Genomic DNA, 61,510 nt, shown 5'->3' with positions numbered 1-61,510 from the left:
GCACAGATTTTTTTATATTTTTGAAAAAAGACCTGCAGTTAGTGGTATATATATATATATATATATATATATACACACTGTATATACACAGCGAGGAACAGAAGTATTTGAACACCCTGCGATTTTGCAAGTTCTCCCACTTAGGAATCATGGAGGGGTCTGAAATTCACATTGTAGGTGCATTTAAAAAAAAAATAATCAGGCTATCACATTGTATGATTTTTTAAGAATTTATTTGCCTTGCACTGCTGAACATAACTATTTGAACACCTGAGAAACAGCAAGAATTTTGGCTCTCAAAGACCTGTTACTGTGCCTTTAAAAAGTCCACCTCTACTCCACTCATTAATCTAACTTAGTAGCACCTGTCTGAGCTCTTTAAAAACACCTGCCCACCCCACAGTCAGTCAGATGCCAACTACTACCAGGGGCAAGACCAAATTGTGGACCTCCACAAGGCTGGAAAGGGCAACGGGGCAATTGCCAAGCAGCTTGGTGAAAATAGATAAACTGTTGGAGCAATTGTTAGAAAATGGAAGAGGCTAAAGACGACTGTCAGTCTCCCTCGGACTGGGGCTCCATGTAAGATCTCACCTCGTGGGGTATGACTGATGAGAAGGAAGGTGACGAATCAGCCCAGAACTACAAGGGAGGAGCTGGTCAATGACATGAAGAGAGCTGGGACCACAGTTTCAAAGGTCACTGTCGGTAGAACACTACGCCGTCATGGTTTCAAATCATGCATTGCACGGAAGGTTCCCCTGCTCAAGTCATCACATGTCCAGGCTTGTCTGAAGTTTGCCAATGACCATCTGGATGATCCAGAGGAGGCATGGGAGAAAGTCATGTGGTCAGATGTGACCAAAGTAGAACTTTTTGGTCTAAACTACACTCGTGTTTGGAGGAAAAAGAAGGATGAGTTGCATCCCAAGAACACCATCCCTACTGTGAAGCATGGGGGTGGGAACATCATGCTTTAGGGGTGCTTTTCTGCGAAGGGGACAGGACGACTGCAATGTATTAAGGAGAGGATGAATGGGGCCATTTATTGTGAGATTTTGAGCAACAACCATTCTGTTGTTGATTTACTTCTATGCTTTGGGTTGTTGTCCTGTTGCAACACCCATCTTCTGTTGAGCTTCAGCTGGTGAACAGATGGCCTTAAAGGGCTTCTGTCACTCCACTAAACTCATTATAATTTTTTTTGTCTCCTTGTCTCCTTAAAATCCTTATGCTGCGATTTCTCAATATATAGGGCTATTACTTGGGCTCAATATATAGGGCCGTATCTGTCTTGAGTCGGTGCAGGCGCACTGAGGGGAGGACGCTCGCTCGGCCGCTCCATCCTCAGTGCGCCTGCGCCGATGACGTCACATGTACACCCGGCGCAGGCGCACTGAGGATGGAGCAGCCGAGCGAGCGTCCTCCACTCAGTGCGCCTGCGCCAACTGAAGACCGGCGCGAGATTTAAAATGCAGACAGGGCCAGCAGAGAACGAGCACGTCCGCTGACCCTGTCAATCAACATGAGGAGGGGGCGTCATTATGAATGGAGGATGCGGCTGCTAGCAGCAGGTAACCGCCCTACCTGCTGCTAGAGAGGTAATTTGCATATTATAAAAGTCAGTTTATTTATATAACTACTGAACCAAACTGAGTAATAGCCCTATATATTGAGAAATCGCAGCATAAGGATTTTAAGGAGACAAAAAAAATATATAAGTTTAGTGGAGTGACAGAAGCCCTTTAAGTTCTCCTGCAAAATGTCTTGATAAACTTGGGAATTAATTTTTCCTTCGATGATAGCAATCCGTCCAGGCCCTGATGCAGCAAAGCAGCCCCAAACCATGATGCCCCCACCACCATACTTGGTGGGGATGAGGTTTTGATGTCCCCACAGTTGGGATGAGGTTTTGATGTTGGTGTGCTGTGCCTCCACACATAGTGTTGTGTGTTTCTTCCAAACAACTCAACTTTGGTTTAATCTGTCCACAGAATATTTTGCCAGTACTGCTGTGGAACATTCAGGTACTCTTGTGCAAACTGTAAACGTGCAGTAATGTTTTTTTTGGACAGCAGTGGCTTCCTCTGTGGTATCCTCCCATGAAATCCATTCTTGTTTAGTGTTTTACGTATCGTAGATTCGCTAACAGGGATGTTAGCATATGCCAGAGACTTTTGTAAGTCTTTAGCTGACACTCTAGGATTCTTCTTCACCTCATTTAGCAGTCTGCGCTGTGCTCTTGCAGTCATCTTTACCGGACGGCCACTCCTAGGGAGAGTAGCAGCAGTGCTGAACTTTCTCTATTTATAGACAATTTGTCTTACTGTGGACTGATGAACAGCAAGGCTTTTGGAGATACTTTTATAACCCTTTCCAGCTTTATGCAAGTCAACAATTCTTAATCGTAGGTCTTCTGAGAGCTCTTTTGTGCGAGGCATCATTCACATCAGGCAATACTTCTTATGAAAAGCAAACCCAGAACTGGTGTGTGTTTTTTATAGGGCAGGGCAGCTGTAACCAACACCTCCAATCTCATCTCATTGATTGGACTCCAGTTGGCTGACACCTCACTCCAATTAGCTCTTGGAGATCTCATTAGTCTAGGGATTCACATAATTTTTCCACCTGCACTGTGAATGTTTACATGGTGTGTTCAATAAAAACATGGTAACATTTAATTCTTTGTGTGTTATTAGTTTAAGCAGACTGTGATTGTCTATTGTTGTGACTTAGATGAAGATCAAATCACATTTTATGACCAATTTGTGCAGAAATCCATATCATTCCAAAGGGTTCACATACATTTTCTTGCAACTGTATATAAACAAAGAGCAACAGCAGGACAGCAACGGTGGAGGTCGGGTGCAATCCCTCAGGGACTAAGGCTCCATTCAGACGTCCGTAGAATGGGTCCGCATCCGTTCCGCAATTATGCGAAACGGGTGTGGACCCATTCATTTTCTATTTTCACAGTGTGCTGTCCGCATCCGCATTTCTGGAGCGCGGCCCCGATCTTCCGGTTTGCAGCTCCGGAAAAAAATAGAGCATGTCCTATTCTTGTCCGCAATTGTGGACAAGAATAGGCATTTCTATGGGGGTGCCGGCTGGGTGTATTGCGGATCCGCAATGCACTACGGACGTCTGAATGGAGCCTAAAGGCAGAACGGTCCATACATAACTTCCATAAGACAAATAATGAGGCAGCACTCATTTCAGTTAGTGTCAGTTTAGAATTTTGCACAAATGCACCATCTGCATACGTGCATTTTGCAACCACTGAGCACCGATCAGTAGTGTCCATTACTGATTGTGTCTGCTCAGTTTGCACTGCAAGTTTTTTTTTTGTGTGCAGAAAATACTTTTTTTTGTGCAGAAAAAAAGTATTTTTGCAGAAAAGACTATGTTATCTATGTGGATAACTATTATACCAGCATTCCCCTATTCAGGTCCCTAACTGCCAGAGGTACTGTGGCTTGCGGCACAGTGCGCAAAAATCAGAGAGGCCTCCCTAGATACCTGGTAGTGCAACCACTGAGAATGGGTGAAAGTAGGGCTCTCCTCCATGAGAACATGCTGGTGGTTAAGTACAAGGCCAAGAGAGATGTCCTTGTACTGATCACCATTCACACTAACGCCAGCTCCCCTGCTCCTGTATGAGATACCACAACCACTACCCCCAAACCAGTTTGTATCCTGGACTACAACAGGCACATGGGAGGGGTGGATCTTTCAGATCAACTTCTGAAGCCCCACAGTGCCACAAAAAATGAAAGTGTGGTACAAAAAGCTGGCCGTACACATTGTACAGATGGCACTGTGCAATGCGTACGTGTTATTTCAATCTGCAGGCCACACATGAACTTTCCTTCAGTTCCAAGAGGTGGTTATCAAGGCCCTAATTTTTCAAAGCCAGGCCGGGGAGGGCAAGATTTTCAAGTCAAGTCCCCCAGAGAGCAATGAAGGGAAGGACCCAGGGGCGGACTGACCGGTAAGGCACTTCGGACGTGGTCCGAGGGTCCGGCCAGAATGGGGGCCCGCTGCGGCCGTGCACATAACATAATGTGCACGGACTGCAAAGTTATTCACCCGGGCCCGGCTATCGGGGCCCGGCGGCTGGTGCAGTGTTGCTAATCTTACCTATAGTATTCCCGATGCAGACGGGCGCAATAACGTCATCACGCGCCTGTGCCGGGACGCAGCACAGTGACGTGCGCCACGCACCTGCCTATCTACGAGTGAGCGCCAGGAGTCTAGGACACAGGTAAGTATTGGCTTTTATTTTATTTTTTTGTGTGCCAAGCCAACTTTGGGGGACATTACTGGGGGGCACAGGAGGTGAGGATACATATTACTGAAGGGATAATGGGGGGAAAAATACTACACGGGGGCAGTGTGGGGGAAAATGAATACTGTGGGGGCAGTGTGGGGGACAATTAATACTGTGGGGCAGTGTGAGGAAAAAATTACTACTGTGGGGGCAGTGTGGGGGACAATTACTACTGTGGGGGCAGTGTGGGAGACAATTACTACTGTGGGGGCAGTGTGGGGGACAATTACTACTGTGGGGGCAGTGTGGGGGACAATTACTACTGTGGGGGCAGTGTGGGGGACAATTACTACTGTGGGGGCAGTGTGGGGGACAATTGGTACTGTGGGGTCAGTGTGGGGGACAATTACTACTGTGGGGGCAGTGTGGGGGACAATTACTACTGTGGGGGCAGTGTGGGAGACAATTACTACTGTGGGGGCAGTGTGGGAGACAATTACTACTGTGGGGGCAGTGTGGGGGACAATTACTACTGTGGGGACAGTGTGGGGGATAATTGGTACTGTGGGGTCAGTGTGGGGGACAATTGGTACTGTGGGGGCAGTGTGGGGGACAATTGGTACTGTGGGGGCAGTGTGGGGGACAATTGGTACTGTGGGGGCAGTGTGGGGGACAATTGGTACTGTGGAGGCAGTGTGGGGGACAATTGGTACTGTGGGGGCAGTGTGGGGGGCAATTACTACTGTGGAGACAGTGTGGGGGACAATTGGTACTGTGGGGGCAGTGTGGGGAACAATTGGTACTGTGGGGGCAGTGTGGGAGACAATTGGTACTGTGGAGACAGTGTGGGGGGCAATTACTACTGTGGGGCAGTGTGGGGGACAATTACTACTGTGGGGGCAGTGTGGGGGACAATTGGTACTGTGGGGGCAGTGTGGGGGACAATTGGTACTGTGGGGGCAGTGTGGGGGGCAATTACTACTGTGGAGACAGCGTGGGGGACAATTGGTACTGTGGGGGCAGTGTGGGGGACAATTACTACTGTGGGGGCAGTGTGGGGGACAATTACTACTGTGGGGGCAGTGTGGGGGACAATTGGTACTGTGGGGGCAGTGTGGGGGACAATTACTACTGTGGGGGCAGTGTGGGGGACAATTACTACTGTGGGGGCAGTGTGGGGGACAATTGGTACTGTGGGGGCAGTGTGGGGTACAATTGGTACTGTGGGGGCAGTGTGGGAGACAATTGGTACTGTGGAGACAGTGTGGGGGGCAATTACTACTGTGGGGGCAGTGTGGGGGACAATTACTACTGTAGGGGCAGTGTGGGGGACAATTACTACTGTGGGGGCAGTGTGGGGAACAATTACTACTGTGATGGCAGTGTGGGGGATGTCGCTATTGGGTAGGAACTATAGGGGCATTTCTATTACAAGGACATATTAGGGGACATTTTTTTTCAGGGACACTATACAGGTATTATTATCTGGAGCACAATATAGGATCTTATTATTACTGGGGGTACTCTAGGGGACATTATAATTGCTGTAGACACCATAGGGACATTTGGGGGTCATTTATCAAACTGGTGTAAAGTAGAACTGGCTTAGTTGCAACCAGATTCCACTTTTAATTTTAGACAGCTCCTTTTGAGAATGAAAGGTGGAATCTGATTGGTTGCTATGGGCAACTAAACCAATTGTACTTTACACCAGTTTGATAAATGACCCTAATTATGAGAAATCAAACATGTCTGTGTAACAAACTCTGTAGAGACGAGATGCGGCTGAAAGAATTTGTCATGGCGGTCTGGGTCAAACGGAGAATAAGAGGAAAGAGAAGATTTACATGACAGGAGATGTTACTGGATGTAAGAGGTATGTGGTGCTGTATTCTCCTATATGTAGAGCCGGCTCACTACTGTGACCTGCGTCTCATCTTCTCCTCCAAGTGTTTTTTTTTATTATAAGGCTACTATCACACTAGCTTTAAAGTTTTACGCTATTGAATTCTGTCATAGGGTCTCAATACCGGAAAAAAACGCTTCAGTTTTTTCCCCATTCATTGTCAATCGGGACAAAACTGAACTGAACAGAATGGAATCCTTCAAAATACATTCCGTTCTGTTTAGTTGCGTTCCCAGACCGGAGAGCACACCGCAACATGTCGTATTTTGCTTTCCGTCCTGGGATCTGGAGAAAGGCGGATCTGACAGAATAGAAAACGGATCCGTCCTCCATTGACTTTCAATGGCATTCATGACGGATCCGTCTTGGCTATGTTACAGATAATACAACCGGATCTGTTCATAATGGATGCCGATGGTTGTATTATCAGTAACGGAAGTTTTTTTGCTGAACCCAGCAAAAACGCTAGTGTAAAAGTAGCCTAATTTATGTATTTTAAATTTGGCCTAATTTATGTATTTTAAATTTGGCAAATGTATTTTTGCAGTCCCATGTAACACTACAGATAACATAAGGTAAAAGGGTTCTCTGGGGTTTACATATTGATGTAGGTGATGTATAGGTGATGTGGGCGGTGCAATATGTGGGTGTGGCTTGAGGGTGGGCGGGGACAGAGGGGCCCCATAATCTCCTATTGCCTGGGGGCCCAATGAGTTGTCAGTCCGCCCCTGGAAGGACCCAAAAAAGATGCAGGGTGTGTTCCAATAGGAGGATAAGGAAAGACAACATTTACCACTGCGAAACCTGCCCTGAAAAACCTGTCCTGTGCATGCAGGAGTGTTTCAGAATCTACCACTCACCATATCCACTTCTCACCAACCACTACATATTCATTTCTGTGAAACACCTGTTAGGTCAAAAGTGCCCTTTCCACCCCTTAAAATTTTCGTACGGGGGTGCTCTTTCCAAGATGGGGTCACTTCTTGGGGGTTTTAATTTCTGGGGACCTCAGGAATCTTTTAAATGCAACATGGCACCTAAAATCAATGTCTGTTCACAGAATGGGGTGGCTCTACCAATCCGTAGGATAGAAAGGTGCTCACTATCTAAGTGTTAACTCCAAAAACACCAGAAAATAAATAAAATTGTAAAAATGGAGATATGGCACTCAATATCTGGAGGACTGCTCAAAGCAAATTACTTTATTATTACTACTAGTACAGTTCTCAAATATTAAAAAAATTAATTTAAATGTCATACAAGATACGGAAATTGTACAGAAATTAAATAACAAAAGGATAAAACATCACAAATGACGGTAAGGTAAAAATCACTTGAGGTATAAATGTGTATATCGGACAGCTTATAGGTGCTTTCTGAATTTCTGATTAGTCCACCACAGAAAAATTAGTTATCAGCACTATATAGGCTGTTTGTCAATAATTCTCGGAGATTTTCGATAGTCACCAATTCTTCAGTTAGTAAAATAATAATCGATTCTTGTTGTTATAACGCAATGTTAGACTTTTCGACTTAATTATAAAATCTTAATTCGAATTTATGAAAGTCATATTATTCTTATGTCACATTTGTAAAATTGTAGAAATTCGGGAATTATTGTCTCTAGGTGGCGTCCCACCTATTATCGAGCTGCCTTATTCCCTTACCTCCAACCTCTGAGTGCGGCTTATTCGTTTAATCGCCGTTCCTTCAGCGTCCCACGTGTTCAGCTTCTCATTAACTTTGATTAGGTGAAGAGTGGAACTGTGTCATTCCAGGAAGTTATCGAGCATAAGTCTTTATATAGGACGAGTCAGTCACTTAAATCAAATAAGGAGTTAGAGTTGTAAATGTCCTTGCGTACGCCAGAATGGTGGTAATGTGGGGTCCAGATTGGTAAGGGAATAAGGCAGCTCGATAATAGGTGGGACGCCACCTAGAGACAATAATTCCCGAATTTCTACAATTTTACAAATGTGACATAAGAATAATATGACTCTTTCATAAATTCGAATTAAGATTTTATAATTTAATCGAAAAGTCTAACATTGCGTTATAACAACAAGAATCGATTATTATTTTACTAACTGAAGAATTGGTGACTATCGAAAATCTCAGAGAATTATTGACAAACAGCCTATATAGTGCTGATAACTAATTTTTCTGTGCTGGACTAATCAGAAATTCAGAAAGCACCTATAAGCCGTCTGATATACACATTTATACCTCAAGTGATTTTTACCTTACCGTGATTTGTGATGTTTTATCCTTTTGTTATTTAATTTCTGTACAATTTACGTATCTTGTATGACATTTAAATTTATTTTTGTAATATTTGAAAACTGTACTAGTAGTAATAATAAAGTAATTTGCTTTGAGCAGTCCTCCAGATATTGAGGTTGGGTTTTGGATAAAAAATTGGGTTTTGGAAATTTTCTTCAAAATTTTAAGATTTGCTTCTAAGCCTTCTAACGTCCCAAAAAAATAAAATGGAATTTTCAAAATGATCCAAACATGAAGTAGACATATTTTGGGAATTATTACTATCTATTATAAAAGTAGAGAAATTGAAATTTGTAAATTTGTTAATTTTTCCAAATTTTTTGTAAATTTGGTATTATTTTTATAAATTTTAATTAAATATTTTGACTCAACACTGTCATGAAGTACAATATGTGATGAGAAAACAGTCTCAGAATGACCTGGATAAGTAAAAGTGTTTTAAAGTTAGATTTGCTATAAATGGTCTGGTCCTTAGGCTAGGGCTACACAGCGATAAGTCGCACGACACATAGGGCTCAACTACACGGCAACATATGTCGCGCAACAATTTTTGTAATAATAGTCTATGGTGTCGCAATGCGACATGCTGCGACTGCGACAGTCGCAGAAAAATCCATTTTGGATGGGTTTTTTTAGACTGTCATGTCGCAGTCGCAGCATGTCGGATGTCGCAGTGCGACACCATAGACTATCATTATAAAAATTGTTGTGCGATAAAATGTCGTCATGTAGCCCTAGCTAAATAGAAGGGCCCTGAAGGGGTTAATGACCGCACGGTTTACGGGGGCCGCAGTGCGTGGAAGCGACCAGCAAACAGCCACTGACCTTTGAAGCTTGCTCCGCACCATAGTTGTACCAGCCCCCAGGACTGTATCAGTACCAGCAGCAGGCAGCTCACGCTGCCACCCAGGGGCGGATTGGCCATAGACATTACATGGAAATTTCCCGGTGGGCCGATCCCCAGGGGGCTGCCTGGACCCTCCTCACGGGCGGCCAGTGGAAGTTTTTGAAGAAGTATTTTGTGATGGTTTCTGGTATAATGTATAACCCTATGGTGTTGCTGGCCCGGCCTTCCATCAATTTGGACCCAACTACAAAACGGGGCCACTGTTAGTAATTTTTCCAGGGCCACTTTAATTTCCCAGTCCGCCCCTGCTGCCACCTACTGGACACAGAGGAGAGGTCCTTATTACAGCATTCTACGCCCCGCACAGGCGGCATATATCTTCTATCCCAGTAAGACATGGCATCATTACCTACAAGCTGCGAGTCCACCCTTGCCATCTGGCGTCCCTGGTTGCCAAGGAGATCTCGTGGACTGTACCATGCATGATAAATACGTTGTAGAGTTCCGTCTTAGACCCGTACGTGCACATGGTAACATGGCATTTCCTATCATGTACATATGCAGAGTAAGTATGTTACAGTCCTTTGCTCAGCATTAGTGTCATCCGTGGTATTAGATTTTGTATCCCTACTTATCTAAAATGGTGTAGTCCAAAGAGAAGGACGGTTGAGCCTAAACGCGTTGTTATAGCAACGAAAGCTTGGGATCAAACCATTTATTCAAGGATGGGTTGAACTACATTCAGCTAAGAGTTCGTATGTAAGTGAATAAGAATTCTGGGCGTAGACGCAATGCTTGTACTCTATTGGATGGATGAATGATTGCGAAGTCTTAGAAATCAGTACTGCTAAGCTGCAGTCAGTGTGACAATATTCCGTCCACCCCCATTTTCTACAGTTGTTGGTTCCAGCACCGTGTGCGCGTGCGCAGTGTGTACCCTACAGAACTCCGGTTACAGTAGTCGTTATTGAGAGCTGGGACCCGGTGATCGCGGCTGCTCTGCTCGTGGACAGGTATTCGTAGCATTACTACTGTATCGTGCTGTGTTTCTAATGCAGCCTCAACTTGTAACATTTCGGACTTTTCTATCTGTCTTGACTGCTTTTTGAATGATTCTCGTCTGCAATCCAAAACAAGTGACAAATATGTTGCTAATTAGTATTATACAACTTTATTTGTAAAGTAATTGTAGACACAAAGGTTTGGACAGAGGCAGACTGTGGCCCTGGAAAAAATATGGCTAAAAGTGGCCCCATGTTGTAGGTATATCCGAATTGACAGACGGCGGGGCCAGAAATGCCGACCCAGTAGAACCAAATATTACAGAACAGCATAAAATGCCGCCACCCCCACTGCACCGTCCTGAGGACGGCAATATGGTCGAATTCCGGAGAGCACCGGCGGCCCTCAGGCAGGTGTATAAGTACCCGGTGCTCGAGAGCATCAGATCGTTATGTAACTGCCCGGCGCCCCCCTGGGCATCGGCCCACCGTGAAATTTCCCTGTAGGGTCTATGGCCAAGCCGCCCCTGGGTTTGGAAGATTGTATGAGGAGGTCCCATAGATCTTGCAGAGGTTTTGTGACCTCTAGGACAACATGATGGGCCAGATTTATCATTAGCTCAAGTCAAAATAATGGAGTGAAAAAGTCGCAAATTTTTGCGCAATCGCTTAAACTGCGCAAAAATTTGAGACTTTCATTGGCTCTGCGCTATGCTCGCCAGTTTTCTGAAAGTGGGCGTGTTTTCTTATGTAAATGAATCTGTAGACAGATTTACTATTGCGACTATTTAAAAAGTTGCAAAAAAAATTGCAATTTCACTCCAGTGAGGACCATGCTTATCTTATGCGACTTTTTAATAAAAACGTGCGACTTTTGTAAAGCTGCTTACTGACGGATAAACTGCTACCATCAAACCACATTTATCACAGTCTTAAAGTGCCATTAATAAATCTGACTTGGCTAAAACTGACTTTAGCCACATTTGAAAGTGGAGTGAGCTGTCAGAGTCATGATAAATCTGGCCCGATACCTTTAGGCCCCTTTCACACGGGCGAGTATTCCGCGCGGATGCGATGTGTGAGTTGAACGCATTGCACCCGCACTGAATCCTGACTCATTAATTTCTATGGGGCTGTTCACATGAGCGGTGATTTTCATGCATCACTTGTGCGTTGCGTGAAAATCGCAGCATGTTCTATATTCTGCGTTTTTCACGTAACGCAGGCCCCATAGAAGTGAATGGGGCTGCGTGAAAATCGCAAGCATCCGCAAGCAAGTGCGGATGCGGTGCGATTTTCACGCACGGTTGCTAGGAGACGATCGGGACCGGATCATTATTATTTTCCCTTATAACATGGTTATAAGGGAAAATAATAGCATTCTGAATACAGAATGCATAGTACAATAGCGCTGGAGGGGTAAAAAAATAATTAAACTCACCTTAATCCACTTGTTTGCGCAGCCCGGCTTCTCTTCTGTCTTCATCTGTGAGCAATAGGACCTTTGATGACGTCACTGCGTTCATCACATGGTCCATCACATAATCAATCACCATGGTGATGGATCATGTGATGAGCGTAGTGACGTCATCAAAGGTCCTATTGCTCACAGATGAAGACAGAAGAGATGCCGGGCTGCGCGAGCAAGTGGATTAAGGCGAGTTTAATTTTTTTTTTTTTTTTTTTAACCCCTCCAGCGCTGTTTTACTATGCATTATATATTCAGAATGCTATTATTTTCCCTTTATAACCATGCTATAAGGGAAAATAATACAATCTACAGAACACCGATCCCAAGCCCGAACTTCTGTGAAGAAGTTCGGGTTTGGGTACCAAACATGCGCGATTTTTCTCACGCGAGTGCAAAATGCATTACAATGTTTTGCACTCGCGCTGAAAAATCGTGCATGTTCCCGCAACGCACCCGCACCTTTTCCCGCAACGCCCGTGTGAAAGGGGCCTTAGTGGTGCAGCATCTAGGCACGTGACCAAACATGCATGTGTGACTTGTGGTCGTGGGTCTTTTTCATGGTGCAGTTTGGCTTTGATTTAGAATTTGCAACACCCATTAGACAATATAAAAATGAACTGCAGATATATCGAAAGAGAGCCGCAGTCACACACAACTTAGGCTACTTTCACACTGGTGTTTTGGCTTTCCATTTGTGAGATCCGTTCAGGGCTCTCACAAGCGGTCCAAAACGGATCAGTTTGCATCAGTTCCGTCTCCATTCCGCTTTGGAGATGGACACCAAAACGCTGCTTGCAGCGTTTTGGTGACCGTCGGATGAAACTGAGCCGAACGGATCCATCCTGACACATAATGTAAGTCAATGGGGACGGATCCGTTTTCACTGACACAATCTGGCTCAATAGAAAACGGATCCGTCCTCCATTGACTTTCAATGGTGTTCAACACGGATCCGTCTTGGCTATGTTAAAGATAATACAAACGGATCCGTTCTGATCCGAACGGTTGTATCATCTGAACGGATCCGTCCATGACGAATCCGCACAAAACGCGAGTGTAAAAGTAGCCTTAGGCCTCTTTCACACGACCGTTTTTTTTTTCCGTTTTGCGGGCCGTTTTTTGCGTTCCGTATACGGAACCATTCATTTCAATGGTTCCGCAAAAAAAACGGAATGTACTCCGTATGCATTCCGTTTCCGTATTTCCGTTTTTCCGTTCCGTTGAAAGATAGAACATGTCCTATATTTGGCCGCAAATCACGTTCCGTGGCTCCATTAAAGTCTATGGGTCCGCAAAAAAAACGGAATGCATACGGAAATGCATCCGTATGTCTTCCGTATCCGTTCCGTTCCGTTTTTTGCGGAACCATCTATTGAAAATGTTATGCCCAGCCCAATTTTTTCTATGAAATTACTGTATATGCCATACGGGAAAACAGAAGGGAAAAACGAAACGGAAACACAACGGAAACAAAAAACGGAACAACGGATCAGTTTAAAACGGACCGCAAAACACTGAAAAAGCCATACGGTCGTGTGAAAGTAGCCTTACATTGCAGTCTGTGCTGGGCCAAAAATCCAGCAAGTTTGAATTTATTTTTCCCGAGTTTTTTCACAGTCATGTAAAACATTAAGCAATGGGGAGAATACCCCTGTACATATGGAATCCAATGGGGCATGCTGCAAATTTGGAGTCCTGTGGAAGTACAGTAAAGAGGACACGCACTTTAGGCTGGGTTCACAAATGACTGAAAATCCAGCAGAAAAATCTTCCGCGGCAAAAACTACAACTTAGGCCTCATGCACACGACAGTATTTTTTCACGGTCCGCAAAACGGGGTTCCGTTGTTCCGTGATCCGTTTCCGTTTTTGTTTCCGTGTGTCTTCCTTGATTTTTGGAGGATCACCAGACATGAAGAAAAGTGAAAAAAAGACAAGTTTGCCTTGCAAATGATAGGAAAAAAACGGACGCGGACGTGGATGACAATCTTGTGTGCCTCCGTTTTTTTTCACGGACCCATTGACTTGAATGGGTCCGCGAACCGTTTTCAGTGAAAATAATAGGACAGGTCATATTTTTTTGACGGACTGGAAACACGGATCACGGACGCGGATGACAAACGGTGCATTATCCGAGTTTTCAACGGACCCATTGAAAGTCAATGGGTCCACAGAAAATCACGGAAAACGGAACAACGGACACTGAACACAACAACGGTCGTGTGCATGAGGCCTAAACCACATGTATCACGTGCATTTTTTTCTGCAGAAAAACCAGCAGACTTTAACCTCTCCATTGTAAAGAGTGAAATCCACAATCGGCCGTACAAATTGACATGCTGCGGATTTCAAATGCGCAATTCCGCATCTTTGCCACTTGTTTTTTATGCGGCGTGTGGATGAGAATTCAGAAATTTTCATCCACTTTGCTGGTACTGTACAGCACTGTGGATTTGCATCAAGGCAAATCCGCAGCTAATCAGTCACGTGTGACCCTGGCCTTGAAGAGCATCTGTCACCATGATCCACTCCTTAAAGGGAGTCTGTCATCACAGTTTCACCTTTTTAACCCTTCCCATAGCTTTCTAGCAGCATTACAGTAGTAAAAACGTTACCTTTATAAGCAATCGTGGACTTATAAAACTGGCAAAAATCATCTTAGTAGGATATGCAAATGAGGGCTCGCAAGTGCCCAGGGGCGGCGTCAACCTCGTAGATGCCCAGGCAGCTCTGCCTTATCGTCGCTTCCCCCCGCTCATCCTTTCCCTCTGCCCGCCCATCTTCTTACTTCTTCTTTCGCCGAGATCCCGCGCCTGCGCGCTGTGTCCGTCGGCTGGCGCATGCGCACTGCGATGTCCATTCCTGGTACGGCATCACAGTAATTAATGCGCATGCGCCGGCTAACGGCGAGTTAGCCGGCGCATTAATTACTGTGATGCCGTACCAGGAATGGACATCGCAGTGCGCATGCGCCAGCCGACGGACACAGCGCGCAGGCGCGGGATCTCGGCGAGAGAAGAAGTAAGAAGATGGGCGGGCAGAGGGAAAGACTGGGTGGGGGGAAGCGACGATAAGGCTGAGCTGCCTGGGCATCTACGAGGTTGACGCCGCCCCTGGGCACTTGCGAGCCCTCATTTGCATATCCTACTAAGATGATTTTTGCCAGTTTTATAAGTCCACGATTGCTTATAAAGGTAACGTTTTTATCAACTGTAATGCTGCTAGAAAGCCAGGGCTTTTTTTCTCAGAGAAAAGGTGGTGGAACTCACCCCCCCTCCCCTGGCCATGCCCTTACCCACCCCTAGGACCGCCCCCTAAAACCGCCCCTTTAGAGAACAGGGATACACTGTGCCACACAATACTGTATATTGTGTGGCACAGTGTAGAGGTATACTGTGGGGCACAGTGTAGAGGTATACTGTACATTGTGTGGCACAGTGTAGAGGTATACTGTATATTGTGTGGCACAGTGTAGGCTATATGTCTATAACATAAACATATTTCACATGAAAACTTACTGTTACTTGGCTTGGCCCTTGGGGATCTCGGACACCACTTCAACACTTTGGCCGGGGGCTCGGCGGAGCTGATGTTGTGTTTTATCCTAATGAGAAAGATTTCATAATAAGGATTTGGAGAAGGGGCTGAGGGGTCACAGAGCAGGGAGAGGCTGGTGCTGCTACTAGGGGGGTCATACAATGGGGGAGTAATAAAGACCACCATAATGCCCCCCAGTAGAAATAATTCTCCTTATAATGTGACAATGCAAAAAATACCCCCTTATGCCCCCAGTTGAACTAATGTCCCCCATAATGTGCCAGTATAAAATACCCCTATATAGTGCCCCCCGTAAATGCCCCCATAGTGCTCCTCTCCCCCTTCCTCCTAGTGCCCCCCATAATGTACCAGTATAAAATGCCCCATATATCGTGCCCCAGTAGATGCCCTCAGTGTTCGCCATAATTTGCAAGTATAAAATACCCCTTCTTAGTGCCCCCCGTAGATGACTCCATAGTACTCCTCTCCCCCCTTCCCCATAGAACCCACCATGTGTCCCAGTATAAAATGCTACTGTACAGAGCCCCCCATATAAAATACCCAATAATGTGCCAGTAATAAGTGCCCTCAATCACGTGCCACTGCCAGTAATAAGCCCCCCATCACGTGCCAGTAATAAGCCCCCCATCACGTGCCAGTAATAAGCCCCCCATCACGTGCCAGTAATAAGCCCCCCATCACGTGCCAGTAATAAGCCCCCCATCACGTGCCAGTAATAAGCCCCCCATCACGTGCCAGTAATAAGCCCCCCATCACGTGCCAGTAATAAGCCCCCCCATTATGCGCCAGTAATAACCCCCCATCACGTGCCAGTAATAAGCCCCCCCATTACGCGCCAGTAATAACCCCCCATTACATGCCAGTAATAAGCTCCCCCCATCACGTGCCAGTATTAAGCCCCCCCATCATGTGCCAGTATTAAGCCCCCCCATCATGTGCCAGTATTAAGCCCCCCCATCATGTGCCAGTATTAAGCCCCCCCATCATGTGCCAGTATTAAGCCCCCCCATCATGTGCCATTAAGCCCCCCCATCATGTGCCAGTATTGTAATAAGCCCCCCAATGTGGCAGTAACACTATTGTAAAAAAAAAAAAACTTACCTCAGTGTCAGCGATGCGATGCAGGCCTCTTCCGGCCTGTGTCCCGCGCTGTATGGCTCAGGCGGCGCGATGACGTCATCGCGCCGCCTACACCGGCCTCTAAAAGGGCTGCCGGCCTAGTGCCTGCAGCCTATCGGAGGAAGGGGAAGGGACACGCCTCTCCCTCCCCTGCACCGCCGCAGCACAGGCAGATTACTATGGAGATGAGCTCTTCCATTGTGCCCTGTGCCCGGCGGCTCACTGGGGGGGCATTTTAGTTGGGGGGGCACAGCGTGATGTAGGGGGGGGGGGGCGGCTGGGCCCAGTAACTAAAGCGGGACGGGGGAAAATAGGTGGCGGAACGCCGTTCCGGTGCGTTCCACCAGAAAAAAAGCCCTGTAGAAAGCTATGGGAAGGGTTAAAAAGGTGAAACTGTGATGACAGACTCCCTTTAAAACCAGGCATACCTCCTGGTAGGGTTAATCATGGTAACTGAAATAAACCCTTTCTCCTCACTGCTGCAATGCCCAGCCCTCAAATCTTGTGCATGTGCCGGTGCAGTGATGATCTCTTGCACTCGCTCTTTTATAGTCACTGCGCCCATGATACTGCCACCAGTGCATGCACAAGATTTCAGGGCCATGCATTGTGCAATACACTGGCCCTCAGGGGAAGCGTGGCGGTGGTGTTGGAGATGATGGCAGTGGTGGCAACGGCTATGAGGATGGTGGTAGTAGTTGTCATGGTGGCTATTCCCGCTCCAGTACTCCCACATGCTACGCCTGCAGTGAGTGTAGGGGGAGGGGGGGCACCATTCTTCCCCTCGGGGCACAACCTGGATTTTAGGGACTCCTGCCTGGTGGTGGCTGGGGTGCCCTTGATGGTGAGCGGGTAAAAGAGTGCAAGGCAGGAGAGCAGATACGGGGCTGGCAGATGGTAGGAGCAATGAACCTCTCAATTGACACAAAGGCGCACAAGTCCCTTTTACAATATATCTGTAGCTCTAAACTACAGGGTGCAGTCCTAGAACAGATGGCCAGTTCAGCTCACTAGTCTCAGTAGTAGGGGTGCATCGGGAGCATTTGACAATAACCACGGGCAGTGAAGTCCAAAGCCATATACATGCATTACCTTTACTGTCCATGCACTGGCCCTCAACCATCTGTAGAAGTTCAGTTCTTCTCTCCCTCAGAGGTTATTTGGCATAGTACAGGGATGGTGTTTCCCTGGATAAATTCAGCTCACTTGTCAGCAGCCACCACACACATCCTTGCTTTGGCCTGTTAACCAGAAGACTACCTAAACAGGCGGGCAGACCAGCCCATCACCTGGCAAGTATAAGACTGCCGTTTGACTATGTCTTTGCCATATACGGCCTTTTGGGCTCACAAAGTGCATAATACAACCACATCAATCATTTGTACCACTGAAAGAACATAGCATTTATTAAAGGGGTTTTCCAACACTTCAGGATCTGATCTGTGGGGGTCTGACACCTGGGACCCCTGCCATCCGGCTGTTTGAGGAGGTCATTGAAGTAAATAGGGCTAAGCTGCGATACCAAGCACCACGTACCCTTACGTTGAAATCACACGTTCACTTTTTTATATCGTTTTTTATTTTTTTTATTTTAAGCAAAGCCAAGTGGACTCCAAAAGGAAGGAAAAATATACATTCAAAATTTACAGGTTTCCTCTTGTAAAATGCAAGTGTGACTCAAGGCTCAAAGGGGTATTCCAGTATCAAAAAGTTATCTTCTACTCACTGAATAGGGGGAAAACTGTTAGGCCCCCTGCAGACGAGCGTGTCCGGATTAGGTCCGCATGCGTCCTGGTGCATTGCGGCAAACCCGCACGAGTAGGTACCCAATTGCAGTCAGTTTTGACTGCGATTGTGTTCCGATGTTCAGTTTTTATCGCGCGGGTGCAATGTGTTTTGCACGCGCGTGATAAAAAACCGACTCTGGTACCAAGACCCGAACTTCTTCCCGGAAGTTCAGGTTTGGGTAAGTTGTAGTGTAGATTGTATTTTTTCCCTTATAACATGGTTATAAGGGAAAATAATAGCATTCTGAATACAGAATGCATAGTACAATAGGGCTGGAGGGGTTAAAAAAAATAAAAATAAAAATGTAACATCTCTTCTGTCTTCATCTGTGAGCAATAGGACCTTTGATGACATCACTGCGTTCATCACATGGTCCATCACATGATCCATCACCATGGTGATGGATCATGTGATGAGCGTAGTGACATCATCAAAGGTCCTATTGCTCACAGATGAAGACAGAAGAGAAGCCGGCTACGCGAACTAGTGGATTAAGGTGAGCTAAATAAAAAAAATGTTAACCCCTCCAGCCCTATTTTACTATGCATTCTGTATTCAGAATGCTATTATTTTCCCTTATAACCATGTTATAAGGGGAAATAATAATGATCGGGTCCCCATCCCGATCGTCACCTAGCAACCGTGCGTGAAAATCGCACCGCATCCGCACTTGCTTGCGGATGCTTGCGATTTTCACGCCACCCCATTCATTTCTATGGGGCCTGCGTTACGTGAAAAACGCACAAAGAGGAGCATGCTGCGATTTTCATTCAACGCACAAGTGATGTGTGAAAATCACCGCTCATGTGCACAGCCCCATAGAAATGAATGGGTTCAGATTCAGTGCAAGTACATTGCGTTCAACTCACGCATCGCATCCGCGCGGAATACTCGCCCGTGTGAAAGGGGCCTTAGACCACTGCGAGCCCCACTGATTACATGAACACGGGGCAAGCTTCCAGCATGGGCAGCACCGCCTCATGAGACTGGTGCTGTACTTGGCTGCCTTCTGCCGTCTCATAGACTTGGAATTGAACTCTGATGGAAGTGTGCCAAGAGCCTAAACCCAGTTATGAGGAGGACGTTCCTTTATCAGAACTAATTATTTGTATCTTATTCTCTTGTAGGAAAGTATAGGCTGTAAACATAACCACTCTGGAATCCACGTGGAAACTAGGCAAGATGCCCCTCTTTGGGAACACCTTCAGCCCCAAGAAAACGCCGCCCAGAAAATCTGCATCACTTTCTAACTTGCATGCGGTATGTGTTGTACTGGTTTTCTCTTCTCCTTAGTTGGCCATACAGTGTCTAAGCTTGAATAAATAGGAAGCAATAGAGTTGAGGACATTACCATCAGTCATGTGACATCTTAAAAATGGGGTATTATGTGGTCATTAAATGGTGATATGATTTGAACCCAGGACATCTATGGAGGAGGGTTTATTCTTATTTCAGACATATGACAGAAAAAGATGATCAATATAAACTGAAAATAAAAATGACTCGCACATAAACAACTATTAGGCTAAAGTCACACTACTGTAAGTGTTTTTCGGTCTGGGTGCACGCCTCATCACGGTGTGGTCGGCATGTTGCAGCAATATATAGGACATGTCATATGCAGAAGCACACTGGAGTTCACTGGATCTGTCCTCGCCAGATACTGCCCTTCACTGCTGGACCCCATTGACTATAATGGGATTCGAACGGCTTCCGGCATGAGTGCCAGGTTTCAGCAAGACAAAAACCAAGTGGTCAACTTATTCACACATTACAGGGTGCGTTCACACGCTGCGGATATTGTTGCAGAATTTTTGAGTTCCATTCACCTGAAGGGGGCTTGCAGAAATCCATTTACTTGTTGCCCCACTGAAAGGAATGGAACTAAAAGATTCTCTAGGTTCTAAAGTGGAAACAGAAATCAGTTGTTTCATGGGAAATGCATTATAGGTGTTAGGGGAGAGGACAGGTTCTCTATTATACATATTGTTTTTTTTAATCAGATATTTTTTATTAATACAGTTTTTCCATTGAAAAGCAAATTGCACATCAAAATCATACGACCCAGTACCATTTGGACCCACAAGAATGTCTCATAGACAAACCAATCACAGTTAGTCAAACAGTAATGCGTGAGTGCGTTCCCCCTTGAGACAGATAACAGATCATCCTGCATAAACCCAGACATAAGCAGCAGCAGTACTGAATGGTATGGTTGTCCATTAAGAGGAAGAAGAGCAACGATACTCCCCAGGGGCAGCGACAGCAGACCATCAACATCACACATCCACCCAGCATTCAACCAATTCTACTTCCCAAGCTTCTATGAAGAGCCAGCCAAGGACTGCACACTCCAGATCTATCTATCCATAGGCCCCAGATAGCCTCAAATTTCGAGAGACCGTTTCTTTTAAGATAAATCCCCTTTTCCAACCGAATCACTACATTCAATCTTACAATAAACTCTGCTACGACCGGAGGAAGAGGCTGAATCAGTTTCGCCGCCAATGTTTTACGTGCCTGGTATAGCATTCTATTTATTCCTGTAATAACAGGTGACTTCAAATGATCTGTATCAAAAATGCCAAGCAGGTTCATTTTGGGATCAGGAGAGAAATTCGCCCCATATACAGTATTTATCTAATGTATTATGGCATGCCAGTAAGCTCTCAAGGCACTACAGCTCCATAGCATGTGAAATAGATCAGCCACCCCACACTTCGGACAGCAGGAATCTCTTCTATACCCGGTTTTAAAGAGAAATATTGGAGTCTTTGTGTATCATGAAGAGCTGAGACAGTCGAGCTGCTTCACTAAGGGATAGGTTTGGAGTTAGTGCTAACGTTTCTTCCCATTGGGTATCAGTTATTACCCCAACATCCTTTTCCCATTTCATTTTCACCTTAAAGGGAACCTGTCATTTCTAAATGTTCATTGTGTTACCCTAAACATATAAATTACACTTTTAATTTCATTTGCAGACGAATTCAATAAGTATTATGCATTTTTGTACTTCCCACCTTTTATGCAAATTAACATACAAGAGTCATATCTTACTTGTGTGACCAGAGAAGAGTCATATTTTCAAGCTCTGACTCATCTCAGGTTAATTTGCATATGTATCAAATCGTTTTGGGCGTGCTTTAGCGCTGTCCTAGACGTTTTACTGGCTAGGGCAGCACTAAAGCCCGCCCATCAGTGCTGGTGATGTCACTGGGCTTCCTGGCAGCCCGCTATGTCACCGGCTCTCTTGAAAATTCCTTTGCCCTGCGTGATTTAGCGCAGGGCAAAGGAGAGCATCGGAGCATGAACTGCTCCGATGCTCAAGTCAGGGGGGCTGCCTGGGTGAAAATGGAGGTATACCCCTTTAATCGGAAATTTTTTCAGGAACTCCTCATGTAATGACCGGTAGACTTTCGAGATAGCTCCCTTTACTGCTCCTATTGCCACCACAGTACCACGCATCTGATTAGTTGTGTACTTTAGCGACGATAATTTGGATTGTGCATCCAGTGCGTGCCTCAGCTGCAAGTATTTCTAGAAGTGAGTGGACGGGAGGTCAAACTCAGAGCACAGCTGCTGAAACTGGTTTAGGAGTCCCTGAGAATATAACTGCCCAATATTCCAAATTCCTCTTTTTTCCCATTGGGAAAACCCTGTCAATCGGGACAGTTCTGGTAGGGCAGGATTGTTCCACATAGGAGAGATATTTAACAATCCTGAAACACCCAAAACCTCTTTGGCCTTTGCCCACACCCTCCTCATAAGCCCTACAATCGGTGCAGATTTTATTCCAGAAATCACATCCCCCTCCACAACCGCCAATGGTGTAGAATATCCCGTTGCCCATTTAACCAGCTCTCCCCCCCTCCCCACCTTGCTCCATCCCTTGAAGTGTTGCAGCTGGGCTGATAGGAAGTATATTAAGGGGTTAGGCAGTGCAAGGCCGCCCCCATCCTTGCATCTTTGCAGAGTTTCATATTTGATTCTACTCCTCTTATTTTTCCAGAGCAAAAATCTAAAGATTTGTTGGACTTTATAGAAGTAGTGCATGGGTATCCATACTGGTGAATTATGGAACACATATAGAAGTTGCGGCATTAACACCATTTTAATCAAATTGCCCCTACCTACCAGGGATATGGGCAGCTTATGCCAGGAGGCAGCCTTAAGTGTGAACTTGGCCAGTAACAGTACTATATTGTCTGGTATGTACCTTTTGAGGATCGGTGGATATTTCAACCACTAGATATTTAAAGGAGGTCACTACCCTAAGTTTAGTGTGATCAAGACATAGACTCTGGAAGCATGGACAGTGGAAGTATCACAGACTTATTCCAGTTAACGAGCAGCCCGGACTGTCTACCAAATTCAGAGATGAGGGAGATAACAGGGTCTATGGACTAGGCCAAATCGCCAACATACAGCAACATATCATCTGCGTAGAGCGATACACGCTCCTCCATATCTCCTCTTCTAAGACCCCGTAGCACCGGCGTGGTTCTAAGTAGGCAAGCGAAGGGTTCAATAGGGATAGCAAATAAAAGAGGGGATAAAGGGCAGCCCTGCCGCGTTCCCCTCTCCAGTGCCAGCGCCGGGAAGATCCCCACCCCCCATTTACCACAATCCTGGCCCTAGGCTGATTATAAAGTAATTGCACCCATTTTATAAATACAGGGCCAAAACCCATTTTTTACATGACTGCCCACAGGTAGTCCCACTCTACACTGTCAAACGCCTTGTCAGTGTCGAGTGAGATCACAGCCCTGCATCCATCCCCATCCTCCCCCATTCAACTGAAGATTCAAAAATAGGCGTCTGAGATTGAGAGATGTAGATTTTCCAGGCGTAAAGCCGGATTGGTCTTCATGAATAATAGAGTGAATAACTCTCAATAACCTATTAGCTAAAACCTTAGCCAACAACTTTAATATCCGCCGTCAGCAGAGAAATAGGTCGGTAAGAGTCTACCTGTGAAGGATCCTTGTCTAGTTTTGGAAGTACTACCACAATCGCCTCTCTCATCGAGCTGGGTAGAATACCATCCCGATAGGAGTCCTTTGAGGAGATGTGGAAGTAAGTATTCCTGGTGCTTCTTATAAAATTCCCCCGACAAGCCATCCCTCCCAGGCGCCTTCTCATTAGGGAAGGATCTTAACGCTAACTCAAGTTCTTCTAACTGGATGTCCCCATCTAACATTTCTTGATGCTCCCCAGACAGATTGGGCACTGAAATGCCCATTAAGTACAGTATCCATCGGGCTGACCATCAGCCTTGATCGATAGACTTCTTTAAAGTGGGCATGGAATACTCCTAATATGTCTTTATCTCCAGTTATTAGGTTTCCCTGCATATTCCTGATAGAGGTCACACAGGAGGGGCCATATTGTGCTTTAATAACAGTGGCTAGTAAGTGACCTGCACTCTCACTCTCAGTAAAATACTTCTAGGTCCTAAAAAATGGTTTATCCCTGGCTCTTACTATTAGATGTTCCTTTAACAGGCCTTGAGCCTCCTTCCAGTTATTGGCATTTTACTGTGATGGATTTGCCATATGTTTAGATTCAGTGCTCAACACCCTGTTGGACAGCTCCACCGAGAAAGCCCTACTTTTTGTCTTGTGTATACTAATACTCTTAATATAAACGCCCCTCATATATGCCTTCATTGTGTCCCACACCATTTTTACATTGGCAGACCCTATATTGGAGTTAAAAAATTCCACCAGCACATTGGAAATGGTATTGCCTGTGTCTACTAACTGGAGCCAGAAAGGGTTCAGACGCCAAATAGGCCTTGAATTTTGCCCTGAGTTTCCCAATCTCAACTGCACCAGAATTGGGGAATGATCAGATACACTATGGGGGAGATAAGAAACCTTATGTAGCATGTCCAATAAGGACAGGGATCCTAGCGCTAAGTCAATTCTGGATAATGAGTTATGTGAGGAAGAGTAGCATGAATACTGCCGCTCCTCCCTATGCTTAGCCCTCCAAAGGTCCCACATATCAACTTCCGCTAATATTCTAGCCAACGAGGTGGGTGAAGAGCCCAATACACAGGTGCCTGGAGTGAACTTATCAAGAGACTTACCCATACACATATTAAAGTCTCCAATCATTAGTACGGGAACATTATGGCTGTGAACGCCAACACTTTTTTCAGAATCTCGCTGGTGTAAGGTGAGGGAATATACACTGCTCAAAAAAATAAAGGGAACACTTAAACAACACAATGTAACTCCAAGTCAATCACACTTCTGTGAAATCAAACTGTCCACTTAGGAAGCAACACTGAGTGACAATCAATTTCACATGCTGTTGTGAAAATGGGATAGACAACAGGTGGAAATTATAGGCAATTAGCAAGACACCCCCAATAAAGAAGTGGTTCTGCAGGTGGTGATCACAGACCACTTCTCAGTTCCTATGCTTCCTGGCTGATGTTTTGGTCACTTTTGAATGCTGGCGGTGCTTTCACTCTAGTGGTAGCATGAGACTGAGTCTACAACCCACACAAGTGGCTCAGGTAGTGCAGCTTATCCAGGATGGCACATCAATGCGAGCTGTGGCAAGAAGGTTTGCTGTGTCTGTCAGCGTAGTGTCCAGAGCATGGAGGCGCTACCAGGAGACAGGCCAGTACATCAGGAGACGTGGAGGAGGCCGTAGGAGGGCAACAACCCAGCAGCAGGACCGCTACCTCCGCCTTTGTGCAAGGAGGAACAGGAGGAGCACTGCCAGAGCCCTGCAAAATGACCTCCAGCAGGCCACAAATGTGCATGTGTCTGCTCAAACGGTCATAAATAGACCCCATGAGGGTGATATGAGGGCCCGACGTCCACAGGTGGGGGTTGTGCTTACAGCCCAACACCGTGCAGGACGTTTGGCATTTGCCAGAGAACACCAAGATTAGCAAATTCGCCACTGGCGCCCTGTGCTCTTCACAGATGAAAGCAGGTTCACACTAAGCACATGTGACAGACGTGACAGAGTCTGGAGACGCCATGGAGAATGTTTTGCTGCCTGCAACATCCTCCAGCATGACCGGTTTGGAATTGGGTCAGTAATGGTGTGAGGTGGCATTTCTTTGGAGGGCCGCACAGCCCTCCATGTGCTCGCCAGAGGTAGCCTGACTGCCATTAGGTACCGAGATGAGATCCTCAGACCCCTTGTGAGACCATATGCTGGTGCGGTTGGCCCTGGGTTCCTCCTAATGCAAGACAATGCTAGACCTCATGTGGCTGAAGTGTGTCAGCAGTTCCTGCAAGACGAAGGCATTGATGCTATGGACTGGCCCGCCCGTTCCCCAGACCTGAATCCAATTGAGCACATCTGGGACATCCTGTCTCGCTCTATCCACCAACGTCACGTTGCACCACAGACTGTCCAGGAGTTGGCAGATGCTTTATTCCAGGTCTAGGAGGAGATCCCTCAGGAGACCGTCCGCCACCTCATCAGGAGCATGCACAGGCGTTGTAGGGAGGTCATACAGGCACGTGGAGGCCACACACACTACTGAGCCTCATTTTGACTTGTTTTAAGGACATTACATCAAAGTTGGATCAGCCTGTAGTGTGTTTTTCCACTTTAATTTTGAGTGTGACTCCAAATCCAGACCTCCATGGGTTGAAAAATTTGATTTCCATTTTTAATTTTTGTGTGATTTTGTTGTCAGCACAATCAACTATGTAAAGAACAAAGTATTTCAGAAGAATATTTTATTCAGATCTAGGATGTGTTATTTTTGTGTTCCCTTTATTTTTTTGAGCAGTGTATATTGCTACTAAGATCAACACATACAAAACTTCCCTTATTATCAATACATGTGTCCCTGGCTATGAAGGGAATGGTTCTATGGATCAGAATGCAGACTCCACGCGCGTGAGTGGTATAGGTGGAATGAAACTCATGCGCTATCCACTTTATGTATCAGGTGCGTTTTATCTGAAAAGGGGTGTCTCAGATAGACAGAGTATTGCAGGTTGGTATGTTTGTAGAGCATGGAAGACAGCGTGTCTCTTACAATACTGGCCCATTCCCCTTACATTCCACGCAACAATCTTAAGGGTACCCATCATCAAACCACTTGCACAACATCATTCTCCCACCGCCGCCTACCCCCGGGGAGCCACGATATGGCCCAACATCAATCATATACTCTGTCAAACCCCCACATAAACCAAAACACAAAACAGACATTTCTCTCTGTAGGTTCTGTAAATGCGCCGTCTCAAGTGCCCAGGGCGGCGTCTCAATCTTCCGAGCCCAAGACCGGACCTCCCCAACGGCTCATAACCCCGCCCTCCTTGTGCCTCTGCCCGCCCGTTTACGCTCCTCCTCTCTCCTGCGGCGCAGTGGAAAAGGAGAGAGGAGGAGTGTAAACGGGCGGGCAGAGGCACAAGAAGGGCGGGGTTATGAGCCGTTGGGGAGGTTCGGTCTTGGGCTCGGAAGATTGAGACGCCGCCCTGGGCACTTGAGACGGCGCATTTACAGAACCTACAAAGTTCATTTTTGGCTCAAACAAGACTCCGGTATATGCAACAAAGGTACCGTTTTAAACTTCTGGGTGGCACTATTAACGCTATTGGATCTGTCTAATAGGCTCAAATGTGGTGACAGACTCCCTTTAAACTGTCAAGGCCAAGGATCGAAGGGGGGCCCCCAACATAAGGGCACTCCCCAATCAACCCCCCACCCATTCTCATATCAACATTAACTCAGCAAGGATATAACTATGAGGAACTAGTACATGTCCCTTTGGTCCTCAGCGACTCGGACGACCTTCAGATACTATGTATATGACAGTCTTTTTTTTTCAGGTGTTGCCACAGAGATCCTTCTCGTGTGCATCCAGCCATTGACACGCTGCATCTGGATGGTGGAACATATGCGTCTTCCCTTTCGCCACCACTCTCAATCTGGCAGGATATATCATTGAGTAGGGTAGTTGTAGGGCTCTCAGCCATTTCTTGACGTCTAAGAAATGTGCTCTCCTTTTCTGGACGTCCGCAGAGAAGTCAGGAAACAGGGAAATGCGATTTCCATTTATAGTAAGATCTGCACAGTCTCTTGCGCCTTTTAAAATTGGATCTCTAAAATGCAGGATTTTAATCAGCAAAGGCCCTGGCGGTGCCCCTGGTGGTGGCGGGCAGAATGGTACGCTGTGGGCCCTCTCAATAGCTGAAAGCAGAGACAAATTTTCTTTTACAAATTTTCTCAGCAAGCCATTTCTCCATAAACGATACGGCATCCGCTCCCTCCGTATTTTCAGGCATACCAATGATTCGGACATTATTACGCCTTAGCCTGTTTCCCAGATCATCAGATTTGGATATGATTAATGTGACTTTATGTATTACACGCTGCAGATCCCTCTTCACTGGTGGGATTTGCTCCTCCACAGCGCTAATTCGACTTTCCATTTCACCCATACGCTCCTTCACTTTCCTCATATCTTGCCTTATAAGTAAAACATCCTCTTTGAGGCTTCCCATGTGGGTATTTAATGAGGTGAGTGCTGTATTGCACTGCGCCACCGCTGAATACACATCCTTAATGGTGGGTCCCGCCTCTGAAGTAGCCCCTTCATCCATTAGTGCACTAACCTCCTTCTCCCCTACTGGTGCCAAGCATGGGCTGACAGTTTCTAGCAGCCCCCTGAGAGTCTATGGCTTTGGCATAATCTGGGTCCAGAGCGGTTACTGGGGGAGTTGAAGAGCGGGCGAATTTCTCCAGCCGCACGGCCACATCAGATAGCTTTGCAGCTTGCGCAGCGCCATTTTGTTTCACCGGCGTGGCGAGACCACACTCCTTCCCCTCCTTGTTCTTCTGGCACGTCATTCAGCTGCTGAAGGATGGCGATTTGCAAAGGAAACAACTTCTCTCACTGGAAAGGTAGGTTGCTCACCAACACAGCGGGGATTTACGGATATCACAGGAGATTTGGCCAGGAGCTCTGCGCTGCACGTCTGTTCACATCCTCGGTCAGGCCACCCCCCTATTATACACATTATTGAGGTAGTAAATTATTATTAACTATAGTTAGTAAAAACTTGATAAATCAGTGTCTTTGTGGTTCAGAGTCCCATCTCTGCAAGTGAACATTGAGCAGGTAAATGTATTGCTGCTGGCGTCTATATCATATTGGGTTTTGTACTGTTTGCTCTAATTCCATTTACAGTTCTCAGCTAACACCCTATGTTCTATATATTACAATAAATTAAGGAACTTCATGTTCAGTCATAGTTAAAGGGGTTCTACAGTTATTTTAAACTGATGATCTATCCTCTGGATAGATCATCAGCATCTGATCGGCGGGGGTCCGACACCCGGGACCTCTTCCGATCAGCTGTTTGAGAAGGCAGCGGTGCTGGCAGTAGTGCCACGGCCTTCTCGCTGTTTACCGCAGGCCCGGTGACGGCACGACTAGTATCACTGACCTGGCTAAGCTCTGTTCACTTGAATGGAGCTTAGCCCCGCCCAAGCCAGTGATACCAGTCATGACATCACTGGGCCTGCGGTAAACAGCGAGAAGGCCACGGCACTACTGCCAGCACCGCTGTCTTCTGAAACAGCTGATCGGCGGGGTCCCGGGTGTCGGACCCCCGCCGGTCAGATGCTGATGATCTATTCAGAGGATAGATAATCAGTTTAAAAAACTGCAGAACCCATTTAATAATCTTGCACTGTAGTTGTCTACTTGACTGCAAATCCCACAGGATCGCCTTCTGTGACTGCTGAGACTTTGCTCTTCATGCTGTTGACCTTTCAGATGTTTATTTCCATTATCTATAATTTATATCATAAGTGACTGTCATATTAAATACTGGTATGATTTATGTTACAATACACACTATGATATTCAGTCTATTTGCTTACTAGATTTGTCTTCTTACCAGTTTTTTTTTATTTATTTTTTTACTTTTAAATAAATTTTTATTTAAAGTATTCAAAATTGTACAATCATGAGAGATGCAGAAATCGTACATAGTCAATAATAAATTGTACAAGGTAGGTAATATGGAAGTAAACCGTAACAGAGGAGTGAAACTGTAAAGTGGACACATATGTTAAATATTAAGTGCAATCGAATACACACATTTCTATTAGAATCTGAGGTGAGAATATATTTGTATTCCCTTATTTTTATTTTTTTCATTTATTGGATAGATGACTATTCTTACCAGTTTTTGGTTCTTTTTCTCTTCTAGCTGGACCGGACAACAAAAGAGGTAGAGCTGGGTTTGGAATATGGTGCCCCTAGTATCAGTATTGCAGGACAAAGTCTTAAGTTTGAAAATGGCCAGTGGATAGCAGGTAGGTTGTTGTGCAGTGCTTAGATATTGATGACCTATCCTCAGGATAGATATCATCAATATCGGATCCTGAGGATGGGTCCGACGCCAGGCACCCCTGCCGATAAGCAATCAAAAGGCCAAAGTACGGACCCCGCAGATCTAATAGTTATCCTCCATCCTGTGGATAGGGGATAACTTTTAACAACCGGAATACCCCTTTAAGTCAAATACTGGATGACAGTAGTGTGAAAAAGACGTACATTATTCTTATGTATGTGTTACATTCTTTATTGTTGTTTATTAATTGACATTACGTCTGATAGAATCGGGTGGCACTGGATCACAGAAGGATCTCCAACGTCTTCGAAAGAGAAATCAGCAGTTGGAGGAGGAGAATAACTTGCTTCGTCTGAAAGTAGAAATCCTGCTGGACATGGTAAAAGACTTGACTTCATTTGTAGTCATAAAGTTAATGTAACAGTATGAAAGTGGCTGAACCTTTCTTAAAGACTCTGCTCAGTACCTAAAAATGTGGGTGTGACAACAGTTAAACTCAGTTTTCCGCTCCCTGCGTTACACAGGGGTCCAAGAAGGTGAGAGAGAATTTGGAGTGGTCTGCATTCTGATGACCTGTTTTATATCAATACAGCTCAAAAGGGTCTGGCTACATTGCAGCACCATTTTACAGTCTAAGGCCTCGTTCACACAGCTTCTTTTCACACCGGAAATTTGGAACGGACTGCATGCCAAACAGCTGCCGACAGTTGCACCGTATGCACCACTCTTGTTGTTTTCAGTGGGAGTCCACATGGCTGAACAGTGGTTTATAGCTGCAACTATGCCAAGCTAGGACATGTCCCTTCTTGGCACGCAGTCGCAGCTATAAATCGTTAGTTAATTCAATGGCCATGCGGCCCACGGCAGCTTTCTTGTGTGGAATCTCAGCCAAATTTTCCATGGTCCAAAGACGATATATGAATGGGGCTTTTTAAACATATAATCTACATTAAAGAGGACCTGTCACCACTCCTGACATGTCTGTTTTTTTTTTTTTAATTCTGTTTATTTAAAGCAGATTCACAAAATACAAGGCAAAGGTCATGATCCCACATAACATACATTAAGCACGCTTTCTCCCCCTTGCTTCTGAATGAAGTCAGGGAGTCACATATAGTAACTTTAAGGATCATGAGTTTAATATACATGAATCTGACTGCATTTTTTATTTTTTCAAAAGTGTTAGGAGACAGAAATAATAAAGAAAAGAAAGGGGAAGAGGGGTAAGGGAGAGAGATATAGGGGGGGGGGGGGGGGGAGGGAGGCAGGACTATACTGCCAGGGGTCCCAGAGTATTACTTAGAGATGCTTTAAGATACCATGTAGTGTACTGAAAGGGTTTAACCAATTCTCTAACTTCTACCATACTGTAGTGTGCCAAAACAAAAGTGCGCCACTTATTAAAGAATTTGGAAGCTGAACTTTCTTTGTGCCTAGATGCTTCAATCCTTTCATATCCTAAAAGTACTTTCAATTCAGAAATCACAGCAGGAATGTCTGGCATGGTATCTGTGAGCCATCTCTGGAGCAAGACCCTTTTGGCTACCAACAAAACCGAGTGTAATAAAATCGGTATCTTAGTTGGGTTCTCCATACGGATATAATGAAAAACCAAGGTCTGAGGTTCCATAGGTAACTCCACCAACCAGTTAGTCTTGATATATTCAATCACAGCGATCCAAAATTTGATTACCTCAGGACATGTCCAGATGCCATGCCAGAAATCCGTAGCAGCCATTTTACAATTAGGACAATGTGTGATACGGTCTGGAAACTGGGGAGAGGCTGGAAAGTTAAATCCATAAATTGCCCGATGCATCATTCTAAAAAACGTTTCACGCCAAATCTCACCAATCACGCACTGACGCACCTTACTCCAACCTTCCAGGATCTTCACCCCAATCTCATCATCCATAGTGATGTGCTCCCACTTCTTAAAAAGAGTGGAGACCTTGGCTTTTGTGAAGTTTCCTGAAAAGGCCCTGTACAGCCTAGAGAGGGAGACTGTTTGGGGAGAGAAACTAAGGATCTCATCAAAGGAGTTTTTGGTCGCCTCTCTCGATAGATCACGTAATCTATGTGAGCAGAAACCCACAATCCGCATTATTTGCAAGAAATGGGAATCTGGTAAAGCGTATTTTTCCTTCAGTTCTTTTGGAGTCAGCCAGCGTTTCTCCCCCTGATGCATCAGATGCTCCGCCCTAGTCAAACCCCTAGATATCCACAACTCAGAAGGTCTCAAACTAGTCCCTGATGGAAATTCTGGATGACCCCATAACGGCATCCATTTAGAGATTGCATGAGGCAGATTTGCTGTTTTCCTAACCGCCTTCCAGGTTGCTATCGTATCTCTCAATAAAAGCGAGGATTTAATTTCCCTGGGTAATGCGGCCAAATTAGAGTGGAGGCACGCTACCAGGTTCCATGGAGCTACTAGATTTTGTTCTACTTCCCTATTAGAGAAAAGATCAGTATCATGCACCCAATCCGAAACATGACGCATAAGACACGCCAGATTGTAACCCCGTACATTTGGGAATTTCACTCCTCCTTCTGGTTTCCATAACATAAGCTTCGAAAGAGAGATACGAGGGCGTCTGCCTGACCACAAGAACGTGGTAAAGGCCCTGTTTAGAGCATTGACATCAGTATGTTTCAGTAGAATCGGAAGCGTTTGGAGGGGGTAGAGCAACTTAGAAAAACTCATCATCTTAATGAGCTGGCATCTTCCCAGTAGAGATAAGGGAAGTGAATGCCATTTCTGTAGTTCAGATATTATTTTCGCTATGAGGGGAGGATAGTTTAGTGAGTATAATGACCCCGGGAGCTTACCGATTTTGATCCCTAGGTATGTGATATATTTCTTAACAGCCGATAAAGAGAGACCTATGTCCTGCCAAAACTGCGGTGGGTTAGTGGCGTGAAGCTCTAAAATCTCACTTTTAGACGAATTTATTTTATATCCTGAGAAGGACCCAAAAGAACTCAAGAACTCCATTAGGGGGCCTAAATGTCGCTGTGGAGAGTCCATGAAAATCAAAAGATCATCTACATATAAAGTTAGTTTTACCTCTTTCTTGCCTATGATAATACCCGTATATAAGTCAGAATCCTCTAAAAATCTAGCTAAGGGCTCAATGGCTAGGTCAAAGAGGAGGGGGGAAAGCGGGCAACCCTGTCTAGTCCCTCTCTGGAGAGGAAACACCCGAGATAGGAAACCTCCCGTATGTATGCGCGCCCCTGGGCTGGAATAAAGACCCTTCAGAAAGATCCGGATATCCCCCAAAATCTTGAATTTATCGAGCACCGCCCCCAGCCAGTTCCAACGCAGTGAATCAAAAGCTTTTTCCGCATCTAACGCCAACAAAATAGGGGTTCCGGCTGGCTGAGGGCGGCGCCGGACCCAATCCAAGGTTGCCAACACCTTCCTAATATTTGCTACCCCCGACCTTCCTTTAATGAAACCCACCTGGGAGGTCCCTATCAGGGCAGGCATTAATAGGCTCAGTCTGTCCGCCAATATTTTAGTCAATATCTTGAGGTCCTGATTAATGAGCGAGATCGGGCGGTATGAACCTGGATCTTGTGGGTCCTTATTTGGTTTAAGTATCAATTTAATGTGGGCAACATTAGCATGAGCAGGGAAACTACCTGTGTGTAAAAGATGGTTAAAATATTCCGTCAGTGTGGGGGCAAGATTTTCTTGTAGCACTTTGTAGAATTCTCCTGAGAATCCGTCAGGGCCTGGCGCCTTTCCGTTGTGTAGGGAACGTATTATATGTAGCACTTCCTCAGCCGTTATTTCCGCATTTATAGATCCCTGCTGTTCCTCTGTTAGGGAAGGTAATTTAACGTCTGACAGAAATCTCCTACCCTTTTCAGGGTCTTCTGGAGACTCTCATAATATTTTCCTAGCAGACTTATAGAGACTCTCATAATATTTTCCTAGCAGATCATTTATCAATTTAGGATTTGTTTGGACCACTCCCCCCTCTCCTTTCAGAGCTGTGATGACTGTAGGAGTCCTCTTGCCCCGTGCTAGGTTGGCCAGCATTTTGCCTGACTTATTCCCAAATCTGAACAGATCCGTCTGGAATTCTGACCTATACATTGCCTCTCGTTTATCTACCCAAACTTCAAAGGTATTTCTAGCTGCAATCCAGGCCTCCTTGTGCTGAGTGGTAGCCACCCGGAGAAATTGAGTGTATGCCTTTCTAAGGGCCGAGCTAGCCTCCTGATATTGTTTAGCAACCACCTTGCGTAGATTACTGACATAACCGAGAATTCGACCCCTCAGAACCGCTTTTGCAGCCTCCCAATGGGTCGAAACATCTGATGCACCACGGGGATTGTCACCCTGAAACTCCCACCACCAACCTTGTAGTGTATCTTTAAAATTGTCATCCTTGGCAAGAAAAGAAGGAAAGCGCCATATAAAATCAGTTCCTCTAGGGTAGGTATCCTGCAAGGAAATGGAAACAGGTGAGTGGTCAGAAATTAGTAAGTCATGAATTTCAGCTGAGACCACCCTAGATGACATATGCAGAGGAAGGAAAAGATAGTCAATACGAGACCATACATTATGTGCGTGTGAAAAATGCGTATACTCCCTGTCGTCAGGATGTAGAGAGCGCCAGGTATCATATAAACCTGTAGAAGTTAGAAAGGGAGGTATAACCTTGTCAGAGAGTCTTTGCGAGCTGACCATCCCCTCCTCCCTCTTCCGGTCTTCCAGAACAGAGGCGACTGAGTTAAAATCACCACCCACAATTCTGTTGTGGGTTCCATCCATATGCAGTCTGTTCTCTAGAAGAGCGTAAAAGGAAGCATTGTTTTCGTTTGGGGCATACACATTATGAATGCTATAGGAGATCCCTCCTATCTCTACCACCAACTTATGCCATCTGCCTTCACTGTCATGAGACTCTGAAAGTATTTTCCCTGAGAAATTTCTATGTACTAAAGTGAGTACTCCAGCTTTGCGCTCCCTGGCTGAGGATCCAACCACAGAACCTACCCAAAACCTTTTCATACGGAAGAAATCCGTATCCTCTAGATGCGTCTCTTGCAGGAGAACTACATCAGGTTTAAGACGCTTTAGGTGACGTAAAATTTTTGACCGCTTCTGTGGGGAACGTAAGCCCTTGACGTTCCAGGAGATAATTTTCATTTCAGTTCCGGTATGTACGGATCCCCGGACAGAGAAAGCCAAGGGAGAAGGGAAGAGGGAAGGAAGAAAGGGGGGAGGAAAAGAGAACAGAAAAAACGAACAAAAATTAATATAAATACAACCAAATAAAATAAAAACTGACTAAGTGTGTGGTAGCAGGTACCGATCCACTGGACCGGATACGGCTAGATGGTGTCAGCCGTCACAAAATCTAGTTATAGACTTTCCTTTTTTCCGCCATGGCAGAACTTTCACATAACCAGCCTGAACAATTGCTATCTGTACAACTGAACAATAACGGCCCTAATACGGAGCATAAAGCAGAATAATAAAACATTCTTAAACTGGAACAGCTTAGTAGCATTAACAAAATTCTACCCCTAAGGGTTGAGTTTCAACCACATTTAGAATTGAGGAATGTCAACGTCCCCTCCTGGAGGGCCTTTCTTGGCCATTGCGCGAACGGTCATTCCCTCGCCGAACCGCTGGAACCAATGAGTCCTTCAAGGTAGACCGTTGGGGAGAGAGGGATATATCTTGCTGCTCTGAATCAATAATCTCATCCAAAGCCTCCTCTGCCTCAGTGGGAGATCTAAAAGTGATAGTCCCTCCATGTGCTTTGTGAATCTTTAGAACCGCTGGGAAAAGAAGCTGAAATCTGATGTCCCTTTGGTAGAGTGCAGTGCAGACCGGGCTAAAGGCCTTGCGTTTCTTCGCCACCTCAGCCGAGAAGTCCTCAAATAATAAAATTTTGTGGCCCCTTATAGTTATCTGGTGTCTCCTCCTACGAAAACTGCGAAGTAAAGCCACCTTATCATTGAAATCCAGCAGTTTAAATATAACTTGGCGAGGTCTCCCATCTCCACTGCGGGGAGACTCCGAATTAGAGTCCCTAGTGGCGCCTCTTTCCGGACCAATCCTGTGGGCCCTCTCCACTCGGCAGAAAAACTTTAGGCCCAGGGCCTCTGGCAGATCTTTCTCACATATATCTAAAAGATCCAATTGTTTAATGGACTCAGGCAGCCCAACCACTCTCAGGTTGTTGCGGCGTGACCTGTTTTCCAGGTCATCAACCTTGAAACGCAGGTATTCCAGGGCATGCTGCTGGGATTTTAAAACAGACTCAGTGTCCCCCGTTTGCTGCTTCAAGGACCGCATCTCTTTCTCCAGGGCCCCAACTTGTATGCTGGTTTGATTTACCTCCTCCCTCAGGGAGTTAAAAGAGGCCAATATTGTCGTTTCCAGTGTTTTCTGGATGTCCGGCATTATACGCATTGCCACTTCAATGGCTAGTTGTTTATAATCTATTGTGGCCGTGCCACCTAGGGGGGACCCCTCTCCCTGGGTATTCTGAGAGCCCTCTTCCCTGAAAAGTAGTGGCTGAGTGTCCGCCATTTTTGCCGCGTTCTGTGAGGCTGCTAGCTGCGCACCTGTAATCTTCTGTCCGCTCCGGAGGAGATATCTTTCCATCGGCTCCTTGCTGCAGGTAAGTGGTGTCAGTCGGACGTCCCTTAGGGCTGAAAAAACAGTTCCCTGCGCTGCCAAATGACCAAAATGTTCGGCGGTATGCAGGAGCTCTGAGCGCTGCGTCCTCACATGGCGGCGCCGGAACCGGAAGTCTGACATGTCTGTTTTAATAGCTTCATGCATTCCCCATGTAATAAGAATTCTGGAGCATCTATTCTTATGGCTCTCTGTTGTGCCATTCCTTTATTATTTCTACTAGAAGTTGTGAATGAATTACTAGCAGTCTGCAGTAAGGGTACAGAGGGGAGTAACCAGTTGGGGGTGTACCTGCACAGACTCAAGAATAAATAATCCAGGATTGTTACTACACTGGGGATGCATGAAGTTATTAAAACAGGTGTCAGTGGTGACAGGTCCTCTTTAAAAATGAGCAACTTTGTAAATATATTTCATTACTTTTCTGGCAACGGTCATGGGTGACAGTTTTGCCAGTTGTCACTGGAAAACAAGAACAATCTTATGGCTCATTCAGACGACCGTATTTATGTGAAACAGATGCGGACCCATTCATTTCAATGGGGCCACAAAAGATGCGGAGAGCACACAGGTTCCTGTCGTGTAGAGGTAGACTGCATTTGCCAGAATGCCATTTGCTGGAGAGACTGAGCCAGTAAGCAGATAGCAGCTCCTGCAGAATTGTGACTGTAACCCTTAAAAGCTATAGAGACCTTTTAGGGGCAGCTTTTTTTTATTTTTTTTATGCATCACTATATATTCTACCCATTTTGGGCTAAAATATTTTCACCTTCAGGACCAGGCCATTTTTTGCAAATCTGACCAGTGTCACTTTATGTGGTGATAACTTTAAAACGCTTTGATTTATCTAGGCCATTCTGAGATAGTTTTTTCGTCACATATTGTACTTCATAACACTGGTAAAATGGAGTAAAAAAATAATAATTTTTATTTATAAAAAAATAAAAAATTTGCCAACAATTTGGAAAAATTAGCAAATTTCCAAGTTTCAATTTCTCTACTTCTATAATACATATTAAGGCCTCTTTCACACTTGCGTTGTTGGGATCCGGCATGCACTTCCGTTGCCGGAGGTGCCTGCCGGATCCGGAAAAACGCAAGTGTACTGAAAGCATTTGAAGACGGAACCGTCTTCCAAATGCTTTCAGTGTTACTATGGCACCCAGGACGCTATTAAAGTCCTGGTTGCCATAGTAGGAGCGGGGAGCGGGGGAGCGGTATACTTACAGTCCGTGCGGCTCCCGGGGCGCTCCAGAATGACGTCAGAGCGCCCCATGCGCATGGATGACGTGATCCATGCGATCACGTGATCCATGCGCTTGGGGCGCCCTGACGTCACTCTGGAGCGCCCCGGGAGACGCACGGACGGTAAGTACACTGCTCCCCGCTACACTTACCATGGCTGTCAGGACTTTAGCGTCCCGGCAGCCATGGTAACCACTCTGAAAAAGCTAAATGTCGGCTCCGGCAATGCGCCGAAACGACGTTTAGCTTAAGGCCGGATCCGGATCAATGCCTTTCAATGGGCATTAATTCCGGATCCGGCCTTGCGGCAAGTGTTCCGGATTTTTGGCCGGAGCAAAAAGCGCAGCATGCTGCGGTATTTTCTCCGGCCAACAAACGTTCCGTACCGGAACTGAAGACATCCTGATGCATCCTGAACGGATTACTCTCCATTCAGAATGCATTAGGATAATCCTGATCAGGATTCTTCCGGCATAGAGCCCCGACGACGGAACTCTATGCCGGAAGACAATAACGCAGGTGTGAAAGAGCCCTCATACCTATAAAAATAGTTATTACTTTACATTTCCCATATGTCTTCTTCATGTTAGGATCATTTTGGGAATGACATTTTATTTTTGGGGGACGTTACAAGGCTTAGAAGTTTAGAAGTAAATCTTGAAATTTCTCAGAAATTTTCAAAAACCAACTTTTTAAGGACCAGTTCAGGTCTGAAGTCACTTTGTGAAGCTTACATGATAGAAACCACTCAGAAAAGACCCCATTCTAGAAACTACACCCCTCAAGGTATTCAAAACGGATTTTACAAACGTTGTTAACCCTTTAGGTGTTCCACAAGAATTAATGGGAAATAGAGATACAATTTCAAAATTTCACTTTTTTGGCAGATTTTCCATTTTTTTTATATATATATTTTTCCAGTAACAAAGCAAGGGTTAACAGCCAAGCAAAACTCAATATTTATGGCCCTGATTCTGTAGTTTACAGAAACACCCCATATGTGGTCGTAAACTGCTGTACGGGCACACGGCAGGGCACAGAAGGAAAGGAATGCCATATGGTTTTTGGAAGGCAGATTTTACTAGACAGTTTTTTTTTTACACCATGTCCCATTTGAAGCCCCCCTGATGCACCCCTAGAGTAGAAACTCCAAAAAAGTGACCCCATTTTAGAAACTACGGGATAGGGTGGAAGTTTTGTTGGTACTAGTTTAGGGTACATATGATTTTTGGTTGCTCTATATTACACTTTTTGTGAGGCAAGGTAACAAGCTTTTTTGGCACCGTTTTTTTATATTTTTTTTGTTATTTACAACATTCATCTGACAGGTTAGATCATGTGGTATTTTTATAGAGCAGGTTGTCACGGACGCGGCGATACCTAATATGTATCCAATTTTTTTATTTATGTAAGTTTTACACAATGATTTCATTTTTGAAACAAAAAAAATCATGTTTTATTGTCTTCATAGTCTGAGAGCCATAGTTTTTTCAGTTTTTGAGCGATTATCTTAGGTAGGGTCTTATTTTTTGTGGGATGAGATGATGGTTTGATTGGCACTATTTTGGGGTGCATATGACTTTTTGATCGCTTGCTATTACACTTTTTGTGATGTAAGATGACAAAAAATGGCTTTTTTTACACTGTTTTTATTTTTATTTTTTTACGGTATTCACCTGAGGGGTTAGGTCATGTGATATTTTTATAGAGCCGGTCGATACGGACGCGGCGATAACTAATATGTATACTTTTTTTTATTTATGTAAGTTTTACACAATGATTTCATTTTTGAAACAAAAAAAATCATGTTTTAGTATTTCCATAGTCTAAGAGCCTTGGTTTTTTCAGTTTTTGGGCGATTATCTTAGGTGGGGTCTCATTTTTTGTGGGATGAGATGACGGTTTGATTGGCACTATTTTGGGGTGCATATGACTTTTTGATCGCTTGCTATTACACTTTTTGTGATGCAAGGTGACAATTTTTTTTTATTTAGCACTTTTTTTTTTTTTTTTACGGTGTTTATCTGAGGGGTTAGGTCATGTGAGATTTTTATAGAGCTGGTCGATACGGACGCGGTGATACCTAATATGTATACTTTTTATTTTATTTATGTAAGTTTTACACAATAACAGCTTTTTTAAAACAAAAAAAGATGTTTTAGTGTCTCCATATTCTGAGCCATAGTTTTATTTTTTGGGCGATTGTCTCAGGTAGGGGCAAATTTTTTGCGGGATGAGGTGACTGTTAGATTGGTACTATTTTGGTGGGCGTACGCCTTTTTGATCGCTTGCTGTTGTACTTTTTGTGATGTAGGGTGACAAAAAAATTGTTTATTTAGCTCAGTTTTTATTTTTTATTTTTTACGATGTTCATCTGAGAAGTTAGGTCATGTGATATGTTTATAGAGCTGGTCGATACGCACGCGACGATACCTAATATGTCTATATGTCTTTTCCCTATTTTTTTTACAATTTTTATTTACTTTATTTTTGGAAAAGGACGCTTTTTTTTTTTTTTTTTACTTGAAACTTGTAATGTTTTTTGTAAAACTTTAATTTTATTAACTTTTTTTTTTTCACTTTATTTTTTGTCCTACTATGGGACAGGGTCTGATCCTTGTTTCAATACAGCACAATACATCTGTATTGTGCTGTATTGAACTGTTAGTGTCTTACACTGTAAGAGGCTAACAGTTGCCTAGGAGACCCAGCCTGGGGGCTGGGCCTCTTAGGCTGCCGTACATGACAGGCCCCAAGACTTGAAATGGCTTGGGGCTGCCATGGCAACCGAGTCCCCGCCACAGCAGCGCGGGGACCCGATGCATGAGGTGAGGGAGCGCAAACCTCCCATATGCCGCGGTCAGCGCTGACCGCTGCATATGAGGGGTTAATCCACCGGCATCGTAGTTATCGCCGATGCTGGTGGATGCAGCAGGGATCCGGCTGTCAGTAACCGCCGGATCTCTGCTGCTGATCGGGGGAAACCGCACGCGGGGGGAGGAACGACTGCAGGACGAGAACGCTCGTCTTCGAGCGCTAAGTGCCGGCGATTGAGGACGAGCATTCTTGTCCTGGGTCGTTAAGGGGTTGTCCGAGTTATTTTTTTGTTCTTTCTATGTTCCTAACTAGGCAAATATAACAACTTTACAATTAACTCACTTTATCTGCAGTGGCTGGTTTCTCAGATTTGACTGAGGGTCACATGACCTGTGATGTCAGCTTCTCTCCCTGCTCTGATAAAGTTTGTTTACAAGCCTGTAAACGAGACATCACTGTGCTGGCCACGCCCCCCCTTCACTGCCGGCTGTCTGCTCGTTCTTAGGATTCTTAACCCCTTCAGCTGCACAGACTGGGTAGCTGCAGGCAGTGACAATTCTGGGCACAGGAGCTGACAGACTAGAGGGAGCATTGCACAAGAAGGTAGGGGGTAGATCCTGTGTGTATTAGCAGTGTCATTATACAGGTGGGACTTGTAGTTCTACACTTACAAGTTGCTGTTGATTCTCCCAGCACTCAGAGCAGCTCTTGTATCCACTCCCTTAGCAGTGTCATTATACAGCTGGGACTTGTAGTCCTACACATACAACATGCTGCTGATTCTCCCAGCAGGCAGTCACTCAGGGCAGCTCTTGTATCCACTCCCTTAGCAGTGTCATTATACAGCTGGGACTTGTAGGTCTACACATACAACATGCTGCTAATTCTCCCAGCAGGCAGACATGTCACTCAGGGCAGCTCTTGTATCCACTCCCTTAGCAGTGTCATTATACAGCTGGGACTTGTATTCCTACTCATACAACATGCTGCAGAGTCTCCCAGCAGACATGTCACTCAGGGCAGTTCTTGTATCCACTCCCTTATCAGTGCAGGGGGAGGGGCAGAGATTGTTTTTATTGCATGTAAACAAAGAGCCAGAAAATAACCAGGGAAATGAGGAGAAATATATATATATTATTTATTTTTTTGCATAAAACTTGCTTAGCTTAGTTATATATTGCTGCCCATCAGATTTTCAGTGCTATATATATTTGTTTCATAACTCGGACAACCCCTTTAATGTTTCAACAGCTTTCAGTTTCACAGCATCTGCTGCTCTTTTTCATTGAATCCATCTATAGCTCTTTTCTCTGAACTCCTGACAGTTCATAAAGACTTATTATAGCTGAATTCTTATCACGTTGATAAAGAAATTAGCTTAAAAGGGTTGTGTGGTGGCATAATATTGATGCCTTATCCTCAGGGTAGATCATCTCAGATCACTTGAGTGGGACAGGCATTTGTAATTACATTGCACTGCCGCTACAAGTGAGACAACGTGCAGGTAATTATTGAAGAGGATGCATTGTTCGCACAAGCGCCGTGACCCCGTCAAACAGCTGATCAGCGGGAGTTCTGGGATTCAGACCCCCCGTCTATCTGATATTGATATTCAGGGGATAGGTCATCCATATTAGGCCACTGCACCATCCCTTTAAGTTAGTATTTTTGAGAAAGGTGTGCCAATCATACTATGTATTATATGTGATTTATTTTATTTTTTTCGCTCTTCCTTTATAATAATAGCTCTCTGAAGCAACAGCAGAATCCCACCTAAAGGATAAAGAGCTTGAGGAAATGAAGAGCTTGAGTGGGCGAAGAAAATGAATGAAATCTATAAAAAGGAAACCCGGATGAGCCAGGAACAGCTCATGAATTAATACCGGCGTCATACAGAAGACTGATAATGCTCCTCTCCTAATCAAAGCTCATTGAGGCTTTTATCTTCTTATGAACATTTTTTCCCAATTCACTTCAGCAGTGACAGGCAGCAGGGGTGTAGTAGCCGCCCCCGCATCATTCCATAGCAGACTAGTTCAGTTATTTATTTGTTACACTTGTAAGACTCACGTTTCATAAGGAGCCTTTTATCAGATATATGTTGGAGGACTTGCAATATACACCTTCAGTGGAAGGGCTACAACACATTCTGCTGTATAGCCGTGCAGTGGGATATATCGCCCATGTACAGTCCTCCGACAGCTCTCTGAATTCCGATGCTCTGACCATAGACTTGGAGGGAGATAGGGAAGCTGGCAGCATCCACAGTGAAGTAACATGGCTCGGGGTCGATAATATTCATATCTGACGACACTTGATTGCAAATTGCAGGTACAATGTAACTCAAACCTCATATTTAGGTTTTGTGACATTTGAATATGAAAACGCTGTTTATAAAAAATGCTGAGAATATTACATTTTGTAACACTTTTTTTTATATATATAAATTTGAATAAAACATTACTTGTTTGAAGTACTTTTGCTTTGCTTTCTTATATATTGTTGTATGTTCTTTTTGTAATTGTGGGTGAAAGAACAAACCACGTCCTATTGGATTTCTGGTTTCACACACCGGGTATTTGGTGAAAATTTCCAGACTGAAGTTTCCCAACAATATACAGTACATTTCAAGTGAATGGAGTTTGGCGTATATCACGCAATGAGTGAAATCCGCAGCCTAATTTGCCTCAAACTCTGTATATACAACAATCCCATTCCCCTTTCTTTTTGCGGACCGATTAACTTTAATGGCTCGGTGAACCAGAATAGGATACGTGCAATAATAGAACGGACATACGGATGTGAACACACAGACAATTAGGAAATTCATTTTTTGAACAGTTTCTCAGTCATTTCTGCATTGTCACATTTTTATTGTTTTCTTTTTTGCTCCCCCTTGAAAAAGGACAATTGGTGCTCGTTTGCATTGGCCTATTAGGGCTGTTTCACATGAGCGAGTCCATTGCAGGAATCATGCTTCGTGTGTGAGCTTGATCCTCCATTATGGACTTGCAGGAGCGCACGGCTTTAGGCCTCTTTCACACGACCGTATTGGTTCCGTTCCGTGCATTGGGGACCGCAATTTGCTATCCAGCTCTGGTCTCCCTGTGTGTTAGATGGTGTGAATGAATGATGGATGTCTGTTATATAGGGATATAAGAACAAACCTTACCCACTTACAAAGGGAACCCTTATAAAAAGGGCCCAAAGGGACACCATCAATTCACCATTAGGGATCACACCAGAGTGCATTACACCTAGGGAGCTGTGGCGCTATTACATAACCTTGTGAGGAGTAGTACCATCATTCTCTCAGTGGATCTACAGTATCGTGCACTTGATACCTAACAGATTGCTAGCAATAGCTACAGAGTATTTTTGAGGTAATTGACCTCTCAAATAGAGTGCATAGCGAGTGACAGCGACCATATCAAGACATATAGTATTTCACTCAAGCCCGTAACTGTCGCCTGATATTTTTAAACCACCTTTCAGTAATGTTCTCTCTGAGTAATAATTTTAAAAAGTAAACAATAAAGTTTTTAATATATATACAGTACAGACCAAAAGTTTGGACACACCTTCTCATTCAAAGAGTTTTCTTTATTTTCATGACTATGAAAATTGTAGATTCGCACTGAAGGCATCAAAACTATGAATTAACACATGTGGAATTATATACATAACAAACAAGTGTGAAACAACTGAAAATATGTCATATTCTAGGTTCTTCAAAGTAGCCACCTTTTGCTTTGATTACTGCTTTGCACACTCTTGGCATTCTCTTGATGAGCTTCAAGAGGTAGTCCCCTGAAATGGTTTTCACTTCACAGGTGTGCCCTGTCAGGTTTAATAAGTGGGATTTCTTGCTTTCTAAATGGGGTTGGGACCATCAGTTGCGTTGAGGAGAAGTCAGGTGGATACACAGCTGATAGTCCTACTGAATAGACTGTTAGAATTTGTATTATGGCAAGAAAAAAGCAGCTAAGTAAAGAAAAACGAGTGGCCATCATTACTTTAAGAAATGAAGGTCAGTCAGCCGAAAAATTGGGAAAACTTTGAAAGTAAGGGCTATTTGACCATGAAGGAGAGTGATGGGGTGCTGCGCCAGATGACCTGGCCTCTACAGTCACCGGACCTGAACCCAATCGAGATGGTTTGGGGTGAGCTGGACCGCAGAGTGAAGGCAAAAGGGCCAACAAGTGCTAAGCATCTCTGGGAACTCCTTCAAGACTGTTGGAAGACCATTTCAGGGGACTACCTCTTGAAGCTCATCAAGAGAATGCCAAGAGTGTGCAAAGCAGTAATCAAAGCAAAAGGTGGCTACTTTGAAGAACCTAGAATATGACATATTTTCAGTTGTTTCACACTTGTTTGTTATGTATATAATTCCACATGTGTTAATTAATAGTTTTGATGCCTTCATAGTCATGAAAATAAAGAAAACTCTTTGAATGAGAAGGTGTGTCCAAACTTTTGGTCTGTACTGTATATATAGAAAAAAGAGGATTCGGCGGCACCAGTAAACTGGCTCAGGTGCAGCGTCCAGGGGAATGAGCTTCTCACCCTTAATATATACCAGAAATAGGACAGCACTCCAAGACTTGAAAAAACAGTGTCTTTATTCACCCATGTGAAGCAGTAGCGATGTTTCAGCTCACAACTGAGCCTTTCTTAAATAGCACTCAAATAATCAGGTGACCAATGAACATACAGATCAAAAACATGTGACCAATCAACATGTGAAGACCATTTACCTAATTGAGTCATGTGAGCAATTACATATGCAAAATATCCTAACACTTGATACCTAAATGTGCACCTGATTATTTGAGTGCTATTTAACCACTTCAGCCCCCAGTGCTTAAACACCCTGAAAGACCAGGCCACTTTTTACACTTCTGACCTACACTACTTTCACCGTTTATTGCTCGGTCATGCAACTTACCACCCAAATGAATTTTACCTCCTTTTCTTCTCACTAATAGAGCTTTCATTTGGTGGTATTTCATTGCTGCTGACATTTTTACTTTTTTTGTTATTAATCGAAATTTAACGATTTTTTTGCAAAAAAATGACTTTTCACTTTCAGTTGTAAAATTTTGCAAAAAAAACGACATCCATATAGAAATTTTGCTCTAAATTTATAGTTCTACATGTCTTTGATAAAAAAAAAATGTTTGGGTAAAAAAAAAATGGTTTGGGTAAAAGTTATAGCGTTTACAAACTATGGTACAAAAATGTGAATTTCCGCTTTTTGAAGCAGCTCTGACTTTCTGAGCACCTGTCATGTTTCCTGAGGTTCTACAATGCCCAGACAGTACAAACACCCCACAAATGACCCCATTTCTGAAAGTACACACCCTAAGGTATTCGCTGATGGGCATAGTGAGTTCATAGAACTTTTTATTTTTTGTCACAAGTTAGCGGAAAATTATGATTTTTTTTTTTTGATTTTTTTTTCTTACAAAGTCTCATATTCCACTAACTTGTGACAAAAAATAAAAAGTTCTATGAACTCACTATGCCCATCAGCGAATACCTTGGGGTCTCTTCTTTCCAAAATGGGGTCACTTGTGGGGTAGTTATACTGCCCTGGCATTCTAGGGGCCCAAATGTGTGGTAAGGAGTTTGAAATCAAATTCTGTAAAAAATGACCTGTGAAATCCGAAAGGTGCTCTTTGGAATATGGGCCCCTTTGCCCACCTAGGCTGCAAAAAAGTGTCACACATCTGGTATCTCCGTACTCAGGAGAAGGTGGGGAATGTGTTTTGGGGTGTCATTTTATATATACCCATGCTGGGTGAGAGAAATATCTTGGCAAAAGACAACTTTTCCCATTTTTTTATACAAAGTTGTCATTTGACCAAGATATTTATCTCACCCAGCATGGGTATATGTAAAAAGACACCCCAAAACACATTCCTCAACTTCTCCTGAGTACGGGGATACCAGATGTGTGACACTTTTTTGCAGCCTAGGTGGGCAAAGGGGCCCATATTCCAAAGAGCACCTTTCGGATTTCACTCCTCATTTTTTCCTGAATTTGATTTCAAACTCCTTACCACACATTTGGGCCCCTAGAATACCAGGGCAGTATAACTACCCCACAAGTGACCCCATTTTGGAAAGAAGACACCCCAAGGTATTCCGTGAGGGGCATGGCGAGTTCCTAGAATTTTTTATTTTTTGTCACAAGTTAGTGGAAAATGATGATTTTTATTTTTTTTTTTTTCATACAAAGTCTCATATTCCACAAACTTGTGACAAAAAATAAAAACTTCCATGAACTCACTATGCCCATCAGCGAATACCTTGGGGTCTCTTCTTTCCAAAATGGGGTCACTTGTGGGGTAGTTATACTGCCCTGGCATTCTAGGGGCCCAAATGTGTGGTAAGTAGGTAAATGACCTGTGAAATCCGAAAGGTGCTCTTTGGAATGTGGGCCCCTTTGCCCACCTAGGCTGCAAAAAAGTGTCACACATCTGGTATCTCTGTATTCAGGAGAAGTTGAGGAATGTGTTTTGGGGTGTCTTTTTACATATACCCATGCTGGGTGAGATAAATATCTTGGTCAAATGCCAACTTTGTATAAAAAAATGGGAAAAGTTGTCTTTTGCCAAGATATTTCTCTCACCCAGCATGGGTATATGTAAAATGACACCCCAAAACACATTCCCCAACTTCTCCTGAGTACGGCGATACCAGATGTGTGACACTTTTTTGCAGCCTAGATGCGCAAAGGTGCCCAAATTCCTTTTAGGAGGGCATTTTTAGACATTTGGATACCAGACTTCTTCTCACGCTTTGGGGCCCCTAGAATGCCAGAGCAGTATAAATACCCCACATGTGACCCCATTTTGGAAAGAAGACACCCCAAGGTATTCAATGAGGGGCATGGCGAGTTCATAGAAAATTTTTTTTTTTGGCACAAGTTAGCGGAAATTGATATTTTTAATTTTTTTCTCACAAAGTCTCCCGTTCCGCTAACTTGGGACAAAAATTTCAATCTTTCATGGACTCAATATGCCCCTCACGGAATACCTGGGGGTGTCTTCTTTCCGAAATGGGGTCACATGTGGGGTATTTATACTGCCCTGGCATTCTAGGGGCCCTAAAGCGTGAGAAGAAGTCTGGAATATAAATGTCTAAAAAATTTTACGCATTTGGATTCCGTGAGGGGTATGGTGAGTTCATGTGAGATTTTATTTTTTGACACAAGTTAGTGGAATATGAGACTTTGTAAGAAAAAAATAAATAAATTCTGCTAACTTGGGCCAAAAAAATATCTGAATGGAGCCTTACAGAGGGGTGATCAATGACAGGGGGGTGATCAATGACAGGGGGGTTGATCAATGACAGGGGGGTTGATCAATGACAGGGGGGTTGATCAGGGAGTCTATATGGGGTGATCACCACAGTCATTGATCACGCCCCTGTAAGGCTTCATTCAGACGTCCGGATGCGTTTTGCGGATCCGATCCATCTATCAGTGCATCCGTAAAAATCATGCGGACATCTGAATGGAGCTTTACAGGGGGGTAATCAATGACAGGGGGGTGATCAGGGAGTCTATATGGGGTGATCACCACAGTCATTGATCACTCCCCTGTAAGGCTTCATTCAGACGTCCGGATGCGTTTTGCGGATCCGATCCATCTATCAGTGCATCCGTAAAAATCATGCGGACATCTGAATGGAGCTTTACAGGGGGGTAATCAATGACAGGGGGGTGATCAGGGAGTCTATATGGGGTGATCACCACAGTCATTGATCATGCCCCTGTAAGGCTTCATTCAGACGTCCGGATGCGTTTTGCGGATCGGATCCATCTATCAGTGCATCCGTAAAAATCATGCGGACATCTGAATGGAGCTTTACAGGGGGGTGATCAATGACAGGGGGGTGATCAGGGAGTCTATATGGGGTGATCACCACAGTCATTGATCATGCCCCTGTAAGGCTTCATTCAGACGTCCGGATGCGTTTTGCGGATCGGATCCATCTATCAGTGCATCCGTAAAAATCATGCGGACATCTGAATGGAGCTTTACAGGGGGGTGATCAGGGAGTCTATATGGGGTGATCACCACAGTCATTGATCATGCCCCTGTAAGGCTTCATTCAGACGTCCGGATGCGTTTTGCGGATCGGATCCATCTATCAGTGCATCCGTAAAAATCATGCGGACATCTGAATGGAGCTTTACAGGGGGGTGATCAGGGAGTCTATATGGGGTGATCACCACAGTCATTGATCACGCCCCTGTAAGGCTTCATTCAGACGTCCGGATGCGTTTTGCGGATCCGATCTATCCATCAGTGGATCCGTAAAAATCATGCGGACGTCTGAATGGAGCTTTACAGGGGGTTGATCAATGACAGGGGTGTAATCAATGACAGGGGGGGTGATCAGGGAGTCTATATGGGGTGATAACCACAGTCATTGATCACGCCCCTGTAAGGCTTCATTCAGACGTCCGGATGCGTTTTGCGGATCCGATCCATCTATCAGTGGATCCGTAAAAATCATGCGGACATCTGAATGGAGCTTTACAGGGGGGTAATCAATGACAGGGGGGTGATCAATGACAGGGGGGTGATCAGGGAGTCTATATGGGGTGATCAGGGGTGATCAGGGGTGATCAGGGGCTAATAAGGGGTTAATAAGTGACGGGGGGGGGGGTGTAGTGTAGTGTAGTGGTGCTTGGTGGGACTTTACTGAGCTACCTGTGTCCTCTGGTGGTCGATCCAAACAAAAGGGACCACCAGAGGACCAGGTAGCAGGTATATTAGACGCTGTTATCAAAACAGCGTCTAATATACCTGTTAGGGGTTAAAAAAAACACATCTCCAGCCTGCCAGCGAACGATCGCCGCTGGCAGGCTGGAGATCAACTCTCTTACCTTCCGTTCCTGTGAGCGCGCGCGCCTGTGTGCGCGCGTTCACAGGAAATCTCGCCCATCGCGAGATGACGCATATATGCGTGACTCTGCGCAGGGCTGCCACCTCCGGAACGCGATCCTGCGTTAGGCGGTCCGGAGGTGGTTAAGGAAGGCACAAGCTTGTATTTCTTTGCTTGAGAAAGGCTCAGTTGTGAGCTGAAACGTCGCTACTGCTTCACATGGGTGAATAAAGACACAGTTTTTTCAAGTCTTGGAGTGCTGTCCTATTTCTGTTGTGTGTATATATATATATATATATATATATATATATATATATATATAAAAAAGGAAAAAGGGGGGATGGCAGCACCGTCACAAAGAAACTTGGAAGAAAAGGGTGCACAGGCCCAGATGTGGATATAAGCCAATCCAACAAATGTAAAAAATGAAAAAAGGGCAGCACTCCACTGGATTAAAATAAAATAAACTTTATTTACCCATAGGCTACAGCGACGTTTCGGCTCATACACAGGAGCCTTCCTCAAGCAGTGTGCATACATCAAAACTCTGGGTACATATAGTGTTACAGCCAATTAAGAACAATTACATGTTAAGTGAACATAATTAATAAAAAGTCAAAATACATGATGCCATATAAATATCAAAAGCAATAAAGCCAAACATATGTGAATATTAGATCGTGATACATACAATTGTGAAATAATATGGTAAATATAAATAGTACAATACATTTGTATTACACAAATCGCATAACAAGTGCCAGCTGAAGATGATTGCATAAAGTGCAAAGTGCTTACTGTTACAGGTGATGACTATAATGGAAGCGGGAGGGAGAGTGGCTGTTGTCCATGTAGACATGTGCGATCCGGCGTACCTGAATCCCCACTGCGCATGCCCCCATGACGCATAAACTGTGTTTCCGTCTAGCATTAGCCTCGTCACGCAACGCATGCGCTCTTAGGCTATAACGCTATCGCGGCCATTTTGGATAAGGGCAGAACGCCCACTGAGTTACGCTGCTATTAAGGACAACTAACAGTCCCAGTATACCGCAGGCTAGGGGTAAAAAAGGACATATATACATGTCCGAGTGTCTCAGTGGCTAAGTGGACTAAGCAGAGGGCCAACACCTGCAAATTGAAGTGGGGCGCCCCACCAAGGCTATAAAGCGGTAGCGCATCCGCATATAGATGCAGAGTCGCACCGCTACTTCAGTCAAAGTCCATCCATCGCCACCTCACTCTGAGGGATCTCCTCACCACACCCCGCCATACTAGTAACGGAATCTGAGTTAAAAGTACAGGGGTAGTTATTTAAGGAAATACACAAGCCTAAAGATCATGTAGTGCATGAGCAGACGCGTCCAGACATCCTGACCACACAGCCCCAATGGACATGACACCACTTCCCTATATCCCGAATCCAATGAAAATTTATCTAAAAAAAGAAGAAGGAAGAGAAAAAAAAGGGAGAATACATTAAAAAAAGGGAAAGACTTGGAGAATAAACCTAAGATATATGCTTTGTATACACAAATCACATATTATACAGAAAGACAGTCGACATGAGTGCAAAGAGAGAGGACAAACCACGCAACTAACTCACTCCAACCCTATAGTCCACATTGAGACCACATGGCTGTAGAGAATTAAGTGTATAAATCCATTTGAGCTCTCTCTTTTTTAGGAGTCCAATCCTGTTGCCACCTCTCCTTGGCATTGGTATATGGTCAATAATGTAACACCTCAGATCTTTCTCAGTGTGTTTGTGGCTGGTAAAGTGTTTAGAGACTGGTAAATCCAGCCGTTTCTTCCTCACACTAAGTCGATGATTGTTAAATCTTGTCTTGAAGTCAGTTGATGTTTCTCCAACGTATAGCAAATTACACGGACAAACAATCACGTAAACAACGTGATTGGAGTCACAGGTCAGATAATGTCTTATCTGGTATGAGACTCCCGTCTGTGGGTGCATGAAGGACCTACCCTTGATCATGTATTTGCAATTTACGCAGGACAAACATGGAAAACAACCAACACTGGCACCAGTCAGTGTACGTTGTCTTGACGTTTTTGAGGTTCCTACGTCTGCCCTAACCAACTGGTCCTTAAGACTCTTGGATCTGCGATAGGACATAATAGGGGGGGAAAGAAATTCCTTGACCGTGTTGTGACAACCACCCAATATGCCCCAGTGACGTCGAATAATGTTGTTAATGTCGACGCTCTGTTCACAGTGGGTGGAAATGAAAGGAATCCTATTGGTTTTCACTTGTTGTACTTTCCTTTTAAGGATGTCATCCCTGTTAAGTTGACCGACCAGTTTCTTTTTCTCATGCAGCAATTTGGTTGGATAACCTCGTTGCTCAAATTTATGCAATACTACATCTAGCGTATTACTCGATGTAGTGGGGTCAGAGACTATACGTTTGACTCTCAGAAACTGAGAGTATGGGAGAGATTTTACCATTGATCTAGGATGATTGCTGTTGTAAGTCAGTAGTGTGTTCCTATCGGTAGGTTTCGTGAACAATTCTGTCTCTATTTTACCAGCCGACAGAATCACACGAGTATCGAGGAACTGCATCTCAACAGGAGAATGTACCAAGGTGAACTGCAGTGGCTCATCAACTCCATTAAGGAAACCATGGAAATCAAAGAGTTCCTGCAGATCACCCGTCCAGATGAGGAAGATGTCGTCTATGTACCGCCACCACGCCCTAATGTGTTGGAAATGGTGGTTTCCATAGACGACATCTTCCTCAAACTGACGCATAAAAATATTTGCGTAAGTTGGGGCCACATTGGACCCCATCGCCACGCCCTGTTCTTGTACATAATATGAGTCCTGAAATAAAAAGTAATTTTGTCTGAGTACAATTTCAAGCAGAGATAATATAAATTGCTGAGCACCCTCTGTAAATGTGGATTTGTCCAACATGGAAGAAACGGCTGTCAAACCCTTATGATGATCTATTGATGTGTAGAGTGAGGTTACATCAAACGATGCTAATGTCACATCAGACACACCAGCCAGATCAATCCTCTGCAGTTTAAGTAAAAAATCGCTGGTATCGCGAATGTATGAGCTGCCTCCACATGCAAAACCGCATAAAATCTTATCAAGAAAAATGGATATATGACTGAATATTGAATCGGAGCCCGAAACAATGGGGCGGCCAGGTGGATCGACGAGGGACTTGTGGATCTTGGGCAACACATAGAGTACCGGAGTAACAGGATGTGCCACCGTAAGATAATCCACAAGCCCCTCGTCAATGACCCCCGCATGTAGGGCTTCCGTCAATACATTGATCATCATAAGGGTTTGACAGCCGTTTCTTCCATGTTGGACAAATCCACATTTACAGAGGGTGCTCAGCAATTTATATTATCTCTGCTTGAAATTGTACTCAGACAAAATTACTTTTTATTTCAGGACTCATATTATGTACAAGAACAGGGAGTGGCGATGGGGTCCAATGTGGCCCCAACTTACGCAAATATTTTTATGCGTCAGTTTGAGGAAGATGTCGTCTATGGAAACCACCATTTCCAACACATTAGGGCGTGGTGGCGGTACATAGACGACATCTTCCTCATCTGGACGGGTGATCTGCAGGAACTCTTTGATTTCCATGGTTTCCTTAATGGAGTTGATGAGCCACTGCAGTTCACCTTGGTACATTCTCCTGTTGAGATGCAGTTCCTCGATACTCGTGTGATTCTGTCGGCTGGTAAAATAGAGACAGAATTGTTCACGAAACCTACCGATAGGAACACACTACTGACTTACAACAGCAATCATCCTAGATCAATGGTAAAATCTCTCCCATACTCTCAGTTTCTGAGAGTCAAACGTATAGTCTCTGACCCCACTACATCGAGTAATACGCTAGATGTAGTATTGCATAAATTTGAGCAACGAGGTTATCCAACCAAATTGCTGCATGAGAAAAAGAAACTGGTCGGTCAACTTAACAGGGATGACATCCTTAAAAGGAAAGTACAACAAGTGAAAACCAATAGGATTCCTTTCATTTCCACCCACTGTGAACAGAGCGTCGACATTAACAACATTATTCAACGTCACTGGGGCATATTGGGTGGTTGTCACAACACGGTCAAGGAATTTCTTTCCCCCCCTATTATGTCCTATCGCAGATCCAAGAGTCTTAAGGACCAGTTGGTTAGGGCAGACGTAGGAACCTCAAAAACGTCAAGACAACGTACACTGACTGGTGCCAGTGTTGGTTGTTTTCCATGTTTGTCCTGCGTAAATTGCAAATACATGATCAAGGGTAGGTCCTTCATGCACCCACAGACGGGAGTCTCATACCAGATAAGACATTATCTGACCTGTGACTCCAATCACGTTGTTTACGTGATTGTTTGTCCGTGTAATTTGCTATACGTTGGAGAAACATCAACTGACTTCAAGACAAGATTTAACAATCATCGACTTAGTGTGAGGAAGAAACGGCTGGATTTACCAGTCTCTAAACACTTTACCAGCCACAAACACACTGAGAAAGATCTGAGGTGTTACATTATTGACCATATACCAATGCCAAGGAGAGGTGGCAACAGGATTGGACTCCTAAAAAAGAGAGAGCTCAAATGGATTTATACACTTAATTCTCTACAGCCATGTGGTCTCAATGTGGACTATAGGGTTGGAGTGAGTTAGTTGCGTGGTTTGTCCTCTCTCTTTGCACTCATGTCGACTGTCTTTCTGTATAATATGTGATTTGTGTATACAAAGCATATATCTTAGGTTTATTCTCCAAGTCTTTCCCTTTTTTTAATGTATTCTCCCTTTTTTTTCTCTTCCTTCTTCTTTTTTTAGATAAATTTTCATTGGATTCGGGATATAGGGAAGTGGTGTCATGTCCATTGGGGCTGTGTGGTCAGGATGTCTGGACGCGTCTGCTCATGCACTACATGATCTTTAGGCTTGTGTATTTCCTTAAATAACTACCCCTGTACTTTTAACTCAGATTCCGTTACTAGTATGGCGGGGTGTGGTGAGGAGATCCCTCAGAGTGAGGTGGCGATGGATGGACTTTGACTGAAGTAGCGGTGCGACTCTGCATCTATATGCGGATGCGCTACCGCTTTATAGCCTTGGTGGGGCGCCCCACTTCAATTTGCAGGTGTTGGCCCTCTGCTTAGTCCACTTAGCCACTGAGACACTCGGACATGTATATATGTCCTTTTTCACCCCTAGCCTGCGGTATACTGGGACTGTTAGTTGTCCTTAATAGCAGCGTAACTCAGTGGGTGTTCTGCCCTTATCCAAAATGGCCGCGATAGCGTTATAGCCTAAGAGCGCATGCGTTGCGTGACGAGGCTAATGCTAGACGGAAACACAGTTTATGCGTCATGGGGGCATGCGCAGTGGGGATTCAGGTACGCCGGATCGCACATGTCTACATGGACAACAGCCACTCTCCCTCCCGCTTCCATTATAGTCATCACCTGTAACAGTAAGCACTTTGCACTTTATGCAATCATCTTCAGCTGGCACTTGTTATGCGATTTGTGTAATACAAATGTATTGTACTATTTATATTTACCATATTATTTCACAATTGTATGTATCACGATCTAATATCCACATATGTTTGGCTTTATTGCTTTTGATATTTATATGGCATCATGTATTTTGACTTTTTATTAATTATGTTCACTTAACATGTAATTGTTCTTAATTGGCTGTAACACTATATGTACCCAGAGTTTTGATGTATGCACACTGCTTGAGGAAGGCTCCTGTGTATGAGCCGAAACGTCGCTGTAGCCTATGGGTAAATAAAGTTTATTTTATTTTAATCCAGTGGAGTGCTGCCCTTTTTTCATTTTTTATATATATATATATATATATACACACACAACATCAAAAGTAGGGCAGCACTCCTTTGCCAAGTGGGTGCCAGCGGTAACCCCTCGATTGATCCTCCGTCCTGGACTTGCAGGAGCACACGGTATTATCATGATTTATAATGCTATGTGCCCCTGTGTGACCTCACTTCTATAGGATCATACTGACAGCTTTATGTCACTATCATCTTATAGAAGTAAGGTCAGAGGCACATAGCATATAAATCAGTATAAGACCTCTTTCACACGGCCGTAGTGCTCCCGTGGTCGTATTGCGGGCCACATACGGCTGTTCCGCAATACACGGGGCACCGGCCGTGTGCTTTCCGCATCAGAGAAACCAGGTTTTGTCCCTATAGGGCCCTCAGCATACTTTAACAAAAATCAAAACACGGTCAGCTGACCAACCAATCCTTTTAGGGGTCATATATATATATATATATATATAAGTCGCAAAAATCCACGGCACTCCTTAAAAGTGAAAAAAGTGCTATTTATTCACACATGTCATACAGCAAGGTTTCGGTTCTCTCTCAGAACCTTTTTCAAGCCAAGTGAATTATAAAGTGCAACAGTGCCTACATTTATACATCATGAAATCAATCAGTACTAATTGATGAAACTGTGAACGCCCCTTTTAACAATGTTACAATTCATTCAGTCTAAGGGCTCTTTCACACTTGCGTTGTTGTGTTCCGGCATAGAGTTCCGTCGTCGGGGCTCTATGCCGGAAGAATCCTGATCAGGATTATCCTAATGCATTCTGAATGGAGAGAAATCCGTTCAGGATGCATCAGGATGTCTTCAGTTCCGGAACGGAACGTTTTTTGGCCGGAGAAAATACCGCAGCATGCTGCGCTTTTTGCTCCGGCCAAAAATCCGGAACACTTGCCGCAAGGCCGGATCTGGAATTAATGCCCATTGAAAGGCATTGATCCGGATCCGGCCTTAAGCTAAACGTCGTTTCGGCGCATTGCCGGACCCGACATTTAGCTTTTTCTGAATGGTTACCATGGCTGCCGGGACGCTAAAGTCCTGGCAGCCATGGTAAAGTGTAGCGGGGAGCGGGGGAGCAGCATACTTACCGTCCGTGCGGCTCCCCGGGCGCTCCAGAGTGACGTCAGGGCGCCCCAAGCGCATGGATCATGTGATCGCATGGATCACGTCATCCATGCGCATGGGGCGCTCTGACGTCATTCTGGAGCACCCCGGGAGCCGCACGGACTGTAAGTATACTGTTCCCCCGCTCCCCGCTCCTACTATGGCAACCAGGACTTTAATAGCGTCCTGGGTGCCATAGTAACACTGAAAGCATTTGGAAGACGGTTCCGTCTTCAAATGCTTTCAGTACACTTGCGTTTTTCTGGATCCGGAGTGTAATTCCGGCAAGTGGAGTACATGCCGGATCCGGACAACGCAAGTGTGAAAGAGGCCTTAAACACTCTTCAATGTGAACCACAGCATAAGTGCAATGTGCGTAGTCAGTAGCAACCATATAGGTGACCATGTCTGCAGTACTAATCTTAGTGTCGATATATTATAATAGTGACATAGTTATATAAAGTGCATTGTGCTTAAAAACAACTGAGTCATATACATTAAAAACTGCCTTGCTGGGGCATTGTGGCTGTACTTCACATGATCCATAAGGGTAATTAGATCTCAATAGTGAACAGTAGGACTCCACGCTGTAATCTCTGAGTCTCTTGATTCGCATTACACATGCGTCAATCTATCCCACTCCTCCCCTATGAAGCATAATGGATGGGCGTCCCTCGGGGCGGAGACGGAACAAGCGCGATGTTAAGCGCTTACGCTGTCTATCTACACAATGCGAGCACGCATATATGCAGACAACACAGCGCATCATGCATATGCGCATGTTCAACCGTCTCTCCACCCCGAGCAACACGCACCTCATCCACACCATCTTATTTGGGGGCAAATTTGTGGACAAATGGACAGTAGTCATAACTTTTGATACATTAGAGATCTTCCCTATTCAATCATCTTGTATTCAGCCAATATATGTCCCAGCATAACGGCTTCCATATTTCCAACCGCAGAACAATTCCATGTTTCCAACTGTAAAGTAATCATAGTATAGCGTCACTTTCAGGGCAATAACCATATACAGCATCTATTACATTCACTTAGTACAATAATTCGTATGCAAAAGAACACAAACAATGGGATGTAAAGCATTACCTACCATGCCCCCAGTTACCCCGAACTCAACATTCAAGCCTTTGGGCTTCAGTGTATCCAGACGAAAAATCCATCTAAGTTCATTTTTCTTTAGCAACACTAGCCTGTCTCCGCCCCTTTCCAGCGGTTTTACATGATCCAAGATCATAAATCTTAAAGGGCTTCTGTCACCCCCCAAAAGTCATTTTTCATTTTTCGGCTAATTAAAATCCTTATAGTGCGATTATTCAATATATATATGCTCTTACCTTTTTCTGTTGTTTAGTTTTCTTTAAAAACCGCACTTTTATAATATGTTAATTACCTTGCTACCAGCAAGTAGAGCGGTTACTTGCTGGTAGCCGCCGCATCCTCCTTTCAAAAAAACGCCCCCTCCTCCTGTTGATTGACAGGGCCAGCGAGCGCTCTCCTCCTCCGGCTGGCCCTGTCTGCAATTCAAATCCCGCGCCTGCGCCTTACGTGTCTTCATTCGGCGCAGGCGCTCAGAGAAGGACGCTCGCTTCCTCAGCACTCCCTCAGTGCGCCTGCGCCGATGACGTCTTCTCTTTCGGGTTTAGAGGTGACGGGTTTTCTTTTATTTCTGTGGTTATTTAACCTGGTCTTCATGTCGCACGTGGTTTCCCCCACGTACAGCATTTTACACGGGCACCACAATACATATATGACCCAAGATGAGTCACATGTGAGATAGTGTTTAATATCAAAAATCTCATTTGTTTTTGGATGTGTGAATGCAGAACCCTTGTACATGAGTCTGCAATTAACACATCCCAAGCAAGGGAAACTGCCTGTACGTTTAGTTTTTAAAAACGTTTGTCTGTTAATTGACCTCTTTCTGGTACCCTTGAGCTCACTACCCTGTCTCTAATGTTCTGTGCCCTTTTATATGCCATCATTGGAGGATCCCTGAAAGCTGCTATTGTCGGATAGCCGCACCTATAATGATTATATTTCTGGGCACATTTATACGTGGGAACACCCATGGAACATGGACAGAAATACAACAACAAAAAAGATGCCGAGACGTAATAAAGATATGAATAAATGGATGAGGAATAAGGTGACAACTGAGGATAACAACGCAACCCCCCCTGGAACTTTTTTAGGGGAACGGAACCCCATAGGAAACGACCCACAAGGAGGGGAGGTCGACATGGAAGATACAGGAAAAACCAGAGCACAGAGATTAACAAGGATCAACACTCCCAGAGGGATGAATGTAACCAAGAAGAAATAGAGACTAACGCGGTGGTAAATATTTCATCACATATTTTGACTGAATATGAACTTAAAGAGGACCTTTCACCATAATAAAACCTCTATACTGACTATACAGACGCGTAGAGCGGCGCCCAGGGATCTCCCTGCACTTACTGTTATACCCGGGCGCCGTTCCGTTCTCCGGTATCTTCATAGTTAGGCTCCACCCAGGGGAACCTGCCGGCGTCTCTTTCTCCCAGGCTGTAGCGCTGGCCAATCGCAGCGCTCAGCTCATAGCCTGAGAGAAAAAAAAGCCTCTCAGGCTATAACCGGAGAACGGAGCGGCGCCCGGGTATAACAGTAAGTGCAGGGGGATCCCTGGGCGCCGCTCTACGCGTCTGTATACTTAGTTTAGAGGTTTTATTATGGTGAAAGGTCCTCTTTAAGGTACTGAATAGGGGTCTTTCTTTTTGCCCACAGGAGAAACTAGATTGGTTTCAGCTGGAACTGGACTTAAACCGCCTCTTCAGGAATCTTAGACTGAGGGTGTGGTTTGACTCCAATTCCTCTGAAACACAGAGTGTAACTGAGAATCCTATACAGAGGACTCCGTTGACATTGAAGCAGTTTGATTTGCATTTAAAGAGTGATTTTTTTTCCCCTGTTATTAACTCACATTCTTTGGAAGTGATTATTGAAGCAGTTTAGAGGGATATAGCAGAATTGAGACAGCATACAAGATCTGATATGTTAACTAAACCAAATATTACTGCTCAGGAAATGTATGCATTGGAGAGTCTGTCCAATAACCCCGATCTCACCATTGAGCCCGCTGACAAGGGGGCTGGGATCGTGGTTATGGACACCTCTCAATACATAAATTAAATCTATAGACAATTAAGAGAACCAGGTACTTATAAACAGTTGGGGAAAGATCCAAGATTTGACATTGCCAGAAAAATTGAGGGAGTGTTAAATATAGCAGAGGAAAACGGAATCATTGATAGACAACTTAAAGAATTTTTGATAATGAAGTCTCCAACAACCCCAATGATGTATGTATTGCCCAAGATACATAAAATGCTGGTGGACCCTCCTAGACAGCCCATAATATCCGGCCGAAACTCCATTTTTTTCCATGATTCATTTTTTTTTAGACAAAGTATTGAGAGAATACGCTATAGGTGCAAAATCATACATCAGGGATACTGGAGATTTTATTAAGAAATTGAGAGGGGTGCAAATCCCGACAGGGGCAATATTAGCATAATTTGATATTGTATCATTATATACCTCAATTGACCACACTAAGGGCTTACTAGCAGTGGAGAGCATGTTACAGAACTCGGAATATTCCATCCCAACGCGCAGATTTATAGTGGAACTATTAGAGATGTCACTCAGGAACAATTACTTCACATTTCAAGGGCAGTTCTATTTGCAGTTGATAGGCGCAGCGATGGGTTCGAATGCCGCGCCCACCTATGCAAACATATTTGTACGTTCATTTGAGGAGCGTCTCGTCTATGTATCTCCCCACTTCGGCCAGGTGTTGACATGGTGGAGATACATAGCCAGTGTTTCCCAACCAGTGTGCCTTCAGCTGTTGCAAAACTACAACTCCCAGCATGCCCGCACAGCCAAAGGCTGTCCGGGCATGCTGGGAGTTGTAGTTTTGCAACAGCTGTAGGCACACTGGTTGGGAAACACTGACATAGACGACATTTTCCTCATCTGGACTGGATCTATGGATGCATTGATGGAGTTCCATCTATTTTTGAACTCCATTGATGAGGAGATCCAATTTACACTAACGGCGTCCGAAGAGAGGGTACAGTTTTTGGATACTCAGATATACAAAGAGGGAGGGCAAATACACACTGATTTGAATATTAAACAAACTGACAAGAATACACTGTTAAATTTTTCCAGTGGACACCCTAGAAGGATGGTAAATTCTCTACTAGAGATGAGCGAACTTCTGTTTTAAGTTCGGCGTCTAAAGTTCGGCTTCCGGTTAGCGGAGGATCCCGATATGGATTCCGAATTCCGTTGTGGTCAGTGGTAGGGGAATCAATAATGGCCATTATTGATTCCCCTACCACGGACCACAACGGAATTCGGAATCCATATCAGGATTCTCCGCTAACCGGAAGCCGAACTTTAGACGCCGAACTTAAAACAGAAGTTCGCTCAACACTACTTGGGATGTGTTAATTGCAGACTCATGTACAAGGGTTCTGCATTCACACATCCAAAAACAAATGAGATTTTTGATATTAAACACTATCTCACATGTGACTCATCTTGGGTCATATATGTATTGTGGTGCCCGTGTAAAATGCTGTACGTGGGGGAAACCACGTGCGACATGAAGACCAGGTTAAATAACCACAGGCAGTCTATCAGAAATAAAAGAAAAGACTTACCGGTATCAAAACATTTCGCTGAAAAAACCCATAAGGAGAGTGATTTATGATCTTGGATCACGTAAAACCGCTGGAAAGGGGCGGAGACAGGCTAGTGTTGCTAAAGAAAAATGAACTTAGATGGATTTTTCGTCTGGATACACTGAAGCCCAAAGGCTTGAATGTTGAGTTCGGGGTAACTGGGGGCATGGTAGGTAATGCTTTACATCCCATTGTTTGTGTTCTTTTGCATACAAATTATTGTACTAAGTGAATGTAATAGATGCTGCATATGGTTATTGCCCTGAAAGTGACGCTATACTATGATTACTTTACAGTTGGAAACATGGAATTGTTCTGCGGTTGGAAATATGGAAGCCGTTATGCTGGGACATATATTGGCTGAATACAAGATGATTGAATAGGGAAGATCTCTAATGTATCAAAAGTTATGGCTACTATCTATTTGTCCACAAATTTGCCCCCAAATAAGATGGTGTGGATGAGGTGCGCGTTGCTCGGGATGGAGAGACGGTTGAACATGCGCATATGCATGATGCGCTGTGTTGTCTGCAT

The 61,510-nt window shown here is 44.5% G+C and overlaps 1 protein-coding gene across 2 annotated transcripts; it reads left to right on the top strand.

The window, feature by feature from the left end:
* Positions 1-10,247: 10,247 nt before the first annotated feature.
* On the top strand, positions 10,248-42,591 carry CBY1 (chibby family member 1, beta catenin antagonist). Of its 2 annotated transcripts, XM_040407205.1 has the most exons (5): positions 10,248-10,319; positions 19,370-19,502; positions 29,453-29,558; positions 29,863-29,975; positions 42,078-42,588. In XM_040407205.1, the coding sequence occupies exons 2-5, from the start codon at positions 19,425-19,427 to the stop codon at positions 42,156-42,158; spliced, it is 378 nt and encodes a 125-aa protein (XP_040263139.1). In that variant the 5' UTR covers positions 10,248-10,319; positions 19,370-19,424; the 3' UTR covers positions 42,159-42,588. The 2 variants fall into 2 exon arrangements, with proteins under 2 accessions (XP_040263139.1, XP_040263141.1); XM_040407207.1 differs by lacking the exon at positions 10,248-10,319 and having other exon boundaries at positions 19,383-19,502; positions 42,078-42,591.
* The last annotated feature ends 18,919 nt before the right edge of the window (positions 42,592-61,510 follow it).

The sequence above is a fragment of the Bufo bufo genome, chromosome 9, assembly GCF_905171765.1.
Source record: "Bufo bufo chromosome 9, aBufBuf1.1, whole genome shotgun sequence".
Classification (NCBI taxonomy): Eukaryota; Metazoa; Chordata; class Amphibia; order Anura; family Bufonidae; genus Bufo; species Bufo bufo.
The sequence above is the reverse complement of the archived record's forward strand: the minus strand, read 5'-3'. Positions and strand labels throughout refer to the sequence as shown.

What these genes read in the sequence shown, in the direction of transcription:
- CBY1 (XM_040407207.1), top strand. Translation starts at nt 19,425, where the DNA reads ATGCCCCTCTTTGGGAACACCTTCAGCCCCAAGAAAACGCCGCCCAGA. An exon ending in CACTTTCTAACTTGCATGCG is followed by an intron (nt 19,503 to 29,452) that starts GTATGTGTTGTA and finishes TTTCTCTTCTAG; the next exon opens with CTGGACCGGACAACAAAAGA. An exon ending in AAATGGCCAGTGGATAGCAG is followed by an intron (nt 29,559 to 29,862) that starts GTAGGTTGTTGT and finishes TACGTCTGATAG; the next exon opens with AATCGGGTGGCACTGGATCA.